This window comes from Hibiscus syriacus, unplaced genomic scaffold (assembly GCF_006381635.1).
Source record: "Hibiscus syriacus cultivar Baekdansim isolate YM2019G1 unplaced genomic scaffold, ASM638163v2 tig00112738_pilon, whole genome shotgun sequence".
NCBI classification, from domain to species: domain Eukaryota; kingdom Viridiplantae; phylum Streptophyta; class Magnoliopsida; order Malvales; family Malvaceae; genus Hibiscus; species Hibiscus syriacus.
In genome coordinates, this window is record NW_024063392.1 from 2441957 (window position 1) to 2514045 (window position 72089).

At 34.9% G+C, this 72089-nt stretch overlaps 3 protein-coding genes and 3 pseudogenes across 4 annotated transcripts in view; 2 read left to right on the forward strand and 4 right to left on the reverse strand.

The window, feature by feature from the left end:
- Positions 1-325: 325 nt before the first annotated feature.
- On the forward strand, positions 326-1595 carry LOC120182846 (annotated as a pseudogene).
- A 23651-nt stretch (positions 1596-25246) lies between these two features.
- LOC120182960 lies at positions 25247-25884 on the reverse strand. Its single transcript, XM_039187775.1, has 2 exons — positions 25772-25884; positions 25247-25527 (listed from the first exon to the last, which is right to left on the reverse strand). The coding sequence occupies exons 1-2, from the start codon at positions 25881-25883 to the stop codon at positions 25247-25249; spliced, it is 393 nt and encodes a 130-aa protein (XP_039043706.1). The 5' UTR covers position 25884.
- Positions 25885-36572: 10688 nt separating this feature from the next.
- LOC120182900 lies at positions 36573-37879 on the reverse strand (annotated as a pseudogene).
- Positions 37880-47856: 9977 nt separating this feature from the next.
- On the reverse strand, positions 47857-53123 carry LOC120182901 (annotated as a pseudogene).
- Positions 53124-70913: 17790 nt separating this feature from the next.
- LOC120182967 (heavy metal-associated isoprenylated plant protein 21-like) lies at positions 70914-71717 on the forward strand. 2 transcript variants are annotated; one of them, XM_039187778.1, is made up of 3 exons: positions 70914-71041; positions 71144-71219; positions 71311-71717. In XM_039187778.1, exons 1-3 carry the CDS (start codon positions 70970-70972, stop codon positions 71607-71609), a joined length of 447 nt encoding a protein of 148 aa, XP_039043709.1. In that variant the 5' UTR covers positions 70914-70969; the 3' UTR covers positions 71610-71717. The 2 variants fall into 2 exon arrangements, with proteins under 2 accessions (XP_039043709.1, XP_039043710.1); XM_039187779.1 differs by having other exon boundaries at positions 70915-71041; positions 71134-71219.
- A 360-nt stretch (positions 71718-72077) lies between these two features.
- Positions 72078-72089, reverse strand: part of LOC120183167 (beta-glucosidase 44-like) — a 3334-nt gene continuing 3322 nt past the window's right edge. The window contains exon 11 of the mRNA XM_039187923.1: positions 72078-72089. This exon is cut by the window's right edge and continues 492 nt beyond it. The gene's annotated coding sequence lies outside the window, so the exon portion shown is untranslated.

A 72089-nucleotide genomic window follows, 5' to 3' on the forward strand; every position in this document is an offset into this window, starting at 1 on the left:
TATATGACTGCATCCCTTAATCAGAGTAATGACAAAGTATACTGTATTTTCAAGGAAAGAATTTAGGTTCGAGCCTTTTAAACTTTACAAAATAGTCCATTAATTCAATTAATCTCTATGTATTTTGAAGGTAAATACAGGATTTTTTTTTGGTAAAACAAAGTCCCTCCCACCATTTCTTCTCCATTGGACCCTGTACAGTCTTTCACATCACGACAAGTATTTCCCCCAACCAAACACCATTTCCCCCCTCTGTAACTAAAATCTCCATATAAATATGTCTTTATTTTATCCTTATTATATCTTACCTTTTCTTTCTTCTACACCAACCGCTAGTTTCTTTATTTAACGGTTTCGTAAGCTTCCTTGTCGGTCCCCAAATTTTCAAAGGGTTCATCATGGAGAAACCAACATCTCCGTCTTCTAATCTAAACGCCACTTCCGTCACGGTGGAGAACCGAAACTATGTATTGTCGGCGGCATCTCCACTTCAACATTATCACGATCAAGATCTAACCACCACCGACTTCTCCTCGATATATAACTTCATTTTCTCACCCAGTTCTACTCTCCCTCAGTCCCTTTCCGTCACCCCTTCCTCTTGCTCTTCCTCCGATGACCTCGAGCATGCGTCCAATAATGCAGCCACCGAGCACCGCCTCAACCACGCTCGTCTCATCCTCGAGTATCAACAACTGAGTGACCACTTCGACCTTTGCTTTTCTCGCCTACAGGTACTCATGGGAGAGCTTGAAACGCTGCGCAAAGAGAACAGAGATCTTCGGCTGGCTAACACTGAGTTGATCAAGCTCCTGCGCCTCTCGTCCCAATCAACTGCCGTGAGTAATAGAAATAACCAATGCGAAAAACTACCGGATCTGAACGACAAAATATGGGAGAGGGGGCGGAAGAATTCACTGCCCAAGAGCGTTTCATTCAACTCACCTAAATATCATAAGGTCAACCGACAGCAAAGAGTCGTCACTCCTCGGTGACGGTGAGTATCTCTTATACTTTTTTAGGATTAATTGCATTCGGGTGCTCAAGCTATGACATAAATTTTAAATTGATGTAAATCTTTTAAATTTGGAAATACATCCAGCAGAGAATTTGTGTAGCACCATTGGAAAGAAGAGAAGACAAGAAGGGCATAGAAATGGAGGTATACAATCAAGGAATGGTGAAGACAGAGCTATGCAACAAATGGCAAGAGACAGGGTCATGCCCTTACGGCGACCATTGCCAGTTTGCCCATGGTATCGCCGAGCTACGACAGGTAATTAGGCATCCAAGGTACAAGACCCAGGTTTGCCGGGTGGTTCTTGCGGGCGAGGCCTGTCCATACGGCCACAGGTGCCACTTCCGCCATCCCCTTACGGAACAAGAGCAACTATTACTGTCGCCCTAATTCTTACTACTCATATATAATATTAATGTAAATACCGAATTTCATAGCATGGAAATAAGTCTCCGATGTCGTAATTATAATCCAGTAATATCTGGTGATCAATGGGGTTATATACCCAATTTATGTGTGAGAGGAACTATTTTAGGTTGTACGTTATGCACGGGAATTGTTTATAAGAGGAACGACGTGTAATCATTACATGTAATTTGAATTTAAAAATCATCTAAATAATTAAGTTTGAATTAATAGTTAAATAGTATTTGTGCATAAATATAGATAAATTGGAAAATACTGAATCATGAATGCCACCAGTATCCCTGATCAGGGTTTTAAATCACGGTCGTAGTCGTGTTTTCGGTCATTTGGGTTTATCATGATTGTGGCATTCGCGGGCGCTATTGGGCCCTATTGTGGGTGTAGCGGGTAACTCGGACGGCGACGAAACCGTTATTTCGAGGATGGAATCACGTTTTCGGACTGTGATTTGAAACCCTGGCCGGTTGGCTCCGAAGAAACCGCTCCCAGACCGCCGGATCCCGGAATAATTCATGACGTGGATATGGAGGCTGCCCTTCCGGAGTAGAGCACCCCTCCTATGCATCGATTCTTGCTGGCAAAGCATCAGGATCCAGAGCTCTTGTCGAAACCAGGAAGAAATGGAAGAAGATCTCGATCTTATAGATGATGACTTTACGACCGAAATAAGGATGGTATTCCAACCATCCGATTCTCCGAAAGTGCCTATAAACTTATGGAGGGCTAGCATGTCAAGGAATGTGGTGTTAAAATTGCTAGGCAAGAATATCGGAGTTAATGCGCTTACCAACAAAGCCTTCGCTACCTAGAAAGCTCTTCAACCATTCACGCTGATGGATATGGAGAACGGTTATTTACTTGCTAAATTCAAGAATGACGACGATTATGAGAAAGTGCTGGCTGAGGGTCCTTGGATAATCTACGGCAGCGATCTTACAGCCCAACCTTGGTCTAGGAGCTTCAGTACGGCAGAAACTCATCTGTCCACCGTCATGGCGTGGATCCGTTTCCCAGGTTTACCTGAATACATGTTTAAAAATAATATTTTAACGAATATTGGCAATCTTGTTGGCAGGGTAACTTAGGTGGATTTGCGGAAAGACATTAGTAGCCGACAACGTTTTGCGAGAGTGGCTGTTTTCATTGACTTGAAACAAACCCTTATCTCACGAATCATAGTGGGGGATAAAATTCAGAGTGTGGTGTATGAAAACCTTCCCATTATTTGTTTTGCTTGCGGAAGATTCGTTCATTTGAGAGAGGCGTGCCAGTTTGTGAAGTCTCCCACGAAGGTAGGAAGATGTGATGACGGAGTCAACCCGATAGACATTACGGATGGCCAAGCAAATATCCCGGGGTCAACTACGGGCCATAAAAACGCTATAGCAGGAGACCAGTCTGTTAACAGCCCATATGGACCTTGGATGACAGTTGAATGCCGGCGTCGGAGAAATCCCATCAGAAAAAGTAATGGCAAGAAATCAAACATGAAGGAAGGCAAATCACAAGGGTCTAGATTTGTTACCTTAACTGGGGAGGAGAATGGAACATGGAAAATAGAAATAATCCCAAAGATTTTAGTGCGAATGATGGAAATAAATCCATCGAAAACGATGGCTCTAATCCCGGGTTAGAGGAGATTACTCCGGAAGAAGTAATAAGCAAATTGTCTATCAACGTAATTCAAGTTTGGAAGATAGGGAACCAATCTCTCTCAAGTTGGGACCCAGAATATGCAAGGCATCTCCCCCATGCACGAGCACTCTACCGTGAATCCTCCAGTCACGCATTCTTTAACGAATCCCCCCAAAAATGCTATGGAGCCCACTCCCAAGGAACATCGACCATCACGTCAATACTATGCAGCAGAAATCATCCCAGGTTAACCTCAATGGTGAATTGTTTAGTTTAAAGACTAATCCCATCTTTGAAAATTCACTAGGTATGGATGGCATTCCGTGGGCATTGGCAATCACGCTTAATCCTGATAACCATGCGGCAGTAAGTTTCAGCAGTCCTACGGTAATAGAGAAAGTAAACCTACCAGTCAAGGATCTATTCGACAAAAAACCACGCTATGAAAGAGAGGAAAGCTCCGTATGTGGTTCGTACCAAATATCAGAAAGCCAAGGCAAGTTCAGGTCAGTTTGTTAATACTCAGGAGGCGATAATGGACGTTTTGAACAAGATTCAAAATCAAGTCCATCCCGGACGAAGGAGGCGGGCCAAAACGGTAAGAAGGCCGAGTAATTAAGTTATTAGCCTCCTAATTCTTTTATTTATGTATTTAATGGATATCTCTATATTAACTTGGAATTGCCAAGAATGTGGGGGAATCAAATTTCCCAAGATCTTTAATGAGTATTCAGCTATCACAAACCGAGTTTGATAGCACTGGTGAAACCTCGTATAAGTGGTGAACCTACAGATAAGGTCATCTGCAAGCTAGGGTTCGAGCATCCTTTAGAGTCGAAGCTACCGGTTTCTCAGGGGGCATATGGATTCTTTGGAACTCTACGCTGGTAGTGGATATTATCGCTGTGCACCCGCAGTACATTCATGCGTCAATTGCAGGGAGTTCAACTTCAATGCCTTTATTATTTACTATTATTTATAGGAACCCGAACGACAGCAAGAGAAAGGCTCTCTGGAGAGGCCTGAGTCACCTCATGGTCGAAAGAAAGCCATGGCTCTTAGCCGGTGATTTTAATGTTATTCTTCACTGTGCAAATAAGCAAGGAAGATCTAAAATTGGAGTCGGGTGCAAGCATTTTTCAAACTTCATGGATAAGCATAATCTGGTCGATCTCGACTTTAAAGGACCCCGGTTCACTTAGACCTGGGGGAATGTGTTCGAACGCCTTGATCGAATGGCGATTGGCTTACTCTTGCTCCTAACTTGACTGTCTACCACCTTACTGGGATCAAGTCTGATCACCGTCCTATCTTCCTCCAAACTTATGTACCTCAAAATGGTAACCAAAAGATGCCCTTTCGCTTCATGGACGGGTAGACTAGACATCCTAGCTTCACCAATTTCGTTTAGGAAAACTAGTCCGTCGATGGAAATATTCGTCAGTCGGTTAGTGCTCTTACTCTCTTAAAATTTGGAATGATAATGTCTTTGGTCATATTGTCTAGAATAAGCGCCGACTCAAGAAGTAGCTTGCCTCCATCCAAAACTCCCTTGACTGGAACAACAATCTCAATCTTCGGGATGAAGGGCTGCGAATCCGCACTGAGCTCGAGGAGGTCCATGACCAAGAACAACTTATGTGGAGATATATCTTGTGATAATTGGATTTCGGAAGGGGATCGGAACACCAAGTATTTTCACAATCGGGCCCTGATTCGTAGGAAAGCCAATTAGATCCAAGCTCTCTGCTTGAATAATGGGAACTGGTGTTATGAAGATAATATCCTTCGGGACGAAGCTACCAGATTTTTCTCTGAGCTCTATCGGGATGATGGGCACCGGTCTGGGTCCTTTCCGATCTGGAAGGCTTTCCCTTGTCTTTCTGATTCTGATACCCAATTTTTGGATGCTCCTGTGACTAATCATGAAATTCGCACTGCCTTGTTCGAAATGGGGCCTCTGAAGTCTCTTGGGGTGAATGATATGAACGCTCTATTTTATCAAAGCCAGTGGCACACGGTCGGACTGTCGGTTTGTAAGTGGGTTAAGGACATCTTTAATGGGAAGCCTTTTGAGCCGGACATTAATAAAGCCATAATTGGCCTCATTCCCAAGAAGAAGAATCCAGAATCCTTCACTGATTTCTTTCTGATCAACCTTTGCACTGTCCTGTATAAGCTTATCATGAAAGTTATTGCCAATAGATTCAAAAACATATTTTCGAAGATCATTGTGCAGAACCAAGAGAGCTTTATTGCAGGTCAAAGCATAAACGACAATATTTTGGTGGCTCAAGAAGTCATTCATTCGATGAAGCAAAAAAAGGGAAAACGCATTGGATGGCAATCAAAGTGGACTTAGAGAAAGCGTATGATCGAGTAGATTGGGATTTTATTTCCGACTCCCTTGAGGATATGGGTCGTCCTCCTTAGCTATATCATCTTATTATGCATGCTATTACTATTTCCAGTTTCCATATCCTTTAGAATGGTTCGCTTTTTGCCGAGTTTAAGCCCACGAGATGCATTAGACATGAGTGTCCGCTCCTCCCCCCCCCCATCTTTTCGTTCTTTGTATGGAACGTATAGGCCAAAGTATTCATTATGCTCTAAACTGGGATCTTTGGGAACCCATGACTCTTTCCAAAGGTGGTTGCAAGTTATCTCACTTGTTTTTTGCCGATGACTTTATCTGTTCTGCCAGACCACTAGTAGTCAAGCGATTACCACATGCAGGGCCGGCCCAATACATGTGCCTGATGGGTGACGGCCCAGGGCAGCATGTAGGGCCGGGGCATCAGTTTCTTATATTGTGACCAGCCCACCTTGTGTAGGAATAAATCTGACATGCTTCTAATATTGCAATCAATTCCGCCTCCGTTGGATTTGACACTCCATTCGATCTTGAGAAGCGAATAAGAGTCGCACCGTTGAGATCACGAAGAATACCCCCAATGCCGGCCTTGCCTACACATCCTTGAACGGCTGCATCGACATTAATTTTGAATTTATTTCATTCCAAGCCTGGACACAAAGAATCGGTCTTCTACTTCAACAGCAACAGTGACGGCGGTGGCAAGGACGTTGTAAATTCTTCCTCGAACGACACCAGAAGTGCAGGCCTAACCATCGATGAAAAGGTCGATTATGATGAAGGCGTTAGTCATAACGGTCAACCGATTATTGAGTAGAAAGTTGTTAATGATGGGCTGGAGAGAGGACGTGAATTCGATTCGGACAATAAGAGCTTTGTGGACGGTGCCGAAGTGGTGACAACGGCAGCAGAGGCGCCAGTACATGTGAAGAGATGGAGGCCAAGAGAAAGAAGGTTCCCGCTACTCATTTTCTAGAGCATTTGGGTAAATTGCGTGTATTTCTTTTAATGTTTTATCATTTATTGCTACTGCTAAATTATATGTTCCTTTTTTGTTACTTTTCTAACTAGTTATTTGTTTAACATCAAAAGCTTTGCTGCATTAGGAGTTGGTCTTGCTTGGGGAACAGTTCAGGAATCTGCCAAGAGGCTTGTTTATGGTTCTCCAAACTCAAATGAAAAGCAGTATGTTGTTTCACCATTCTTGTCCCAAAAAATGCAGAAAGATTGGCTCTTGCATTATGTAGGATGTGGGGCCGCTCTTAAAGTCTGACAAATGTTAAGCATAGAGGATAAATCCATTGTTCCAGCTCCGGCATGCTGACTTATGTTATTTTTCCCCCTGCCGTTACCCGTATGTGTTACAGTGATGTTTAATTAATGTAATTTGGTAGTGGGGGAAGTTCATTATGGGAATGGTATATTTATGGTTCTTTGTTGAGAATCAATTTAAGAATATGAGTTGTTGGAGCTTATGGTTTCTATTTTATGGTTTTCTGATTAAGGTTACTTGCCTAAAAGACTCCGTAGAGCGCTCAATCATACTTTTACCTACTCCCATTTGTTGTAGATATTACCTGCTCTGGATATTGTGCGTCAAGGCGCAGATGTGATGCCAAGGAGCCAACTCAATCAAGTTTTAGATACTGAACTTGGTCCTGGTTGGTCCACAAAGCTGACTAGCTTTGATTATGAAGCCTTGGCTGCTGCAAGTATAGGCCAGGTAAGAAAAACGGCTGCATGTTTATTGTGTTGTCATGCTGACTAGGATGTTCCCCATATGCTTTGTCTTTAACCTTTTAAGGCAAATGTTTTTTTTCTATACGTTGCTCCATGCTACAAAGAGTCTTTATGTACAAAATCTTGTATCTACAAGTGGACATGTTAATATCAATTACTCATTTTATTTATGGCATTGATGTTATTTGGTTGGAATGGATCATTGTTTAATGCTCTGGCATTTCTGTTCTTTTCAACCTTCATTTGTGTTCACTGGTGTTTTATGTGATAACTGCCTTGTTTAATTTAATTTGTCCCTGGCAGTTTGATGATTGTTACTACTTACACATGGTTTCCTTCTTTTATATATATAAATTCATTTTTTGAGTTTTGCTTATGCTTTTCAGCATTTAAAAAATTATCATCCTTGTTTTTAACTCTAGACGTGAGTTCAAGTTGAATTCACAGTAAAATGATTGGCTTTTGTGGAGAAATAACATAACTTGTCATATCATATAATTCCTTCCTATGTTTTGTCTATTATACAGTAGGGGCATAAAATTATTATCTCTCTCAGGACATTAAAATTTATTGGACCGGCCCTGACCACATGTTCTATTCTACACCAATTCAGTAGGTTTTCGGGGCACAAAGTTAATTCTAGTTAGACTAAAGTGTTCTTTTCCAACAACACCTCGGATTCTACTACCAATAATATTTGCGCTCTGTTCGGCTTCCAACGCTCTTTTAATTTAGGGACTTATCTGGGCATGCCTCTCTTCCACAGACGCATTACTAAAAATACGTTTAATTTTATTTTGAATAAAATTCGTGCTAAGCTGAACAATTGGATGGCCTTGAAGCTGTCTATAGCGGGTCATATTACCTTGGCCTAGGCTACCCTGATGGCTATCCCTAACTATTTTATGCAAACGATGGCTATTCCCAAAGGTACCCGTGATGAAATTGAGAAGAGATCTCATTGTTTCATCTGGGGCGGTTCTGAGGAACATCCGAAGATGTCGCTTGTTAACTGGAGGACATGCTGCCAACCTATGTCTCATGGAGGTCTGGGGTTGTGCCCCCTTGAAACCCAAAATGAAGCTTTTCTGATAAAGCTCGGGTATAATTTCCTGACCCATCCCGAAACTCTTTGGGTTAAGGTTTGCCGGTCCAAATACAAAATCAATTCTCAACTTCCGATTCATCTTAACGCAAGAAATTGCTCTTATGTGTGGCGTTCTCTTTCCAAAGTGAGGTGTTTTGTCCGCAATAACGTTTGTTGGTCCTTAGGGAATGGCCAGAGTACGAACTATTGGACCGATACTTGGATTCCTGGTAATCAGCCAATTGGAGACAGAATCGGCAGGCATCCTAGCTACGATCCTTACTCTAAAGTTAGTGAGTATGTCAATATGGAAGACAACTGGAATTTGGGTCAGTTGACTCCTACCCTCGATAAGGATATCATTCGGGAGATCACTGTTATATTTTCCCCCAATAATGGTGCTGGAAGATATCAACCCGTCTGGCTCTGGGAGACTTCCGGGATTTGTTCGGTTAAGAAGACTTATCACATGTTGCATGAAGAACAATGGGATAAGCATGATAACGTGTGGCAGGTGGCGTGGAAGTTCGACGGACCTCGGAGGATCAGGACTTTTATCTGGCTCATTCTGAAGAATAAACTCTCAACTAATTTGGAGAGAACCAGGAAGGGTATCTCCTCGGATCTTAGCTGTTTGGCTTGTGGGAATAGTGAAGAGTCTATCCTTCATATTCTTAGGGACTGTAACTCATCTAATTCAATTTGGATGAACCTACTGTCGAATCAAAGTTCAGAAAGCTTCTTCACCCTTTCTCTTTGTGATTGGTTGGTTTATAATTTAAATAATGATGCAAGTTTTGAAGGTGGGTCTTACAATTGGAAGCACATGTTCGACTGCATTATCTGGAAATTATGGAAGCAAGGTTGCAACCTCATTTTCAATGGTGTGAGTGGTTCTAATGCAGCAGTGATTCAGGGAGCCTAAGCCTGGGCACAGTCCACTGCCAGATCGGGAATCGGCCTTCAACTTCCAAGTTAAAATATTAAATACCAGGCGTGGAAAGCACCAGCTGCAGGAACACTCAAACTAAACACTGATGGCTCGGTGAAATTCAATTCCATGGAGGCGGCAAGCGGCGGTCTCACCCGAGACCACAATGTAGAGTGGATTGTGGGCTACAGCCGGTGTATTGGACGTTGCTCGGTGCCGAATGCCAAACTTTGGGGTCTGTTGGATGACCTTCATCTAGCTTGGAATTATGGCGCTCGACGTGTGGTGGCGGAGATGGATAACGCCGAAGCAATCACCCTGGTTACAATGCCTAGTAGAGAAAAAACCGACAATCATAAGGAGGATCCTAAAGCTGCTGGAAGCCTGGAACAAGACTGGTTGGTTGAGTTTGCTCTCATCCCCCGAGGTGCTAATGGCGCAGCCGATGGCTCACTATGGTCACGCAATAAGAACGGGTCTCTCAGAGTGGCATACCCATCAGATCCTATTTGTCAACCTCTTCTAGTGGACAAGCAAGCTTGTAGAAGGAGAACCGACAATTGCTAAGCTTTCCTTTTTTTTTTTGACAAAAAAAAAATAGTATTGGTGCAATTCATCAGACGATGATTATGTCATAGAGACATAATTACGTATAATACTAAAATAAAAAACGTAAACAAAAAATATACAAGAGTTGTTTTCATATTTCAGATTAAAAATATACTTCAATAAAAGACATACAAATCTCTAATCTGACTACATATGTTAGTTGTAAGTGTTTCCGGTGATTGCTTAACCAGTGGACACTCCTTACCACTAGAAAGAAAAACTTGCAAGAAAGAGATATTATATGGACTAATTTTACACCAACTAATTTTTTCGTTTATACACCGAAAACCTGTACGTACACAATAGATGGGCCTAGTAAATACCTTCTTTTCTGGGAAAAAATAGAAAATATATTGTGGTCGGAAAAAAATTAGAAAAGTACAACGGCTGGAATATTATTTAAGGATCTACTAAATTTGTTAAGTGATTTAAAATTCGTCACGTAGTGATAACGAGTATTCTAAAAATGAGTATTCTAAAGATTTTATAAAGAAAATATGATTTAATTGTATCATATTTTTTTAAAGTATGACCCTTATTTTAAATTAGTCCATAAATTTTTAAATATTTTAACTTCATTCTTAAATTACATATATCATTTTAAATTAGTTCTCAAACTTTTAAATATTTCAATTTCATCCTCAAACTATGACAATAATTTTAAATTGGTCCCCTAAAATTTTTTAATGTTCCAAATTTACCCCAAACTATACATATATACCAATCACGTCCCTTGTTAATAAAATTATTAAGCGAAATTATATTATTATATGTGTTGAAATATTTTTTTAAATGAGTTCCTTTTTTAAAAAGAAAACTTAAATTTACATTTATGACTTATTTTGGAAAATTTTGAATTTGATTTTGAAAATAATTTTTAGAGTCGTCATCGACGTTTGGGTTAAGTAGGTTGAATACCTAAAAATGTCTTTTAAACTTTTTTAAGGAAAGCAACTTTAAAGACAAAAATTGGTATGCGTAATACCAAAATTCATTTTTAAGGATTCGGGAGTCGATTACGCGTGTAGAACGGTAAACACCCTCAAAACCTAAAATTAATACCTTTTGAATATATGTTGTCTAAGTAAGGAAATCTTGCATACTCAGATCCAAAATTTAAATTACGATCCTTTTATTTCATTTAATGAATTTGAAAGAGAATGAACCTTTTTTTATAAAACATTTGACAAGTTTGGTTCACTCGATTTCATTTAAAAAAAAGTATCCCTTCACTTCAAGAATTAACGGAAATCGTTTTCCAGTTGGCCATGATTCTATTAAACCTTGATATAAAGCAACATTGCCTCGCATTTTAAAAATAAGAAAATGGATGGATGATGAGTGCAACACTAATAGATAATATGTGTAGTGAATGAAAAGTCAAAGAATGTACGAATAAATAAAAGAATTAATTAATTAAAACTTGCACACAAATTATTTATACTAATTAAGTAAAATAAATAAATAAAATAATAATAAAAATGAAAATACTCATTCACTCGTACGTCTTAAGGAATAAAACTCTAGATATTTTGGAGGTTTTCCTATCGATCACTCTTAGTTAGAGACATTCCCATAAAAAAGATTTAATTTATTTTTATACGAAAATAATTTATCAATAAAAAGCATGGAAAGTGAAAGGATACATCTCGTTCGAATAACTCTAGGAAGGGCACTCCAGGTATTTGAAGGTATTTCTTAGGTTAATCAAAAAGAAAAATGCCTCGTATTAATTAAAACATTAAAGTAATTTTTTTTGTTAAAGGTAAGATACATATATAACAAAACAAAATAAAAAATAAAAAAGAGGTTACCCTTAATAAAATATATGTACATACATTACTACATCATAATTTCCTACTTAAAATATATAAAATAAAAACATATAATAATAATAATACAGATAATAAAATAAAACAATAAAAAGTATAGGGACTAGAGGTATAAAATTACAAACATAAATGGCTAATTAATAAAAAATAGTGAATGAAATAAGGACCAAATTAAAGTATAAAAAAATAACAAGGGCTGACAAAATATTAATCCATATTATTTCAAAGTATAATTAAACTGATACAATGATTAAAATAATTATGAAGCTAAATTTAAGGGACTTAAAGCATAAATATGGTAATTTTGAGCATGTAACAAAAAAAGATGACTAAAAAGATATGTAAGAAACTATTATGCTTAAAATAAATAAATAAAACTTCATTTGATGAATGAAATAAGAACGTCACAAGAGACGAGGGTCTTTTCACATAATTAACCCTGCAGGCTTAAGGATGCCAAAATGGCATTGTTTCAATGGGCATATACAAGCCTAAGACTAATCTAACAAATGTCCCAACCTTCATTTTATATCTTTGCCTTAAAAAACAAATTGAGAGAAATTCTCTTCCCAAACTCACCAGATTTCTTGTCTCCCAGAATCGGTGAGCCTCCACCGCAAGGGTCGCTGTTGATCGGCGTCACTCGCCGCTCACATGGTTCATTTGTTAAAGAAAGTGTGACAAAATAAATCTCTTCAAATCCTATGTTATAACCAAAAAGTAATTAAATAATCATTTTTTGGGCCACTTTACACATTTATAAACTTCCTGGGGTCAAATTTGGATTTAAGAATACTTAAGACCTTCAATGAAGTGATTTTTTTTTTCATTTTTCATCGAATAACCAGCAAAGGGATCGATTCTTTGTAACACAGTAAGTTAGAGATCAATCCTTTAGGGTAAGGGATTGATCATTTGCATGAAGTATCGATCCTTTCTCCAAGAGATCAATCATTTTTTTTTGGGAAAACAACAGATTTTTATATGAACATGCAAGAACGATTTTACAAACTTATATATAATCATTCCTAAGGTCTAGATACATGCATGTACATACTCAAACCTCTTCATACATATCATAATACACCAATAGCATGGCTTATAACATCGATCAACACTTCATAATAGAATTTTATATCAAAAGTCAAATTTTGCATAAACAACCTTTTTATCCTAAGTCATTTAACCAAATGGCACATATTCTTTCATTTCATGTATCTTAAGGCTCTAACATATTATGTACACTCGGATTAACTCATTAGAGTTCATAGCAACATTTTGAGTATTCTACCTAAAATGTAAACCGCAACTAACAAGTAACATAACATCATCATAAACATAACATGCTATCAAGTAATTCAAAAGAACAAACCATCACCATAATATTTACATGTACTTGGAATAAAAAAACTCAACAAAAATATCTCAACATAACTTCCCCACATTGCCTCAAATTCAACAGATGGTTCACACTCTTATAAAAATCAAGTCTTTTTAATCATCATTGGATAATGCTTCCACACCATCGAATTAGCCTCTAATTCTCTGCAAAAATTTGTACAACAGAGTGTGAGCTTAAAGCCCAGAGAATGCCTATACCTTGTATTATAAAGTACATGGTAAAATCAACGAATGTATCCTAAACGTTGTATAATCTTTATCAATACATATCTAAAATACTTATCCCAATACAACGAGCATTCTTACATTTAAAACAACATTTAACTTATTTTCCAAATTATAACATGCTTGATAATCTCATGATCAATAATGGAAACACACATTTATACAGGCACCATTACCTCTTTCGAAAGTCCACACACATCACAGACGATAATTTCGTTTAAGACCATTGGTATTTGTTCGAAACACAACTTATCAATGGATAAATAGACTCCATAACACTAATTTTATTTGGACTCATATGGGTCCCAACTTCTATATTTCGGAGCAAAGCTCAAAGTACCAACCTTACCTCGTATACTTCTCGGAGCAAAGCTCAATGTACAAACCTTACCTCTTATCCCTTACAATCACACTTTTAAAACATTGAATACTCATTTCTGGACAAGTCTTTCATATCCAAGGTCCCATTAAGAAAAATTACCAATTAAGTGAAGTTTACCAAGAATAGTTGCCAAGTGATGAATAGCATATACATATACTTATTCTTCTAAAAACATAGTTTTCAAACTATGGTGGTTGTTATGATAAACCTGTTGAAAATACTTTGATATTTTGATATACCAAAAATTGTTAAATAGTTTTTACAAATTTTAAGATTATATTCGATTCAATCATTTAAATATATAAATTATTCTTTAAAGTAAAAAAATCAATTTTACTCCTCGCTCTACTGAAACATTGAGTCTTATACTGGAAATATTTTTGAAATAATTTTTACTAAGGGTTTCGAACTTCAATCAAGTCAAAAATGATTTTAAAGTATAGTAGAATCGATACTACTAGAACAATACCGATACTGTTCAAGAAGTATCAATACAGATATCGATACTGAATCCCAAAATTATGAAGTAGTACCGATACTGCTAAGGCAATACACTGTATGCAAGTTTAACAAAACATAATACTAAAATGGTACCGATACTATATACAATATCGATACTACTTAGCATAGTAGTATCAATACTCTTAGTGGTGGTACCGATACTACCTTTTTGGTTTTGAATCTGTCAAAATTCCAGTATACTAAAATGTTATCGATACTATATACAATATTGATACTATTGAATATAGTAGTACCGATACCCTTGTAACAGTATCGATACTAAAGTTTCCCAAAGGTCATATTTTTTTATTTAATCCGGGAAACTACCTCCCAACAGCTTTATTCACTCCCACAACAACTCAAATGGTTAGAATTAATTGAGGGAGTATAAAAACAAGATCCCAAGCCATTTGTAAAGATGAGAGATAAAAGAGAAAGCAAAAAACAACAAATTTGAGCTAAATCAAGTCAACATTCTTCAATATTCCTTTTGCTTTCAAAGAACACTTTTTGTACTCATTTGAATTCATTTCTCAAGTGTTCTTATTTGTTCTTGAATTGTGCAAACATATTCCTAGTGAAAATTTTATAAGTTTTCAATTTTTAACTTTCTATTTGAGAAAATGTCTCAAGAATTTGGGGTATAATTCTTGAGGGAGTTGTAAGGTTACACCTTATCCTCAAAGGTATATACAAATTAGTGAATTTGTGGAAATCCTTAGTGTGTATAGCTAAGGTAATTGATGTAGACTTTGGTTGATAAAGTCGAACCACTCTAAATTCTTGTGTTCAATGTTATATTTTTCTCTCAAGCTTGCACAAAATTTTATTACCAATTACCCCCTCTTGGTTATTTCATCCATTCGATTGACTTAACAATTAGTATCAGAAATAGAATCATTGGAAGGTTTAACCACCTCTTGAGAAGATCCTAAAGGAGTTCAATCATTATCTAAGTCATCCATGGCCTCTACATCAAATTTCGACATTGTCAGTAACTCTCAACCCATCAACAAGCCTCCATACTTCAATTGAGCCAACTATGTCTATTGGAAGAATATGATGAAACTCTTTATTCAAGCAAATGATTTGAGAGCATGGAGCATCATGATGAAATGTCACTCTACTCCAACTAGATAAATGAAGATGTGGAGTGAAGAAGAAAAGAAATTGTCCCAACTCAACACAAAGGCAATGCACATTCTATTTTGTGCACTTGGCACCAATGAATAGAGAGTATCATCTTGTTTCAATGACAAAGAGATATGGGATAAACTTGAAGTTACTCGTGAAAAAACAAATGAGGTAAGTGAAACTAAAATTAGTCTTCTCAATCATAGCTATGAAAACTTCAAGATGAGACCGGATGAAGACATTAAATCTATAACCGGTCGATTTTCGGTTATTGTCAATGGTCTCAAAGGCTTTGGAGAAGATATTTCTAATAAGAAGCTCGTTAGAAAGGTGATCTATAGTCTTCTAAAGTCATGGCAATCCAAGTAGACCGATATAGTTGAAGCAAAGAATCTAAAGAATCTCAAATTAAATAAGCTCATTGGATCTTACTTACTCATGAAACGATGGTGAAGGAAGAATAAGGTCAAGAAAAGAAAGATGAAGAAAAGAAGGAAATGGAAAAGAAGAAAAAGATTGGTGTTGCTCTCAAATCCACCAAAGAAGAGAGTGACTCAAATGATGAAGATGGGGATGAAGAAATGACAATGTTTGCCAAAAGATTCAAGAGATTTATGAAGTCCAACAAAGGAAAAAGATTACAAAGAAAAGAACACTTCAAGAATGAATCCAATGAGAATGACCTATAATTTGCTATGAGTGCAAAAAGTCGGGGCATGTTAAATTTGAATGACCATGATTAAAGAAGAAGGGATCCTCCAAGAAGAAACACAAGGCACATGTAACTACATGGAGTGATGATGAGTCATCCAATGAAGATGATGAAGAGGTAGAAAACTTGTGTCTCATGGCCATTGAGGGAGAATCTAAGGTAACCTCTAACTCATCTACATTAAATGAATATTCTTTTGATGAGTTGCAAGAGGCTTATAATGAGTTTTCCTCGAAATTTGAGATCATGCTTTCAAGACATAAGAAGAATATTTCAAAATTGAAAAATAAAAGTGATCTTTTATCCAAGACCATCAATGAACTTGAAAGTAAGTCAAGAATATGAAAGTCAAACTAGAGGAGTTTGAAAGGAAAAATCATGACTTACACAACCTGCTTTCAAAGGTTCATGATGATCATCAAAAGAAACTTGATGATCTTAAAGCTTATTTTAACAAAGTTGGAACAAATCGTTTTGAAAAAGGACAAAATTTTAAATTCAAATATGTTATAAATAGCTTTAGACCATACAATCATAGAGGTCCCCAAAAAACCTCAAATGGAAAAGTTTTAGAAGCATATGGGTTCCTAAAGGACTCATTACTACTAAAGACAATGATATCCTAGAAAAATGGATACCTAAGGGGACTAGATTATTGGGAACTAATGTCTATGTACCCAAAAGAATTTGGGTACCAAAAATCAAAACTTGATCTATGTTTACAGGTGGAGAAGCATTGATACAAGGAATAAAACAAAAGTTCAAACTCATAGTACCTTGATAATGGATGCTCAAGACACATGACCGGTGATAAAAGCCAGTTCTTGGAGCTTAATTCTAAAAGTGGAGGAGTAGTAACCTTTGGTGACAACTCAAAATGTCACATTGAAGGAATTAGTTCTATTAGTAACAACTTTTCCATTCTTATTAAAAATGTTTTATACGTAAATGGGTTAAAGCATAATCTTCTTAGTATTATCCAATTATGTGATAAGGGATACAATGTTTTATTTGAGTCTAATGGTTGCAAAATTGTTGACATTGCATCTAATATGATTATGCTTGTTGGTCATAAAATATGAAATATTTACATGGTGCATCTAGATAACATTGACATGCCTAATGCATGTTCAGTTGCCAAAGATGAGCATGATTATTGGTTGTGGCATATGAAACTTGGACATGATAACACAAGTGGTTTACAAAAACTTGTTCAAAGCAATCTTGTAAGAGGCTTGCCTAAGATAAAATTTGATCTTGATAAAATTTGTGATGCATGTGCTAAAGGCAAACGCAAAAGAACTTCCTTAAAAACCTATTAATGATGTATCATCTAGTAGAGTTTTACAATTGATCCATATAGATATTTTTGGGCCTATTAAAACTATTAGTTTGGGTGGAAAACAATATGCATTTGTATTGGTTGATGACTACTCTAGGTTTACTTGGGTTCTTTTCTTAAGTACAAAAGATGAAGCTTTAGAAAATTTCATCAATTTCTCTAAAATAATCCAAAATGAAAAGGATTACTCTATTTATAGTGTTAGGAGTGACCATGGAACCAAACTTGAAAATCTTGGGTTTGATGATTTTTGAAATTCAAATGGAATTAGCCATAATTTTTCAACCCCTAGAACCACTCAACAAAATGTAGTTGTTGAGAGGAAAAATAGAACTTTAGATGAAATGGTTAGGACCATACTTTGTGAAAATAATTTGCCAAAGTACTTTTGTGCATAAGCCACAAATACCGCTTGTTATGTGATTAATAGAGTAATTATTAGGCCTATTTTAAATAAAACTCCATATAAATTTTTAAAAAATAAAAATCCTAACATTAGTTATTTTTATCCTCTTGGATGCAAGTGTTTTGTTTTAAATAATGGAAAATACAATCTTGGCAAATTTGATGCAAAACGTGATGAAGATATTTTTCTTGGTTACTCTTTAAACTCTAAAGCTTATTCAGATGCAGATTATGGAGGTTACAAATTAGATAGTAAAAGAACCTCTGGTACATGTCAATTCCTAGGAAATATGTTAATTTCTTGGTTTTCAAATAAACAAAATAGTGTCGAACTATCTACCAATTAATCGGAATATATTTCAGTCGGTAGTTGTTGTGCACAAGTTTTATGGATAAAACAACAACTTTTACACTATGGAATTGATGTAGGTACCATTCCTATCAAGTGTAACAATACTAGTGTTATTTGTCTCACTAAAAATCCCATTCAACATTCTAGAGCTAAGCACATAGAAATTAGACATCATTTCATTAGAGATCATGTCTCAAAAGAATATATAATTCTAGAGTATGTAGATACTTTGCATCAAGTAGATGACATTTTTACAAAACCTTTAGACGAAGAAAGATTTTGGGCACTTAGGAGAGAATTAGGTCTAACCAACCTACCTTGACTTTGTGTTTAAATAATTTATGTACTTATATGATTTTTTGAAAAATGCATGCAATATGACATCTTTAATGTCTTATATGCTACTAGTTAGGGGGAGTTTATGACTTTCATGAAAATTGACAATATGTTCACACTATGTTTAAATATAAATTTACTTGGTTGAACATATTTGCTTTGCCTATTTAGAGTTGCCTACTCCACTATTAATGCTTTAAAATATGCATCCTAATTTTTTCTTATTTGCTGCATTTTTTGACCATTCTGTGCATTTAGTAGTGGTGCTTTTCATCCAGTAATGATATTGTTCTTTGTCAGTATCGATATTGTTCTTCAAGTACCGATACCGTTCTTGCAGCCTCGATAGGGTATTGATACTCATTATCGATACCATCAGATTTTTTGCTTTATAGTATCGATACTCCTGGTCGGGTTTAGCATTTAATGCCCTAAAAATCACACTTTTCTTCCCTTACTTTCTAAAGTATAGCAAAAAAAACTCCCTAATCCCCTCGAAAATTTGCTTAATTCCTTCGTTTTAGAGTCATTTTTGTGTTGATTTTCATTATTCCAACCTCCTAGCATCATCAAATTCGTGCATACATCTTCAAATTCCATCTTAATCCAACTTTTCAAGGTAATTTTTTTAAAAAAACCTAACTTTTTCTTTTCGAATTTAGGCTTAGTTTTAGTTAGTTATTGATTAAATTAGTGAATGTGTTTTACTTATTTTGTATTTCTACACTAGAATCTATATTGTTTTTATCTACATTCACTCAAATTCGAAATTTAAAAAAATATCTACATACACACACACACATACATTTATTTATTTATATTTTTAACACTATTTTCTTTTTGGCCCATTATTTTTTTAAATTTAATTTCGTTATATCATGCCTTGAATTGTGGACTCATTGAGTTTTGGGATTGATTGGTTGCATACATATATATTGTTTTTCTTTGCATGTTTTACTTTATCCCGACCCTTACTATGTCTCATAAACGTCCTCGGTCATCCTTCTCTCGTGCTGATCTACCTTCTAACCCTCCGCCAAATCATAATTCCAATAAAAATGAAATGACCATCGTGAACTCTTGTTTTAATGAACCAAATCGTCAAAACCTTTATTCACGATATCTTAATCATTTTGAATATTATGCCCTTCAGGGTGAGCGTCTCCCTTCCGTTCCGGCTATGAACGCCATTAATTTTAAATACCTTCGCCATTTCAATGCTTGGAAATTTGATAACACGTTCAAAGTCAAACCTGTTGTTTATCACCAACTCGTCTGCATTTTCTATTCCAATGCGGTTTGTATTCAAAACGAAGCCCACACTCATACAAAAATTATTCGCTCATATCTCTTGGGGAATACATTACTCTCGACTTCGAATCTATTGCATGTGCTTTTGGCCTTGAAAGAAACTCTTGATGCCATTGGCTTGCATCCTGATGGGCCTATCAAAAGGTAATAATGACATCATCTTTACTGCAATTCTGCCCTTTGCCCTCTCTGTTTCCCTTGGAAGCCAATATATATTAACAAATAGCTATTAGCCGAGTATCAGGACGTTCTAGTTGATGCCGGTTGAATCTGATCGTATAAATTGTGTAATTTGCACTTATGTATAAGATACTGCAGTCTATTTATCTGCTTTTTAATTTTTGAGTAGCTCTAACTTGTGCATTTGTTTTGATTTTCTATATGATCACCTTCTAAAAATTCCTTAAACCTTTTTCTTTTCAGGTTTATGTATTGGGATTCGGTTTCAAAGTTGGTGCCCCCTGATGAAATATTAGTAAGCATCATTAATTGTTTTATTTTATTTTAATAAATTTGCATGCTTATCCGAAACAAGAGCAGTTGAAATCAAAGCTTGAGTTCGAGTATGAGCTTTCTGAATATATACTTACATATAAAATATAGAAGTACTAAAAATTCTATGGAAAAGGGACTTGAAAGTGCAGTTTCACCTGCTATAGTTGCTCGAGTCTACTCAAGCTTGAGCTTTAAGTTTAAATATTCTTCGAGTCCTGAGATTAGCTTTGAGAAGGTTTAAGGAATATGGTAAAAATTTCCACTCAATCTTTTTCTTCATAAAACGCTGCTTTCAGGTAATTACATCTTGCAACCATACAAAAGATGAACTGATGCATGAGGTGGAAAGTTTCAATCAAAGAAATGCTGGAATGCCACAAGAAACCCATATTGATCGTCCCCATTCCAATATCTGAACCATGTTCCAACTTATCCCACGTTCATGTTCGGTGGAACTGAGCACATCCGCAACTTGTTATGTAGTAGGCACATAATTCACAATCAGCTCTCCTGCAAGAACTTTCTCCCTAACAAAATGAAAATCTATCTCCACATGCTTTATCCTAGTATGATGAGTAGGATTGGCTGCCATGGAGACCGTAGATGTGTTGTCATACCACACATTTGGCTTACTTGCCAAAGGTAGGCCAAACAATAACTGCTCTAACCACACTCTATTTCTTCGAACACTATGTTATATGATTAGACCTAAGTTCTATACAATACCCTGTTGTTGACCTTTTGTCTTCAACAAATGAGGCATCAGTGTAACCAACCAGATTAAACACACTAGTGGACCGAAAAAAGTACATGATTCAATGTTCCTCACAAGTATCTGAGAATTATCTTCACTGATTTCCAATGAACATCATACGGATCATTCATATATTGACTCACCTTGTTCACAACATATGCAATGTCTCGCCTGGTTAAACACACATACTGTAACCCACCAATTATACTTATATACAAATGTATATCAGTGAACCTCTGTCCAAGCCCAACTTGTAACTTTGGGGCAACTACCATGGGAGTAGGAGTTGGCCTGACATTAAACAAGTTTGCTTTGACTAGTAACTCAGTAATATACTTTCTTTGGTTTAGAAGTCACCTTTCAGGACTGTTGAACCTCCATGCCAAGAAACTACTCTAGTTCACCCATATCCTTAAGAGAAAAGACAGAGTGAATCTGCTACACCACATCATTTACTTCAAAAGTTTGACTGTCAATAATGATAATATCATCTACATAGACCATGAGTGACAACTTAGATGAGGCTAAATTCTTGATAAATAGAGAATAACATGCCCTGGAAGCAACAAACCCCAGCATGATTACTTGAAATGTCTTCAAAGTGCCAAACCATGCCCAAGGAGCTTGCTTGAGGCCATACAAAGCCTTCTCAAGCTTGTAGACAAGCCTCTCACTAGCAGACCGAACCTACTTAAAGCTACGAGACTGCTACATGTAGATTTCTTTAGTAAGCTCTTCATTCAAGAAAGCATTGTTGATATCAATTTGTCTAATGACCCACCATTTGATGACAGTTGCAATAAACACAGTTCTAATCGTAGCAACACGAACAACTGGACTAAGGTTTCCTTAAAATCAGTACCCACATTAACCGAGCCTTCAATATGTTAACATCTCCATCAGGTTTTCATTTTATTTAGAATAACCACTTGTAGCCTATATGTTTTCGATCAGGAGGAAGAGGCTGCATAGACCATATCTTATTACAAAACAAGGCATTATACTCATCGTGAATAGCAGTCTGTCAAGAAGAATGCTGCAAAGCCTTAGAGACATCATCAGGTTCTCTGTCTTTGAACTCGGTGCTAAACACATTGGGGTTGAAAATTCCAAATTTCCCACGTGTGACCATGAGATGAGCATTGGTAATAGGAACATATGAAGATGAAATGGAGGTTGTTATTGGTAGAGATGAGGGTAGATGTGGTGATGATGATGAAATATGATCTTGTAGTAGTGATGAAGATGGAGTGGAGATGGTTGCTGGTAGAGATACGGTGAATGTAGTAGTGATGAAGATAAGAAAGGAAAATAAGATACCTCCTTCTCGATGAGCTAGCAGATTTAGAGGAATATAGGTCAGGCAACTGAACATTAAGGAATTGCTAACACCTTTTCCAAGCAGACTTTGGACTAAACCTACAAGGAAAAACATACTCATCAAATTTCACACCTAGAGATGTATACCTTACCAGTGGAGTCTAAACACCTATATTCTTTATGTTTAGGAGAAAACCCTAAAAACAAACAATCTGATGATCAAAATTGAAACTTATACTATTGAAGGGCCTTAAGAATGGATAACACACACATCCAAAGACTTTAATCATACTATAATCAAGAACAACATTAAATAGTTTAGCATAGGGAGATACACCACCCAAAACAGGTGTAGACAATCTATTAATAACAAAAATAGCATATATAAAAGCATCATTCCAGAATGAAAGGGGCCTTGAAGCTTGGGCTAGAATGAACAACCCAACTTCAACAATCTGCCAATGTCTCCTTTCCACAAGATCATTTTGTTCAAAAGAGTGAGGGTAGGAGACTCTATGAACAATACCTTGATTCTTAAGATAAGCTTCCAAAGAAGAAAATTCTCCATCATTATCAGTTTGAAGGACAAGAAGTCTACCCCAACTATCTATCAACCTGGCTTTGTAACTAAACAAAAACATTTTTAACTTTAGATATTTGTTTCAAAAAATATATCCAAGTATATCGAGTACACGCATCAGTAAAAGCAACATAATAGCTAAAACCATTAGAGCATAGAGGTGTTGGCCCCCGTATATCATCAGCAACGAGCTCTAAGGGTTTAGTATAAATAGTTGTAGAAGCAGAAAAAGGGTGATTTGTTTGACTTAGCTAACTGCAAGAAGAATAGATATGATTCTCTTTATTCTCATCAAAAGAAATATTACACAATTATAAAGCTTGAATCAACACATTCTTACTAGGGTGGCCCAATCTCTTATGCCACAAATCCAAGTAAGCATTTCTAGTAACAGAATTCAAACTAACAATAACATTATTGCTAACAGGACAATGATTATTAACAAGACTGACTTCACAAACAGACTTGACATTAACAAACTCAACATGAGGCGGCTCAATTTTGTACAAGTCTTCTACTTTAGTTCCCTTCATCACCATTTTCTTGGATCTGAGATCTCTCACTTGGCGACAATATGAGAAGAACTCAAGTGACACATTATTGTCCTTAGTAAATTTGGACACAGACATAAAGTTTTTAGTGATTTCAAGAATTTATAGCAAGTTTTTAAGCTTAAACAAACTAGAATTAACAAATAGTTTGGTCTAACCAGAACATTTAGTAGGAAGTAAATTATCATTACCAACTTGAACATTTCTAGAGGCAGGAGACATCATCGGACTGTAAACTGTTGTAGTTATAAGTGATGTGGTGAGTGGCTCCAGAATCATGAGGCATAATCATCCAAAACTTTAGGTGTAGCAATAAGAGCTGAGGAGAAACATGAGAATTCCAAGCATTTATAGGGTTGCAGTGAGAAACAGATTGAGGAGACACAGTTTGAGCACTAGCTCTACTGACACCAGGAATAAAAGAATAAGAGTAGGAGAAGAAAATGAGTGAAAAAGATTCTGAGCAGAAGGAACTAGTTGGGAGAATCCTTGAGTGGGAGTGGTATTGAGATAAACAGAATGGGAATAAGCATTGGGAAATAACACACATTGGCCTGAGAAGACTCTTGGTTTCTGTTACTGTTACCTTGAGAATTCCTAGAGGATTCATTCTTGCAAGTCATGGCAAACCTATAATAACACTTCTCAACCGAATGTCTCATTCTACCAAAATGTTGGCATTGAGGTCTAGAATCAATATACCTACAATGACCTTTGCTCCTATTATTACTACTATCTCAAGTAGCATAGTGATTATTAGTCCCAAATCCATTAGTACTTTTCTCATATTGTTGCTGAGGGGTCACACTAGTCCTATCAGACAGTTGATGAGCAGAGTAATTAGCAAAAGCATTAAGACTATTGTAACAAGACTGCCTAACATCAACATCTAATAAAATGGTACTGACAGATCGAAGGTAGAGGAAGAAGTACGAGCAATAATAACAGTGATCACATCATCATACTCAGTTGGCAAGCCATTTAAGATGGTTGGTATGAATTCATGTTCAGAGATCAGCTCACCACAATTAGCCAAGTTATCACAGATAGTTTTAACAGTCATTAGATAGTCTCTCATAGACATTTCTCCTTTCTTCTGTGAGTGAAGCCGCCTCCTTTAAGATATTAACCTAGATGTTGTCTTCCCACTATAGAGTTTATGCGAAGTATTTCAGATTTCAGAGGAAGTATTTAACCCTATTACATAAGGCAACACAGATTCACTCACAACGGATAACAACTAGGTGGCAAGAACACCATCTTGCTCTTTAAAAAACTCAAAGTCGGGATTTATACTCTTTGAATTATGTTGTTTTGAGAAGGCAGTGTCGGTTCATGCTTACGATGCACACGTTTTAGTTTATACTGCATGCTGGGCCGGTGCCATTTGTGTGTTGTTCTCTCCTCGTTATTGTAATAAAATAAGTTTCTTTTTTCAAAAAGTACGGACTAAAGGAACCAATCTCAATCCACCAATAAAGGTATATATAGGCCTTCCTCACCACCTCAGTTGTCATGACTCTTAATCTAATGATGAAAAATAAAAAGAAGTTTGACATTCAACCTGTACCGCCAAGTTGAACTTTTATATTAAATTAAAGGTAAACAAATTTACTTATCATATATATGGAGTAGCCAGCTAACAAGCACTCCCCATACCAAAAAAATAAAAAATAAAAAGTGGTTACAAGGATCAATCAAAATGCTTGTAACTATTTTACATGATCAGAATACCAATAAAAGAACTTGAATTCTATTTTCTGCAAATATTTCTGTATATATATGGGCATGAATTAATAAAATGAATGATGGAGATGAACAAATATTGAAACAAGAAAAAGGAAAAGAGTTTCAGTAAGGCATGTGAAGCCAACGGTTGTCCCGACCAAACTCACAAGCTCAAACAACTCTTGCTTATCCTTATCTCTTTTCACCTTGTTGTAACTATATCCATCTCCATGATTCCACCCATATTCCCATCTGCAACATCTTTCCAGCTTCTCCTTCATCTTCACCTGCTCTATTCTCTCCCTCAATACCCTTAAATTTGCATCCACCCCGTTACTTGATCTCCCTGATCACATAGAATTTTATATTAGAGGATGAAATTCTTATAAAATTTTAGGGACAAAAACAAAATGTTAACAAAAATACTAAGAAAAAAAATTAAAATATAATATAATTTGAAATTTTCAAAGTTACTGCACTCCCCCGCTCTCCGCTCGGTCTATCATAATTGTGCCTTTTGAGTTTCAACACAAATTTAAGACTAAAAAGGAAAGAAAAGAAAGAGAAGTCCAGTAAGTTATTGTTACCTCCATCTCTGCAGCTTTGGGCTCTAATAACTTGAAATGGTCGACGATTGTAATGCTTCAAAGATGGAGAAAATATGGCGAAAGATGAAGGTGACAACGAAGAAGAAGAAACCATGCTATTTTTGATGAGGTTATATTGTTTAAGTTTCTTCAAATGCAATAACATCCGGAGGTGGGAAGAAGAAAAGAATCTACTTGGTTTATATAGAAAAAAAAATGTTTATTTTTTGGACCAAATTTAAGGAATAATGTGATTGGAACCCATAGTGTCCCAAAAAACAAGATTAAAGGCGGCTAAAATTTGTATTAGAAAAACGCTTATTTTATATGAAAAGAACTAAGGGTTCATTTCTGCATAAATTTTTTATCAAATACAATTTCAAAGTTATTTAATCAGAAGAGACATGAAGAAATAGTAAAATTTGGAGGCGGCCAGCAACTTATTTTTTGTCTGGTGATAGGCAGAAAGAGATTTGGAGTGTAATGTTTAAAAATAATAAAAATTTGGAATTACGCATTTGGATGAATCGAAGTAAGGTCAACTATACGGTTTCGGTTCTTTCTATGAAAAATTGAACCGGTCAAACTCAAATCCCTAAGCAACCTCTGTTATGGTGTGAGGCCTGCAAAAAGAGTGGAAGTCAGAGGATACCTAACCGTATTTTAATTAGATATTTGATGATTGGTAAGGTGAAGAGGAGAAAACCAAAGTTAATAGCTTGTAAAGGAAATCATTGTTCCACTTAATCGCGTAAGCATGTTCTTCATTTTATATCATTGTCGGAAATAAATAAAAATTATTATGGTTTAAAATTAATAGTTATATTATAATTTTAGGGGGGGAAAAGACAACAGTTTGATCCGGAATTGACTTTCAAGCTTTCCATGTTCAAGTGTGGTTGTGTCATCGTGGCAAAATCCTACATTTCATAAAATTAAAACATTAACTGTTTGTAGAACTTTTCCCTCAAAAAAAGCGTATAATGTTTTTTACACTTTTGAGTCCTTATGACCGAACGACCGTTAAAAAATTATTATATGATGTAGGGATGGCAACGGGACGGTTTCGGGTCGGGATTGGTCCCCGTCCCCGTTTAAAAAACCTATACACGTCCTCGTTTAAAAAATCGTGGAAATTTAAACGGGGATCTCCATCGGGTAATTGGGGAAAACCGCGGGGAAACGAGTATCCTTGTTTAGCATAAACGATTATTTAAACGAGTAATTTTCACTGCGGGGATAACCGCGGTGAAAATTACCCGTTTAGATAACCGTTTACCTTAGATGGTTATTTTTTCACCGCGGAAATCCCCGTTACCGTTTAAATTTCACATGATGACACGAGGGAAGATCGGAACTCGGAAGGGGAAGATCGGCTGTAGAAGTCACTAGGGAAGGGGAAGATCGGCCGTCGAAGTGTCGAGGGAAAAGAAGATCGGCCTGTGAAGTGAAGTCACCATCAGCGGAGTACGGAAGGTGAAGATCGGTAGGGGTGTATTCGGTTCGGTTCGGTTTTTTACCAAAAATTGAATCGAACCGAAATAAACGGGTTTTCAATATTTAAACCGAAACGAAACCGAATAGTTAAAAAAAAAAAACTCGAAACCGGTTTTTTCGGTTCAGTTCGGTTTTTTTAACGGTTTGAGTTTTTCAGTTCGGTTCGGTTCGGTTTATCGGTTTTTCAATAAAAATATCACTTGAAACTATAATTTTTTTTACAAAAATTGCCTATTCGGTTCAATATGGAACAAATGGGTTCCATATGGAAAACCCGAACCGAACCGAATCAAAAAAATGAAGCCTTTAAACCGAACCGAAAACCGAACCGTTTAAAGCCGAACCGAACCATTTTACTCGATTCGTGTCGGTTTTTCGATTTTCTCGGTTTCGTTGCTCAGCCCTAAAGATCGATGAAGCAAGACTTGAGAGCTGCCGCATGGAAAGTGACGAGTAGGTCAAGATGTGTTCTCCTAAATTCTAATATTCTTTATATATATTTTTAATTTAAATTAAAATTATTAATATTATATATTTATATAAAATAATTATTTTAATATTATCGGGTCGGGTATCGGGCGGGTATTCGGGTAATCGGGGTGGGGATTACCAAACCCGTCCCCGTCCCCGTTTAAAAAATTCAATTTTCCCCGTCCCTGTCCTTGGTTATCATCCCCGAACCCGACCCGTTTAATTCGATTTTCGATTTTCCCCGACGGGTTCGATTTTTTTTTTGTCATCCCTAATCTGACGTGTTTTGTTTATATTTTCTAAAAATTTTATTTTTATAAAAACTTAAGTTAAAAAAAACAAAAATCCTAAATTCCTTAAATCTCGAACTCCAAACTCCTTAAAAAATATAAGACTTTTATTATAGTATTTAGTAGGATGGCAAACGGGTACAATTTCGTTGATTTCGTATCATATACACTCCAATTGGGGCGTGGATGGGTATAACTTTAGTAGGTAGTAAGTGGGTATGGATTTAGAAAGTGATACACATCTCGGGTAGTGGGCAGGTGATGGGTTTAAGACCTTACACGCCCCGCATCCGTCCGCCCCATATCTGTCCGCCTACTAAATACTCATTAAATTTTGGACCATTATAAATTTATATATAATTTTAGGGTTTGTCATTTATGCGTGCCAAAGAACAATAATATTATGTGTTTGTCATTTATGTTTCTAGGCATTAATTACCTTTTATTATGATATTTTACGTACTTTAAGATTTATGTTAACACTTAACTCAGATAATCCTTGGTTTATTTTATTATGTTTCTTAATCGACGTGTTTGTTTTATGTTTGTTGCTTATGTATAACTTAAGGTTGTTGTCAGGCGGATCTAGCCGGGTACATTTCCAGTTGGGTAGTACGTGTGAGGATGAATTTGAGAATGTACCCACGTGGGCGGGTGTGGATTTGAAAAAAATTTACCCATCATGGGTGGTGGGTGGGTAATGGATTTGAAAATATTAGGTGGATATATAGACGGAAGAATGAATATCCGCACCCGACCCACCCGTTTACCATCCCTAATACTTAGTGAAATTTGTCAAGAATACACGACAACACGACGATGTAAAAAACATGATATTAGGCGGAAGTCTTGTATAATCCTAAAGACTTTAAAATTTTATCGTGTAATCGAAAACTAATATACTATAACAAAGATTTTAATTTCAAAAAAGTTTTTAATATACATTATATGAGCTATTTTTTTTTCTTAATAAAGGATCAAGTATTTCACATTGGATTAAAATCTATAATTATGAACATGTATTTAATTAAATAAATTAAGTGATCAATTATGTTATAAAGTCATAAGGTAATAGAAATGTCATAGAAATAAAATAATGTAAATAATATTAAAGTTGTATTTATAATTTGATGATGAGAGAGTTATAAGTCATACAATAATTGATTCTTAAATAAGCTATATAAAGTGGTTATGGTCCTCAAGAAATAAATAATCTATTTATTTTTATCTCTGTCAGAGAGTTTATACTTAAATAATAAACTTAAAGGAACTCTATCTTCTTGGAAGATCACAACCATAGAAATACTTAAAGATTTCAACTTATCAATTATTCAAGTACGCTTCTGCATTTTGTATTTTATTCTTGATGATTTGTATAATTAAACCTTGATTAATTTTCATTACATTTTAAAAGATTTAACTAGAACAACATTAAACTCTCTGATCGCAATAAAAGCTAGATTAACATATTTTATTAGTTTTTCATGGTTATTCTCATGGCAGCAGCACGTTCCCATCACCTATTTACGCTGCAAGTAAAATTAATTGACCAGTTTTCAAAACCAAAGATTATTGTTTGCTTTCACAATGAAGTTTAAATCATTACCTCATGTGCCCCGAACAGTTAACTTTGTCAAAAATAGTAAGGGTAAATTATATATTTAGTCACTCAATTATTTTTATGGTTCTGTTTTGGTCAGCCAACTATTTTCTTTTCAAAATCATCAAAATATTGAATCCGGTTATATACTTGATAGAAAACAAGCACAATTTTGTTAACTAATCGTAATAAACTAATTACTTTCCAAGTTATCTTGATGATAATTAAGCCAATTATCAATGCATATAGTCAACAGATAACCTTCACGCGCAAATGAAGACATGTAATCTTAGACTAAATCATGAATTTTTAAATTAAGACTTTCATGCCAGACTGAAATCGATCCATCCTCACTCCCACAGTGCTGCTGCTACGTGAACGTGATTGCACGATAGAAGAATAGCTCCATACCTGCTTAGTTGGCTAATCCATGGTAATTTCTGAAATTGTCAAAAAGGTAGCTTTCATTACAAAATAACATTTCCAGTAGGCACGTTGAAAAACAAAACATGTAACTTCATAGTTTGAAGCTTCAATAGATACGAGTTTCAAATCGTTATACCGAACAAGGGGATGAAGGAAGGCCATTCATCATTTAGAATACTTCATACTAATATTCTCATATCAGACAACCATATCTGCACATTACCTCTAGCATAGACATGATTTCGGCCCTTGAGTAATGGACATCTACTCCAACGTTGACTACATCCTTTACTTCTGCAACAGCTATATTATCCTTGTGGTTCCCATGCATATGCTGACCAAATATAGCTGAGGTTGCTGGCAATGGAATTGAACTAGAATAAGGCATGGCATACTGAAAAGAAGAAGCGAGCCTTGAATCTAGGAAGGATTGTTGAAGAGACTGTTGATGCTGCTGAAATATTTATATTTTTATTTATTAAAATATTATGATATTTTAATTTAATATTTAATATATCTTTTATTAAAATTTCAAATGAATAATTTAAATGTTATTTTTATTTCGTTATTTATATGTCAAGTAAAAATAGGTGACATAAATCTTATATATAACATATTTAAAAAATAATTTCAATCGGATTGGGTAACCAAAATAGAACAAAAAACTTAAGTTTAATGATTATTTTCAAAAAGAAAATATAAAAAAAAGAACCGTGAAAATAGTTGAGTGACTTAATATATAATTTTCCCTTATTGTTTTTGATAAAGTTAATGATTTAATGCAAACGAAATAACGATTTAAACTTTAGAGGAAAAAGTGTCGAAAAATACTTTAGAAGGCAACTTGGTACAAATGATATACTTTAGAGAACAATGGCTATCTTTAAACTTAAATTTATAGATTTGATATTTTTTCATCATTATTGATTCGTAAGATGTATGTTCGTCTCTCCTTAGCGCATTAATATTGATATAGAAATGTGAGGTGATGATTTATGACATTTTAAATTGTGATAATAGGAGAAAATTTTATCAACGATGCTTATTCACCATTCACTACAAGAAAATGTATTTTAAGGTGTAAGTCAATAGTTGTGGCTAAATAAAGGGAGGGCACCGCACCAGCTTTGTTTTTTAACAAAGGGGCATCGAATTCGGTGTCCTAATTTTAATTAAAATTGTAATAGGGTCAATTACATTTTTAGTCATGCATATTTTAGGGTATTCATAAGATTAGTCCTGGTTATAGGGAAATTACTCGTTTTCGGTTTATTTCACAACAACTGGTAATCAGAGCTTTTGGTTGTGAATTTTTTCAATTTTTTGTGAGTTACTATTTATTACTATTCACGTGAATAGTAAATTTCTTGAATAGTAAAAAAATTTCGGCGATACGAATTTGTCGACATAGGTGTTCTAATTCACGGTGGTTCGTAAGAATTGTCAGAAATAATCAAACAAAGTCAGATTCGAGTGGGAGCGATGGCTGCAGACGAAGGAAGTGAAAATTGAAAAGTTCGATGTTGCAGACTTTGGCTTTTGGATTCACGGTGGTTCGTAAGAATTGTCAGAAATAATCCAAACAAAGTCGATTCGAGTGGGAGCGATGCTGCAGACGAAAGGAAGTGAAAATGAAAAGTTTGATGTTGCAGACTTTGGCTTTTGGAAGATGTAGATGAAGATTTTTGTACCAGAAAAATCTATATCAACATCTCTCAGGAAAGCAACCAGAGGGCATGAAGAATGAAGACTGGGCTCTTCTCGACAGACAAGCCCTCGGAGTTATCCGACTGACGTTATCCCGCAATGTTGCTTTCAACATAGCAAAGGAAAAGACCACGGCGGTTTATGGCGGCTCTCTCCAGTATGATGAGAAGTCATCGCCTCAAACAAAGTTCGCTTGATGAGGAGATTACTCAATTTGCGATGGCAAAAGGGCATCAGTGGCTCAAACCTAAATGAACTCAACACAACACAACCCAGTTGAGTTCAGTGGAAATTGAATTCGATGATGAAGTTCGAGCTTTATTCTTTTATCATCCCTACTAGACAGTTGGAATGCTACTGTTACAGCAGTCAGCAGCTCGTCGGAAACAACAAATTAAAATTCGACGATGTTCGGGATCTGATATTGAGTGAAGAAATCGACGAGAGAATCGGGTGAAGCATCAACCTCCTCAGCCTTGCACACGGAGTATAGAGGGAGAACTTCAGAAAGAATTAAATCGTGGCAGATCGAAATCCAAACGGGAAAATCAAGAACGGGAAAGAAATGTTATACCTGTTATAATTGTGGCAAGAATAGTCACTTAAAATATTACGAGCACTGAAGAAAGATACCACGCACATAATATGCCAACATGACAGAGGAGACAGGTGATGCCATGATTTTAAGCATCAACAGTCGATTAATCATGGATCTTGGATTTAGGGGCATCTTTCCACTCCACCCATGCCAAGAAATCATGGAGAACTATGTCAGTTGTGATTTTGGGAAGGTTCATCTAGCTGATGATGAAACCTAAGATCGTCGAAAAGGAGACATCCGACTAAAGCTGCCAAACCAGACCACTTGGAAGCTGACAGGAGTGAGACATATTCCTGTCTCAAAAGAAATTGATTGTTTAGGACAACTTGATGGAGAAAGATATAGTACAACCTTTTCAGGATGTGAATGGAAGATACTAAAGGAGCACTCGTCATTGCTCGTGGTAAGAAGACTGATACTCTCTATGTAACCTCAAATTTAGAGAATATCATTGCAGCCGCAGATACTGATAGAAATCAAATATGGCACCAAAGGCTTGGCCATATGAGCGAGAAAGGGATGAAGACGATTTTGTCAAAAGGGAAGCTGCGGATCTAAAGAATGTAGATGTCGGACTATGTGATGATTGAATCTTGGAAAACAAAAGAAAGTCAGTTTGCAAAGATTGACAAGACACCCAAGGCAGAAAAGTTAGAGTTGGTTCATACTGATGGTAGGGACCATCTAGTTCTATCTCTTGCAGGCTCACTATATTATGTCACTTCATCGATGATCTACGAGGAAGGTGTAGCTTATTTTCTGAAGACGAAATAAGAAGTATTTGATACCTTCAGAAAATGGAAGGCCATGTGGAAAATGAGACTGGTTTGAAAGTCAAGCGGTTGAGGTCTGACAATGGAGGAGAGTACATAAACAGTAGATTCAGAGATTTTACGCAAACAATGGGATCAAGATGGAGACAACAGTTCCCATGACACCAGCAGAATGGCGTAGCAGAGCGCATGAACATAACTCTGAACGAACGTGCCAAAAGCATGAGGATACATGCCGGATTGCCCAAATTGCTATGGGCTGAAGTCATCAACACTGCAGCTTACCTAATCAACCGTGGGCCCTCAGTTCCCTTGGATGGTGGAATACCAGAGGAGCTTGGAGCAAGAAAGAAATAAATCTTTCACACTTAAGAGTGTTTGGTTGTATCTTATGTACATAAATTTGCTGAAAGAAGTAAACTTGATGCCAAGTCCAACAAATGTCTTTGTGGTTATGGTGGTGATGAGTTCGGTTATCGTTTTGAGACTGAAAATCGAAAGATCATCAGCAGAGATGTCATTTTAGTGAAAATGTGATGTACAAAGATAGGTCAACCATAGAATCAAGTAGCTCCAATATCGAAGCTGAAAAAAATTTGCTGAGTTCGAGGAGATTTCTGGAAATGATGTCCAAATCAGTCCTGAAGCAGTTTAAAAAGAACCAGGCACACCGGAACTAAGACACTCCTCCAAATTCCTAAACCAACCTAGCGTATTCACCTTCTTTGCACTACTTAATGCTGACTAACAATGGTGAAACAGAGTGCTATGATAAAGCAATGCAGGTGGAGGATTCAGTCAAGTGGGAGTCTTCCATGAAAGATGAGATGGCTCGCTTATGTCAAATCAGACTGAGAATTAGCTGAATTACCACCAGAAAGAAAACTCTCCATAACAAGTGGATTACAGGATCAAGAAGAGCACGATGGGAGCAAATGCTACAAAGCAAGATTGGTTGTCAAAGGCTTTCAGCAAAAAGAAGGTATTGACTACAATGAAATTTTCTCTCCAGTCGTGAAGCTGTCTACAATTAGACTGGTGTTGAAAATTGTAGCTGCAGAGAATCTATTTTGAGCAATTAGATGTGAAGACATTTCCTTCATGGTGTTTGGAGGAAGAAATCTATATGAGGCAGCCAGAAGGCTCATAGAGGCAGGCAAGAAAAACCTGGTATGCAAGTTGAAGAAGAGCTTGTATGGTTTAAAACAAGCTCCTAGACAGTGGTACAAGAAGTTCGATAGTTTCATGAGCAGCAGTGGTTTTACCAGATGCCAAGCAGATCATTGTTGCTACATCAAGAGGTTCGATAACAACTTCATTATTTTATTATTGTACGTTTATACATGCTCGTTACAGGCTCAGACATGCGAGAGATTTACACTTGAAGCAAAAATCGAAGTAGTTTGCTAGAAGGATCTAGCATGCAAAGCAGATTCTGGGATAAGGATCAAGAGAGACAAAGTCGGGGACTTTGATGTTATCACGGCTGAGTACATCAACAAAGTACTCCAGGTTCAACATGCAAGACGCTAAACCAGTAAGTCACCTTTAGGTGTTCATTTTAGACTCTCCAAAGCAGTCACCAAAGACGGAGGAAGAATGTGCACACATGGTGAATGTGTCGTATGCCTCAGCAATTGGAAGTCTGATGTATGCCATGGTTTGTACTAGACCAGATATTGCTCATAGTGGGATCTGTTAGCAGGTACATGAATAATCCAGGCAAGGTACACTGGGAAGCAGTCAAATGGATCCTATATATCTGAGGGGTACCACAAACAAAGCACTTTGTTTCAAAGGTGGAGATACGATACTGACAGGCTATGTAGATGCTGACTTAGTCGGAAATGTCGACATAAGAAGAAGCACTACAGGGTATATCTATACTCTAGAGGAACTGCAGTGAGTTGGGTTTCTCAACTACAGAAGATAGTTGCTCTCTCCACAACTGAAGCAGAATATGTCGCTCTTACGGAAGCCAGCAAGGATGGTCTGGCTCTAAAGTTTCTTGGAAGAGTTAGGCAAGAAAGAAAACAATGTCTTGTATTGCGATAGTCAAAGTGTATCACCTAGCAAAGAATCCGTCTTTTCATTCCAGACGAAGCACATACAATTACGATATCATTTTATCGGTCTCTTCTGGAAGATGGGATTTTGAAACTTGAAAAGATTAGTGGAGCTCAAATATGGCAGACATTAACAAACGTGACCACGAAAAACTGAAGTTGTGTTCAGCTTCAGTTGCATGCTAGAATACAACTAGAAATGTTGATGCATTGATCGAGTGTGAAGAAAGATTAAAATCAGTCTTCAAGTGGGAGATTGTAAGTCATAATTGTGGCTAAATAAAGGGGCACCACACCAGCTTTGTTTTTCAACAAAGGGCACGAATTCGTGCCCCAATTTTTAATTAAATAATAGGTCAATTACATTTTTCCCTGCATTTTAGAGTATTTATAAGATTAGTCCTTAAGCTTCAACTATAAATACCCTAGCCCATTTAGCTTCAAATCATCCCAAATCATTTTCTTCTCCCAATACTAGAGAGCTTTCTTGTGAGTAGTGAGTGTTTTGTAAACACCTGTAAATTTTCTCTCTTTAGTAAAGATCTCAGCAGTCCGAGACGTAGGCATAATTGGCTGAACTACTTATCAATTTCGGGTATATTTTTCCGCTTTTATTTCGCTTCTCACTAATCTGGTTAGGGAAATTACTCGTTTTCATTTATTTCACAACATAAGGGACACTAAGAATAATTATAAAAGTATAAATTTAGTCACTGAATATTAGTCACAAAATTTTGGGTAGTTGCTATAGCTCCATTACTATTATATTAGTGCGACGTAAATGATTTTTTTGTGACTATGCTTTTTGACACATAAAGCTTAATAATAGTGATGAAATTTAGTCATTAGTAGTATCCTTATTAATGAGATATTTTATCACAATCACAAATTAAATTGATTAATTAAAAAATCATTATAGTATATATTACATTTTAATTATTCATCTTATTTAGACGAAAACCATAGATAAACTGAAATTGAAGAAAGGATGAAAATTGAATCCATAGTGAAAGAAAGAAAGATATCTCTTTATCCTACAAGAATTATATTATATACTTTCAGTATATAATAATCGCGTGATAATTCGTGCCTAGAAGCAAGGTCTGTTACATGAGTTTACGAACTATATAGGTTATCAGTTACTGAGTCGTGGAAGAATGAGCCTATACATGTCACAGATTGTTTCAAAGTGAAATCTCCCCATAGTGGCGGAGGGTATAACAGTTGTAATAATTAAATTTGCATAAATATAGTTTTTATTATTTATTTCAGTTCCAATTAAACTGATTTGGTACAAATAAGAAAATTCCCTACCAGGACGCAACCCGAGATAGTTATTTGGTTCAAATAAAAATAAATTGCTGATTATAAAATTAACAGAAATTCGGTCCATGAAACAACCTCAGAACAGTAACCAGCAGCTTGAAATAGATGAATATATACACAAATAGAGCAAAGCAAAAACATGCTGCCAAATAGCAGAGCCGAAGCTTCCCTTACTGCATATCCCCGCAAGCTTGCAATGCCTCCTAACAATATGGAACTTGTGTTGTGTATTGCAGCAAAGCACAAATCTGTACATTGAACTATCAGAGATTAAACAATTCCATTCGTTAGCCACATAAATGATCCCAATCCCCCCCAAAGGAAGTATCAAAGCCTAGAACAACGATCCCATCGTCGTTCGAACCCCGAGCCTCGACTCATCCGGTCCTTCCGTAACATTCCTCCGAACACTAGCATAACAGCGGGTACCATTGCCTCGGAAATAATGGCCATACTGTCTGCAATGAAGTCTAGAGGAGCGTCGGAACCGAATACAGTAGCTTTTACCTGTGGAATGATGCCAATAAGAACGGCTAGTACGGTAGCAATCAATGGACGGTCTAGAATTTGATTGAAAGGCGTATGTTGTACAACAATTCATCTTTCTAACTACGTTAGGCTCAGCCATGCACCTATATGACTGGCTAATCAATTTCGTCTCGAATCGATTCGACATCTGAAATATCGGATCGAGATGCATTGAACAGGGTTGCAACTAAGGGTGTTCTGCAGTGTTCGGTTCTGTGTTCATAGATCCCGGTCCATTCGGCTTGTATAAGAAGTGGGTATGAGGTCGTCCCTGCAGGCGAATTAGGCAATTCTTCAATCTCAGTCCCTGGTCAACAACCTCATAGTACTCCAATGGCGGCTCCATCATGTGGTAAACGATAGTGTAAAGAACACTGAAACCCAATGTGAGAAAGCTGCAAACGCACTCCATCATAGCATGTATCACCAAAAGGGTTATCTTCATTGTGGCACACTGATGAAACCACCGCAATGGAAATGTTTCCGGTGTTTCCGAACGCTGTCTGATCACGGTGAGACGAAAAACTCGGTGGCGGTCGACATATTAATGCTACTATGAACCCCAGTACGAACCGATGGCTGTACTTATGATAACGTTCGCTGGAATGAACCACCAGTGGATGAATTTGGTGAGAGTAATGACTGGACCGAGGTGGGTGAATATCAAACATGGGCAAATAGAAAGAAAACAAGCTTGCTTAGAAGCTTAAGTGTAGCTTTGGGATCATTTGGATTTTGGGGTGGGAAAGAATAGTCCTATTAGAGCTATGGAAAGCAGTTTGAGTACAGGCAAAACTGCTTCAACTACAATCTCTGTTGATTTCATGTCTATTGTAAATGAAAAGAACACTAAACACCCGGTTTTCATGAATGAAAATAGAGAACTTTGAGAAGGAAAAAGACTTCTTTTATGAACCATCAGCTCAAGAAACTATGAAAGATAGATAAAACAAAATGATGAGTAGACCAGGAAAACGAAGTGCAACTTTCATGTACTGTGTGTTAAAAGGGTAATTTTTTAACACTTCACGTTAGCTTTAAAACTTAAAATATACATACGTATGTGGGTAATCATTGGATGGATTTGTTAATTATTTATTTATTGTTATTTTGAGTTAAAAATTGATTTGAATTATTTTAAGTTTATAAAGACAGTAATATTCTTTTTCTGGTATCTCTCCAAATTTCAGATTTATTTTAATTAATCTAAATCAATCCTCGTCATATGATTTTATGATACAAATTGTTTACCATTTAAACTAATTATTAGTTAGAAAGAGTATTCTAGTTATGTACTCTACCCCATCTATTATTGTTAACTTAAATATAAGTAGGTCCATGCATGAATTGAATGATTCTAAAAATGGTTATAAATAGGCAATTTGATGGGTACGTCAAATTTAATTTGTTTTTTTATTCATTATTTCGAGAAAAGAATTTAATTTTATTTAAATTTTTATTTAGTATTTATTTTGTATAACCACAAGTAGATCAGATAATATAGAGACAATGGCAATTTTTCTAATCTAGTTTATTCTATTCGTAATCGTTAAGATTTGAATGCTTAATCCTTAACCTTATTTAAGATATTTAATGTCCACTAGACACCTAATGTTGGTTAAGATCTTAATATTTATAAAACAACTCTTTTAAGTCGTGCTCGTTCACAAATATTATTGAAGGAATTTAAAAAAAAAATCATATAGTTAATTGGATGGCTATGTAAAGTTAGAATATGAGTACTCCAAATTTATGATCAAATTAAATTATTATTGTAGATTGAATTCCAACGTAACACAGTTTATGTCCGGGTCTACAAAAAATATTATTAATATATTAATATTATATTACTATTGTTATATTTTAATTTACATTTTACATCCATTACATTTTGTAGGCCCAGTTTATTACAAACCCAAAACAAAACCAGGCCTTCACCCAGAAGCCCAGTTACATTCAGCAACCCACCAAGTGAACCCAATTACAAAGGATCCAGCAAACCTTGATCCAGACCAGAGGCCTAGGATCTGATCTGACCCAACTCTAAGTAGATTAGGGTTTCACCCTAATCCCCTAACAATATCCAGCCACCGCCGTTCACAGGACCTGGACCGTCCACTGCCGTGTGAGATGCACGCATTCCTCCAACCGGCACATTGGGCTTCACCGAGCACTCCTAAGCCGACCATCGTCATCAAAACTTGCAAATAGTGCACCAAGTTATCATACAGTAAAAAATCACCCTAAATCCAAACTCCAAATTAATAAATCATACCCTACGCCCTAGATTTCATGATATCATCAACAACAACCATAAATCAAAGAGGCAACAACCATTTTGGGAGGATGGGGGAGAGGAAAAAGAAAGAGGGGAGATAAAAAGGAAAAATCATTTTTACGGGAAGGGACTAGAGAACGATTTGGGGGTTAAAAGGAGGATTTTGAGAGAAAAAACAAAAAAAAATACATTCGGATGAGGAGAAAACTGAGGGGATTCATGAACAAACAAAAAAGAAAACACAAAAAAAATAGAGATAGAGGGTGAAGAAAGTTTACCTTCGTTGGCATCACTGAGAAAAAGGGTCATCAGAGGTTTAGTTCCCAAACTCCAATCGTAGATTTACTCCAAACCGCTCCCTTTCAGGAAAATGGTCTTGGATTCTACTGAGGGCTTTGTGAGGAGTGATTTGGTATCACTGTCCATTCCGTTGTCGGTAAGCGACGGCCGACACTAATCAGCGGCGACTGGAACAGTGGTGGCTCGTCGAAATCTGGGCATGAAAGAGCTTTGGTTGAAGCTCTTCCTCTGGCTCTCTCTCTCTCTCTCGTTTGAGCCAAACAGAAAAGAAGAAAAATGGGGATGTGAGGTCTATTTTGGCCGTGGTTCATATATATATATATAACACACACGAAACGACATCTTTTTTAGGGGGACGAGTTCTGTAATTTTGCGCATGGGGTAAATAACTGTTTAAGTCCATGTTCTTTTGTAACGTGTTATTTGAGTTATTAATGAAGTTTTAATTTCTTTTATTTTGTTCCTCCTATTATGATTCCTATATTTTAGTCATTACTCCATAGTATCAAATTCTTACTAACTTTCGATTATTTACCCTTAACTTATTTAATTCATTTGGTCATTATCTTTATTGTATGAAAATATCAAATTTTGTTTGCTTGTTTTCACTATATTCATTATAGTCCTTAGTCTAGTGGTATGAAAATGGTAATTTTGTTCAGGCCTTAAGGCTACCTTGTTCCATTTGGTCATTAATTTTAGGGTAAATCACTACATAGTTCCTCTAAGTTAGGCATTTTCACACTTATGTCACTGTATCTTGGGTTATTTACTCACAGGACCCCAACCTTTGTTGTGTTATTATGTTTAGTCACTAGGTGTTTCATTTCAACATTTTATTTGTTCAAGTATCTTGTTTTAATTTATTCTGATTTAGTCAGCATTTGAGATGTTTCTTATTGAATTAGTCATTAATCTTTGTATTACTTCTTTTTAGCCACTAATGATTTTAATTCTTTGTTTTTAACCCGTTATTGGTGATTTATTTGTTTTAATCCTTGTTTGTTTAACTAATCAATTTTCCTTTATTGGTATATATGTATGCGTGTATTATTTTAATATTGTTTCCATATTTGTACATTAATATTTCAATTGTGTAAATGGGTACGTATTTTTTGTATTATATAATTTGATTCCTATAAAATATCTATGCTTGTTAAGATTATTCATTCATACATTTCAAGAACAACAAATTTGTAGAATGGGCGTAGAAAACATTGCTTGATTGAAGTAGTGGGATCCGATACGACATTCGAACAAAATGTAAACTTGAAATAAATTTATTTTTTTGCTAATTAATTCATTTTTATTTTATAATTGTACAATACAATGTATGTTTATCTAAATAATAATTTATTTTAATTTATGTAAATTGTTGATATTCATTTTATATTCAATTCACTTTTTTTAAATCAACGAGGATGAAATATTCTTTTACAAATAAGAAATAATTGAAATAACTTTCCCGACGAAGTATTACAAAATTTAAAATTTCTTATCGAGTAAAAGAATTTTCTTTTAAATAATTAATTCGTAGTAAGTTAATCAAATTTCAATAAATAGATCATATTTTAATTGTATATTCAATTCCTAATTTCCACCATCACGACGTGTAAGCGATTCAGTTCTAATTTTTTGGCATTGTCGGATGCTAATTCTTCCCCACACGTAATCGACTATCGGACCCGTTACATTAAATCTTTGTAATCGCTGACCAATTTTTTTTTGTCTAATAAATGATTTTTCTTAAAATTGCTTTTAAAAGACGATTTTAGGTATTCGACCTACCTAGCCCAAAGGGCGATGACGACTCTATTCAATTTAATTTAAATTAATTCAAAATCCACCCATTTTTCAAATAAAAGTCATAATCCTTTTTTTAAAAAAATATTTTAATTGTTTTAAAAATGGTTATGACAGTTTGGCGACTCAACTGTGGACTTTTTTAGAGCGTCAAGTGTAAGCGCTTACCCATTGTCGTTGTGGTGGAAATTATGAGTTCGAGTCTTTAGTTAACTTGATCCGTTATTGAAGTTTTTAATTGCTCATTTTAATTGTCAACTTTTAATTTTTCTTTAGCTCTGTCCAGTTTTTGTCGAGTTTTTTCTTTTCCGTTTTTTAGTCAAAGATAGGTACGTTGCCTCACCACATCACATGCATTCGCATAGCAAAAGCTCTAGACCCGAGCTTCGATCCAAATAAGTGGGGTGAATGCTTTACTCTCGTAATAATTTGTTCTTCGTATGAGTTTTAGACCCCTGGGATACATACCTTATACCTTCGAAGGGATTTATTCCTCGTATGGGTATAAGGCAATTAATCCCCTCGAATTGAACTTGTTTCGTTTGGAACCTCTAATGGATGAGGATCGAGGGTTCGACAGCCCAAGGGGCACCAACATCAAGGACAATTTGAGTACCCTTTTCCTCATAGAGCCAAACCATGCATATAGTGAACCATACATATAGTGAACCATAGAACGATTACCTTAGGTATAGACATACCAAACCTATGTCCGTTAGTAGGTACCCAAAATATGTGTACACAAAGGAGCAGTATTTCTGAACCTTTCCATTTTGCTATAAATTATGTTGAATAACAGCATGCGAACTAGATACCATGCAGTTAGGATTAATTTCTTGAAAATAATTACCATGGGTAGAAAGCATGTCTGGGTAGGATTACTATCTAACAAAAGCATGCCCGGGTAGATATCATAATTGGGTAGATGTTGTATTTATGTTATATAGTATCTTTTAATTGATTATCTGCCCATATTAACTAATCTCTTTTCTTTTTTTTTTATGTCATTTATCATCCTTTTTGTATTGCATTGCATCATTATGACATAATGCGAAAATATTGATTCACAAGGGGATATTCTAGAGAAAATTTTCACAAGAAGAGGTAAAAGTTTTCAATCAAGCAGCCATATATACAAACATGTACTGAGAGCTAAAACAAGTTTAGAGACTACAAGAAAGAAACTTGCTCGAAGATCATGCAACATTCGAGAATAGAATGATGATCCAGTGATCCAAGGAGTAATCTAGTAGAGTTTCATCTACGATCATTTCATCGCTAGTAATCAATGAACAATGCGCGAACTTCAGTATTATCGAGGTCTTAACGGAGTTAGGTGATAGAGCATTTGAGGGGCATCATTTTCAAGGACGAAGATCCGAGACTAAGCAATGATCTACTTCAGACTCAACAGCAAAGCGAAGGCATGTCTGCAAAGTGGATTGTCTTGTACTGTGAAGGCTTTTATCTCTGGTGAAAATTGTTCTACGATATTCATCGTTGGGATCAATATTTTTGCATCTGCATTTGTATCTTTGCATTTTGTATTTGCATTTCAATTTTAAGCATTTTCACATGCATCATTCATAAAAACATAGAATTAATTCATGGAGAATTCGATGAAATTGATCCTGATCATGGGACAACTTTGAGAATAGAAACATAATTCAAACAAATTAAAGGAAAAAGCTAAAATCGGTATAGTGAAAGCATATTCAACTAGTCGTAGGGTTGAGCCTTCCAGGATGATCCGCCAAAAGAGTCCCTATTTCTTGAGGTCCATGTTGATATCGTATGCATCTATCACATAGGAAGCTCAGGACATTCTGCTGAGAAATAGGCACTGAAGCGCAAGATCCATAACTTGATGGATCAGGGGCATGGACAATCGAAGAAAGATGGGGGTATTGCATCTACCATTTGCATTGAGAGCATTGTTTTGTTTGAACTCGTTTTTGTTCTGTCTTTCATATTTGCTTAATCTTTTAATGATTGAACTTATGTCCTTCTAAGGTTGAATAATTGAACAAATTTTAATCTTGTAGTTCTTCGAATATCGAATGAATTAATGATTCTTTTAATCCTTCAAAAATTATAGATTTTTGACATATGACAAGATTAGACATTTCTTATACCATCTAAAACCAAAAATAAAATTTTTGATTCTTTACCTGAAATAATTAATGGTCATTACCAAAAGACCAAATTTCGACATTATCTTTCCTTTATACTTTGAAACATTGCTTTTTATCTTTTTGAGACACAAAAGTCATACATTTACCTTTCTTTGTGGTAATAAAGTCACACCATATAATATCCCAAAATCGGGGCTAGTGACTAAAATAAAAATTTTGAAACTTTAAAGTCTGATTCTGAAAGATTTAAAAGTAAAGGGATTTAAATTAGAATATTTAGTGGATGTTAGTTAGTAATTATTAAAGGAAATAAAGGGTAAAATGGTCATTTGACCATAAAGATTTTTATCTTTCTCTTGAGGCTATAAAACACGTGGAAAGGGGAGAAAGAAAATAAAAGTCTGGAGCTTGGTTATCTCCTTCCTCTCTTCCCGTAAGCTCCATGACAAAGGTAAGTTTAATTTCAGTTGGTTAATTCTTGAGTTTTACGCTTAGTTTTGATTCTTGGGTTGCTAAGAAAGATTATTTAGAGATTAAAGTATGTTGAAACTTCAAAATGGATGAGTTAGGGAGGATTAAATATAAAGAGTTTTTAAGTCAATTATTGAAATAAAAGGAGTTAATAGATTTTGAAGTTGAATTTGACTTGTCAATGGTTAAATTAAGGAATATAAAGTGTTAGAAGTGGATTTAGAACATGTTGAAAATTGAGTACGATTCTTGAATTTCATAAAGAGGAGAAGATATTGAGGTTAAAGATGAGATAAATGAAAATTAATGAGGCTAAGTATGCGTACTGGAGTTAAGAATATAAAAGGGGATGAAACATGAAAGATTTAAGCTAAAATTGATGAGTTTTCGGGTTCAAGAAGTGAATTCTGGGCAGAGTGAATCGGTACACATTCAATGTGTACCGATGCATCAAAGGTAAATTTCCAGAAATTGTTCAGTGTGAATCGATGCACAGGAAGTGCATCGATGCACCCCTTAAAAATGGAACATCGAATGCAAATTGTGTATCGATGCATAGTTAATGCATCGATGCACATATTACTGAGTGTATCGATGCACATACTACAGAGTGTACCGATGCACTTCAAAGGAAAAAATAGAAGTATATATTTCTTATAGCTTAAGAAATCAAGGATCGAATCTTAGTATTTAGAACGCTAATATGTATTCATGATTGTGTAGATATCGATCGAGAGCAAGTTCCGTAATGATTGAAAGGTTAGAATTAATCAAGAAGAGAAAGTAAGCCATAGGAGTAATTGATAGCAGGTGAGGCCAGGTGAGTGCATACTCATAGAATATATGTATTTCTACATGGAAACTAGACTTGTGATAAGTTTGTTTCAATATTTTGAATATATGATAGTATGATTCAAAGCATGATTAGGATTGTTTATTATGTGAATATGTCTTGCTTGTATTACATGTTATGTGATCTGCATTTGTATAATATGTAATTTATGATAATGATCTAGGAAACATTACAAGAATGTTACTGAGTTAATTGATAATAATAAGTCATGAAATTACATGCATATGTAATATAAATTATAAGATGAGAAAATAAGTGTTGATGTGTATATGAGAATAAGAAATAAGTTATGCGATATATATGATATACGGGAAACATACGTAAACAAGAGATGGAAATGATATATATGTTATATGAACACATGAGAAGTGTATAAGATAAGTGACATATGAATATGAAATCATATGGACAGTATGTACATGTGAAATGATAAATAATAATGCCTATGTTATATGTCATGAGGGCTAGAGGTATAGTTGGCATGTCAAGAGTCGAGGGTTCTACGTGGTCATTTGGGGCATTTCATAGTGGTCCTTTGGGACAAATTCATATGCCCCTAGTGGGACCCCATATGAGTTGTGGTGATATCATAGTGCACAACCTTAATAGACTCACATATCTACAGTTCTCACATGTTTGCATGGGCCAAAATAAAAGATATAATATGGAAAAAAATGCGATGTGATGCTACATATTTGTTGGGTAATATGATGTGTACGTATGTGAAAGTATGATAAAAAGATGATAAAGTTATGAACGTGAATGATGATATGTGCACATAGGGATAATTATTTTATAAAAGAATCTATGAGTGGGTATGAAATGGATATATATGTATTTATGTTTGATGAATATATGAAACGTGCATATTAGGAATTTGTATATACATTGTTATGCTTGTATATAATATGTTAGAAATTGTTCATGCATGTTTACGAGTTAGAGTTTTATTATATGATTTATGCCTCACTACGTCAACGACTTAGTGTGTGATTGTTTCGCACGTAGGTTCGAGGAGATTATAGCATGATAAGGAGCAAGATAGGTCAGTTTCTCCTTGTTAAATATCAGATTAGAAAAGAAATGGATACGATTATGTATTCAATATATTGAACGTAGTTGGCATGTACCAAGTGATTTGTATTGAATATGCTCTGAAAGGCTTTGTAAATCCAAATGTTTTTAATTAATGCAAGTTAATCAGCTTTATTTAAATGAGAAATTGAAATATTTTAATTATTTTGTGAAAAATAAATAGTTTGAAAAGTCAATGTGACACTTCGGACTCATATTTGGGTCGGATACGGGTTAGGGTGTTACACACCATCAAAGCAAATCAACATTTTCCTACCAATAAAACTTGAAGGAATGAAATACAAGATGTTTACTTGAACATTAACCTTACTACAAGAAGAAACAATGTGGGGCATCTCGAAGCAATTTTCTGAGGACGAGTCTGAGCAATTGAGACATGTTGGGAGCAACAAGATAAAACAAATTTATTCTAAATAAATTCTTTCATGCATTAATTATATTGTTTTCATGTGAATAAAAATTAATCTTGAATATATATTCTCTGGGGATGCCTATTCTGTAAGAAATTTCGTATATGAAATGAACGACATTCTTTCTTTATCTCCTCACAAAAGGAGAAAATATTTCCCTTGTGTCCCCTATGAGCCTAAATTATGTTTTCTTATGATTCAACCCTAACCAAGGATCACCCTCCACACTGGGGGCAGGGTGGAGGAAATCTGATCGCATGAGTGAAGATCATCAATCCAGATGAGACACCGAAAGATGAAAAATGCCAAGTGCAAAGATCCAAAGAAAAAGCAAAGAGAAAAAATCAAAAGAAAAAGCAAAGAAAACGGGAAAAGAAGCACACACAAAGATTCGCTCGAGTCAAATGACACATCAAGCTTCAAACTATGAGATTGATCAAGCACAATCATTCTAGAATCAGCTCACCAGATCATGGAATATCAGGAAAATAAGGACACATACGAGAAGATCCAAATTGAGCAAGATGAGATTGAAGGCATCAGAATGAATTAATCATTAGTTCAGTAACCCTTAAACACTTTTTTGGGACTACTTGTCCATTTTCTTTCATAACCGTAAACCATGACCTACTTTACGTGCCTAAAAAGTCCATTCTAATCATACATGGATTTCTAAATAGAAGAGACTATCTTTAGATCTCATCCCGTCCATCAGGATTAATCTTTTATTTACAAAAAGGTTTTCTAAAATCTTTAATGCATGATAGAGAGAAATAACAAATAGGGTTCAAGACGTAAATTTTGAATAACATCTTGAAGCCAAAGGAGGATTTGAGTTAAAAACCTGAAAAGGCGGCTTGAATATAAATATTGTGTAGTTGTTGTCCCTTGATAAGGCATTGCACAACCCGAATAAGATCATGAGAGCTGGAAGTTGGAGAACACTTCCAATAGATGAGTACAGAAGATACTCCATCAGATCAGTGAACATCAAAGAAATAAGAATGTCAAACCTTTGATCAAAAATAACAACTTGAGATATTTTATCATTTCCTTACTTAACCATTTCTCAAAGATAGCAATAATCTTGACACTTGTCAAATAGATATAATTTATTGAAGGTTTAAAATTATAATTAATTCTTTGATATCCAATGAACTCTTGTTAACACAAGAATGTGCAAAGAGGGGCAGTTGTACACCCATTTTTGTCCGGGTTTACAAAAATATTATTATTATTATTATTATTATTATTATTAATTTAATTTATATTTTACATCCATTACATTTTGCAGGCCCAGTTTATTACAAGCCCAAAACAAAATCAGGCCTTCACCCCAGAAGCCCAGTTACATTCAGCAACCCACCAAGTGAACCCAATTACAAAGGACCCAGCAAACCCGGACCCAGATCCGAGGCCCAGGATCTGATTTGACCTTACCTAAGCATATTAGGCTTTTCACTTTAATCCCCTAACAACATCCAACCGTTGCCGTTCACAGGATCTGGACAGTCCATCGGCGCGTGAGATGCACATGTTCCTCCAACCGGCGCGTTGGGCTTCACTCAGCACTCTTGAGCATGCCATCATCACCAAAACTTGCAAACAGTGCACCAAGTTATCATATATAGTAAACAAATCACCCTAAATTAAAATACCAATAATCACATAAAATCGAGATTTTTACCTAAAATCATAAATAAATCATACCCTACCCCCTAGATTTCATGATATCATCAACAAACAACCATAAATCAAAGAGGCAACAACCATTTTTAGAGTATGAGGGAGAAGAAAAAAAAAGAGGGGATATAAAAAGGATAAACCATTTTCAGGGGAGAGGATCAGAGAATGATTCAGGGGTTGAATGGAGGATTTTGAGAGGAAAAAAACACATTCGAAAGAGGAGAAAACCGAGGAGATTCGGGAACTAAACAGAAAAGAAAACACAAAAAAATAGAGAGATAGAGAGGGTGAAGAAAGTTTATATTCGTTAGCCTCCACTGAGAAAAATGGGTCATCGGAGGTGGAGTTTTCCCAAACTCCAATCGTATATCTACTCCAAACCGCTCCCTTTCAGGGAAAACGGGTCTTGGATTCATACTGGGGGCTTTCAGAGGAGTGATTTGGTATCACTGTCTCCATTCTCCGTTGCCGGGAAGCGGCGGCCAGCACGGTAGTGTCTCCTAGGAATCTGGGCATAAAAGAGCTTCGGTTGAAGCTCTTCCTCTGGCACTCTCTATCTCTCTCTATCTCTCTCGTTTGAGCCTAACAAAAAAGAAGAAAAATAGGGAAGGGAGATCTATTTTGGCCGTTGGTTTCATATATATATATATATATATATATATATAATACACGAAATGGAGTCGTTTTGAGGGGACGAGTTTTGTAGTTTCGCGCATAGGGTAAATATCTGTTTAAGTCCCTGTTTTTTTTATAACGTGTTATTTGAGTTATTATTGAAGTTTTAATTTCTTTTGTTTTGTTCCTGCTATTTATGTTTTCTTATGTTTTAGTCATTACTCCATTGTATCAAATTCCTACTAACTTTTGATTATTTACCCTTAACTTATTTAATATTCATTTTGGTCATTTATCTTTGTTGTATGAAAAATATCAAATTATGCCTGCTTGTTTTCATTGTATTCCATTCTAGTCCTTTGTTTGGTGGTATGAAAATGGTAATTTATGTTTCTGGTCCTTAAGGTTAACCTTGTTTACATTTTAGTTATTAATTTTAGGGCAAATCACTACATAGTCCCTCTAAGTTAGGCATTTTCACACTTATGTCACTATATCTTGGGTTATTTACTCACAGGACCCCAACCTTTGTTGTGTTATTATGTTTTAGTCACTAGGTGTTTCATTTCATTCTTTGTTTCAAGTATCTTGTTTTAATTTGTTGTAATTTAGTCAACATTTGAGACGTTCCTTATTTGAATTCAGTCATTAATCTTTGTATTACTTCTTTTTAGCCACTAATGATTTTCAATTCTTTGTTTTGAACCTGTTATTGGTGATTTATTTTGTTTTAATCCTAACTAATCAATTTATGCTTTATTGGTATTGCATATGTATGCGTGTATTATTTTACATATTGTTTCCATATTTCTACATTAATTTTTCAATTGTGTATATGGGTACTTATTTTATGTATTATATAATTTGATTCCTATAAAATATCTTTTCTTGTTAAGATTATTCATTCGTACTTTTTTCAAGAACAACAAATTTGTAGAATGGGCGTGGAAAGCATTGTTTAATTGAAGTAGTGCGATCCGATACGACATTCGAACTAAATGTGAACTTAAAATAAATTGATTTTGTTTGCTAATTAATTCATTTTTATTTTATAATTGAACAATACAATGTATGTTTATCTAAATAGTAATTTATTTTATTTTATGTAAATTGTCGATATTCATTTTATATTCTATTCACTTTTTGTTTAAATCAATGAGGATGAAATATTCTTTTATAAATAAGAAATAATTGAAATAGCTTTCGGATGGAGGATTGTGAATTTTAAGATTTCTTATCGAGTAAAAAGATTTTCTTTTAAATAATTAATTCGTAGTAAGTTAATCAAATTTCAATAAATATATCATATTTTAATTTTATATTCGATTCCTAATTTCTACCATAACAACGTGTAAGCGATTCAGTACCAATTTTTGAGTGTTGTGGCCCGTTACATCGAATCTTTGTAATCGCAGACCAGTTTTTTTTATCTAAAAAGGATTTTTCTTAAAACTGTTTTTAAAAGACTTTTTTAGGTATTCGACCTACCTAACCCAAATGTCGATGACGACTCTATTCAATTTAATTTAAATTAATTCAAAAATCCGCCCATTTTTTAAATAAAAGTCATAATCATTTTTTAAAATAATATTTTAATTGTTTTAAAAAAAATGGTTATGACACCAACATAAATATTTACAAGTATTATCGGTTTAGAGAAGTACACGAGTTGAATTTTTTTTTATCCAATTAGATATTTGAATTTAATTTATTGATTCTAATATGAAAGATATTGTTGTAGGTTAGATTAAGTATAATTAAATTTTATTAATTAACCAACTAGGTTACAAGATTAAAGAAAGGTATCATAGAGGATAAGAAACAAAGATGGGAAAAAGACAAACCCTGCTCTTTGTCATTAGCTTCACCTCCTGTATATCCACCATTCTGCAGCATTTTGTGTTCTGTAGGCAAATTCTTCTCGGCTTTCCTGCTCCCTTCCACTTTCCACAAATCCCACACTCGGGTTTTCGGCGGCGGTGTTGCGTCTGCAATTGGAGCTACTAACCCTGCCTTCCCGTAATCTATTACTCCATCAACTAAACCATACACCTTCGCTTCCCAAGGATTCATGAAATTATCTCGGTCTGTATCTATTTCAATCTGCAACATAATGGATAGTAAATACGATATGATTTAAAAGTGAAAACAAATGCAAATGATAAAGGAATGTTGGAAGGCAATCCAACGTGTTCTTCAGGCTTTCCTGTAACTCTTGATAAAATCTTGTTCAGCTTAACCTTATGGTACACCATTTCCCTTATTCGTATGCTCATCTCTGTTGCCTGCAATCGTATATGAAACGGTCTTGATGCAAATAACCGAAACCACCAGAAATTAACTTCAACAGACAACTTTATCGATCTAAAGCAACATCCGGTTAAAACCAGAGAGACAAATTACTAGTAGAGTTCAAATCAGGCTTTTTCTATTAAGTATAAAGTTTTCAGCCAAGCTTCATCTTTCAATTAAAACTCCATTTTCCCTATAGTTAACATCAATTCATCTTGCAAGAAAATTGTACTTGGCCAGTAAAAAATTAGCCATGGACACATCACAAAAGCAATATACATCATATATAATGATGAATTACACTTCAAATCATGTAAGCAGTTTATGTAGTTTGCTTCTGACTTGTAGCATTCTACGATTCTAACGTCTGTCCCTTCGTCGCCTTCGAGAACTAATATTTTCTCAGGAAACAAAGGGGATAAGAATTCAGATTGAATATAAACACATGATGATTGCAATTTCAGCCTTGATTTTAGAAGACCAACCAAGAAATTTTGCAGGTTCAAATTGGAAAGCAAGCATGTCAAGTTTAGTACTGAAAACAGCCAACAATTAAATACAACTGTAACGTATTAAGTGGAACATGATCATGACATTTAATAATGAAAACAAACAACGAAGTTGATAGTGCCCAAGAGTCCTTGAAACGAAGATATAAATCTAATCTCAGAGGAACAATGTTCATAAAATAATGCAGAGAATCACACACTTACTTTGACTCCAGCAGTTTCAAGTGGTTGATGAATCATCACTCTCGAATTGGGCATGCAAAACCTCTTCCCTTTAGTACCGGAAGCCGGGAGAAATGCCCCCATCGATGCAGCAAGTCAAAGGCAAATAGTTGAAACATCTGCTTTACACATCTTCATGGCATCATGTATTCCCATTCCTACTTGCATCAATCAATGAGGGAAGATTAACATACACCTAAAACCTTTGCATCACCTACGTGAATACAAAATACCTTCTTGCAGCTGATTAAACAACACTGATCAAGACCATTAGCGAGCCATATGAATTCTTCGAAGCTAACCAAGCTAGGAACTTTAGGAGTTCGCCTTACAATAGACTAGGAACAATTCTCTAAAGCGTAAACTTTTAGAACACTTCATTCCAAATGCCATTCTAATGATTATGCATGAAGGCAAGAAAAGGTGGATAGAAGCAAGGAGTGAAGCATATGGAAGAAAATCTAAAGACATACCAGCAGTGATAGAGCCACCAGGTGAATTGATGAACAATTTTATGTCTTTCTCGGAGTCTTCAGCATCGAGAAGTAACAGCTGACTTATAATCAAATCTGCTGTCATGTCATCCACGTATTCACCATCAGTGAAAACAAAATAAACTGGATTCAAACCACCAAATAATCACCGAGACCTTCAAATTCAAAATCATAGAACATAAAATTTTAGAAATTCAATCTTTAAACACCAACAATGCAGAAGAAAGAGAATCACATTTCACTGTATTCCATAATAAAAATAATACAAATAGATATCAATAAGAAAACCAATTTCCAAATTGAATTATGAAATTAAAAACAAGTAAAATTCAAGAGAGGAAGAGAGAGATTGAGATTACAGAAAGAAAACGACAATAAAAATTTGGCAACCCCAAACCCTATAAACCGAACTCAGAATCCAATTGGCATATATGCTAAAAACAAAGTCTAAAACTTTAGAAAAACCCACATTCCAAATTGAACTATAAAGCAAGAAAAAAAGAAACACAAAAGGAAATACAACCTGAGAACCCAAAAAGATAATCCTTTGACGAAGAAGCATGTTAGTCGTGTCAAGCTCTTCAAATCTAGGAAGCCAAGATGGAGCTGACGTAAGAGGGGATGCACCAGAGACATCCCAGTTGGTGGATACGGTTGCTTTTGGAAATGAACTCTTTAAACCCTTAACACAAATGGCTTTCCCTCTTCTTTTATTTGGAAACATAAATTTTTTGTTAACAAGACATGGTGATGGTTTGGTTATGTGGATTAAACTCGCCCCCATGTATTCTTTCATGAAAAAACTCTTTTTTTGTTTTCCTCTTTGTCTGCCGTTTAGTTTTACAGGTAGTCGAGAAGGAGAAGCAAGAACAGATTGGGATATATTCGGCATTTGGGATGTTCAAAAGCGGTGCCGTTTTAATCGAATCACTGATTTTGCCTTTGTCCGGATGACAAAACACGGCCCAAAGGAAAGGAGAACCAAACACACAAATACACAATTGAGCCATTGAAGTAGAAGGGGGAAAAGAAACAATTACAAAGAAGAAAAGACATAGACATGTACTCACCCTCAGTGCTACGTCGTTTCTTCTGCTTCAGTATAGCAGCATCGTCTTCAGTAGCACCTTCTGCTGCTATTACTTCTAAGAAAAAGTCACTTGTCTTCTTGGGTTCCCCTCAGGTACTTCAAACTACTAAGGGAACAAAAAGAGTTCATTTTCCTAATACTATAGGTCTACACTTTTATGTTTGGGTTAATTATACGAATGATCATTTTTATCCTTGTCTTGTCAATTAGTGGTCATTGATTTCAAAATAGATATAAACATATTCGTTTTAATTTAAATAAGATTTGGTCATCACGTTATACCACTAACTATTTGTTGATCTGGCTTAGAAGGGTAAACTACGTATTTGATCATTTTTATTTTAGTTTTATAAACGTATAGTCACTTAATTTAAAAAAAATATAAAATTTTGGTAATTTATGTTATCGTTTTATTAAGATTTTATCACTGAGTGTTAGCCGTCGAGAAATAAGATTTGGTCATAACATTAAACCACTTTATTGAGCTGGCTTGGAAGGGTAAACTACTTATTTGGTCATTTTTGCTTCAGTTTTATAAATGTATAGTCACTCGATTAAAAAACCATAAGTTTTGGTCATTTATATTATCGTTTTATTAAGATTTGATCACTGAACGTTAATTGTCATGAGTTTGATGATGTGACACATTAAAAAAATTTAATTTTTATTCTAATACTTGAACTTTAGATGAAATATTAAATATGTTTCTTTTTTGTAAACCCAAAATAATTTAGGGATAGATTTTTAATTTACCCTTTTTATCATCTTACAAGTACTCTATCCCACACTTGTGCCTGCATTATGTGCCTCCACGCTTATGGCCGCGCTTGTCACAGAAAAGTCCTGTAACATGTAATTATATATCTACAACCAATACTTCAGAGAAAAAGGGGGAATTGAATGCTAGAAACAGGACAACGAATCTATTTTTGTTACAATCATTCTAAACTATATGGATCAAACCTAGAACGCCTTTGTTCTGCTCATTCTGCATTCCCAAGGGCAAACGAATCTTTGTAAAAATAATGAAGGTTGTCTCAATTTCAGTAATGTGAATGGCTTCACAACCCGGTACATTAAGTGTTTTCTTGCAATTTTTAAACATCAAATCTATATATTCCTCAATAATATACAATGAAATTAAATAATTTTTGCTAAAAATTTACCTCCGCCGCGTGTAGTTTCATCTCTTTATCCTCCTTTTATGATTTGGGTTTGTGAGTAATTTGATTAATGTTGGTATAATCAATATTCCAGCAACCCAAACAAAAAAAAAACAAAACCTAGATGAAACGGGGGAAGCGGCGGAGAAGAGGGCAGGGGAAGAAAATATATGGAAAAAGCGGTAAATTGATATTTATCTATAAACTATTTTAGATTTATAAAATCTCATGATTAGTAATTTATCTAAATTTAAATGATTAAAATAAAAGTTAACTCTTTTTATTAATGTGTCACATCATCAAACTCACGACAGTTAATCTCAGTGATCAAATCTTAATAAAACGATAATGTAAGTGAACAAAACTTATGTTTTTTTAAATCGTGTGATCATACGTTTATAAAACTGGAATAAAAGTGATCAAATCTATAGTTTACCCTTCCATGCCAGCTCAGTGAATTATTAGTGGTCTAACATCAATAAACTTTTGGTGATTAATTCTTATTTAAATAAAAACGAAGATAATCATATCTTATATATTTTGAAATCAACGATAAAAAATAGATAAAATACTAACATAAATGATTATCCGTGTATTTTTAAAAGTTATATTGAATTGTTGAGTGGAATGTAATGTGTGTGGTAATTCAAATCTGTATAGAAGTGTAGGCTCCATAATTATCTGTTATATATTCTATTTTTGTTAACATATATGTAATTATCTGGTTCTTTTTTACTTTTTTAACTTACGGTTGGGGATGTGATAAAAGTGGGGTTTTGATTAGTTATTCATTGGTTTGGTATGCTTCGATTTGTATTAACACTTAGAAATTCTACACGTTAAACTATTTGATGTTGAACACTCACGCTCTTATATTTATGATGTTAGAATCTGGAACTTTAAGAAATAATAACAATTCCTTTATCACTTAGTTGTTTGGTTCGTACTCTAATGTAACATTGGCTCAATAGGCAAGGGTTCCATTTTCTTTTATTTCTTTTCCAAGTATCCTTCATATAAATTATTTGAATACCATGATCAACATTGACTACAGTTTCTTATGTTTATTACATTATTTGTGTACATCCTAACGAATTTTGATATCATGTGTCATGTCTGGTAGATGAGCAGGATATTTTTTTATACCAAATAATGCCCAGTCTGCACACTAAGGCCTATGGTTTTCTATGTCAAAGTTTAATTGGTTTATGAATAAACAATGTGAAATAATATATGTTCAAATATTCTGTAATACTTTAATCAAGTTCAACCCGAAGATTAATGGATTACGATATCGCACAGAAACACTGAAGAGGCTAACCCAATTCTTTTAAAATGACTGTAAAACATCACATAAAATCCAACTCAAGTAAAATAAAATAAAAACGTAATAATTCAAAATTTAAAAGTATGGGGAGCTCCCAATTCATCCAGAATAAATACACTGAGTTTAAAATCAAAATAGAATTACATATGAATACAAAAGAGTTTACAATAGTACATGCCCTTTAATACAAATCAAGATGTACTCTAATGTCTCGGCTATGCCGGAATATCTGGTGACGATAACGTTCCTTGGACGGCCTCTAAAAAATGCAACACCCTTGACTAGTACGACATACAGTCGACCGATTTAAGGAGCTACACAGAACCACCAAAGGGGCTGACCAACTTTTTCTTACTTTCTATAAATATAAAACAACTATAAAATAAACTGGAGAATAAATAAAATATTACACTGTGGAGCACCAAATTAAAATATTTACTCTTTTAAAAAATAATACAGACCATTCTACTGAAACTACAACTCAACTGAATAATAAAGTTTACAAATATACATGCCCTTTCAAAATGCTGAGACATATTCTGAATATGCACTGGTCTGAACTGGGTTTTAGTCTATCAATTGCTCCTCACCTGCTGGATCTACTGACCTTGCCCACAGAAACAATTTGAAGGTTGAGCTAACTAGCTTAACGACACACTAATAGCTAAAACATACTAACTGCATATCACTAAAAGGCTAGCTATCAAGTCTACTGATCTAATATGCTTAATGAATATCCTTGCGATATTCATTCTTTACACTACTGTAGACATCATGGTACGGCTGAGAGATTACTGCATCTTGGAGCTCATGCACCCCTCTATTCTACTAAGATATGGCCCCCTGAATTCTGAATCAGACATCATATCCCTGACTAACCCACCCCTTGCGAGTGTCAGGCCTCGGCCTTAGTTAGTCAATTTTAAAGGCCTTGCTCCCTACCAAAGGATATATTCGGACTGCATCTATACTTTCGACTCCACTAGCTTTTCTAAAGGAAATCGGGTGTCCGAATCATTGCCCGAGCATCAAACAAGGCTAGTCTTATTTGTCCCTAATTATTTGGTTTCTATGTTTGAATTAAACATCAATTATGTTCTCACTTGTAGTTTTATTTGGTGATATATTAAAGTGTTGGGGTACCTCTAGTCTAATTCCCTTAAAAACTAACTTTTTTGTGCAAAATACAGTGAAAGTATCGATACTAGCCCAATAGTATCTGTAACATCCTCAATACCGGGTTAGTGATCAAATTGTAAAGTTTCAGAATTTGGTAACTAAAGAAGAACAATGGATTAGTTCAATGATTTATTTGGAAATAAATCCTAAAAGTTATTAGTAATTATTAGATGAATTAGAGGGCAAAGTGGTCATTTGAATTGGAAAGGATAAGATAATGATTTATATGGGATAAACTTGAGAGATTTCTTCAGAAACTCTTTTTTTCTTCTTTTTATTTTTCCTTTCCTCCCGTGTCTCCATAGAAAAGGTAAGTTTTCTGATTAGTTGATTATTTGTTGATTTTAAGTATGGGTTTTGATCATTAGAGGATAACTAAGTTTAAGGAAAGCTTAAGTTATCTTAAAATCAAAAGATAAAGGAGATAGAGAATATTAAAGATTTGGAGTTCTTGAGTGAAATCTTGAAATAGAGTTTATAATAAGAATTGAAAGTTAAATTTGACTTATCATAAATCTAGTTAAGACATACGAAGTATTAGAAGTGGAATTAACACATGTTGTGAAATTAAGGTAATTCTTTAATTTCATATGAATGATAGGATTTTGAGGTTTAAGATGAAATAAACGAGTACAGATTGATTTAAGTATGTGTACTGGAGTTAAGAATGAAAAAGGGGATGAAATATGAAGGATTTAAGCAAAAATGGATGAATTTTCAGGTTCAAAAAGAGGATTCTGGGCAGAGTGCATCGATACACATTCAATGTGTATCGATGCACCAAGGTTAAATTCCAGAAATTGTTGAAGGTGTACCGATGCACAAGTAGTGCATCGATGCACTTCTTAATAATAGAAACATCGAATGCAATTAGTGTATTGATGCATAAGGCGTGCATCAATGCATCCCCTTAATATTGAAATATCAAATTTATTTTATGCACCGATGCACAAGTGGTGCATCAATGCACCGTTAAAGAATGCATCGATACACTGTAGAGTGCATCGATGCATACCTTCATTGAAAGACGAAATTTGCTTTTATTTTAGTCTAAGGAGTGAATCATTATAGTATATTAGTTATAATACTGATATAAATCCATGTGTGATTATGTAGATACTAAACGTTAGCTTGTTCCGGAACGATCAAAGAATTAGAATCGAATCAAAGCAAGGCTAAGGTGAGTGCAATTTAAATTGTACTTATGTATCAAATAAATATTGGCTTGTGATGAGACAGTGATAGAGTTACTATAGTAAGAAGGGACTTCTAAAATGTTATTTGAATTGTGATTCTTATGTTTGCATGGGTACATGCAAATGGGTACATATGTTATATGTATTGCATCTGTTACATGAATTGAGTGAATAAATGTTAGTGTGATGAGTTATGTAAACTGTTTTAAGTAGTGGATGTAATTATATACGTTATGTAATATAAATATGTGATTTAAGACATAAGTTAAAGAACTATATGATATGAGATAAGATAGACACATGCTATTATAAGTAACTATAGGATCACGAACTATGTAAAATAGTAATGTTTTATATGATAACAAGAGAAATATAAATTACATGAGTTATATATATATATATATATATAGGAATTTGTATAACCAAGTTATGAGATTAGATGAAAAGTGAGATAAGTTAAATAACATTGATTTATAGGACAATATAAGAATAATATATAAATGAGGAGACATTGACAGAAGTGATTATATGAACATGTAAAATAAGTTATACGAAGAGGATTTATGAGCTGAAATGAACATATAATATATGAGTCATATGGTAAAGATTTATGAAGCTATAGGAAAATGTTATGGGAACTATATGATGATAAGTTATGAGAAAATATTTATATAGGTAACAAGCTATGTGAAATTGAATTAAGTAATATATGAAACTAGAATATAATTAATGTGAAATAAGTGATTAGGTAAAACTGTGAGAAGTTATAGGGCATTGTTATTTGAAGTATATGAAAGTATGTATATGGATACTTGTATAAGTTTATATGTTATATTATGTGCTATGTGATGTATATATGAACAAGATATGACATGCGAGTTTACATGAACAAATGAGGAATGATATAAGTCATATGAAATGATCTATGTGAATATATGCACTTGTGATACATGTGATATGATATGAAATATATGGTTACACATACATATGGTATGTGACAGAAGAAAAGAACAAGTGATATGAAAAGTATAAATGATAATGCCCATGTTATATGATATGAGAGCTAGTGGTATAGTTGGCATGCCAGAGTCGAGGGTTCTACGTGGTCTTTCAGGACATATATGTAATTATGTGGAACTTATATGTGCTACTTCGGTACACTTATTGGAGCCATGGTATTATGTATGTGGTTCTTAAGGAGTAGTCCTTCGGGACGTAGTGGTCATACGGGACATATACAGTGGTCATTCGGGACATAGCAGTCCTTTGGGATGAATACTGAACAAATGTTCGGTGCCCCATGAGGGAATTTATACGAGCTGTGGTGACAGCATTAGTGCACAACCTCAATGTACTCACATACCTTAAGTTTTCACAGGTGTATATGGGCTAATAAAAAGACAATAACAAATTCAATACATATGATGCATATGTTTTTGGTGATATGGAATATGTAACATGAATTATATGATATTATGTATGTTTATTTGTGAAATGATAAATGTGTTATATGATATACAGAAATGATAAATACAAGGTCAAATGATAAATAGAGATTTAGATAATGATGGTATATGTACATGTATGTATTTTGATATATGAAATGTACTATGATTCCTATTATATGTTTTATATGTCTCACTAAGTCAACAACTTAGCTTGTGATTGTTTCACACGTAGGTACCAAGAAGAGGAAGAATGATAAAAGTTAAGCAAGACAGGTCAGTTCCTCCTTTCCAAAGATCATATCAGAAAAGCATTATATAATATGTATTTTATAATACGGATGGTAGTTGGCATGTAAATAAACATTTGAATTTGATATGCTCTAATTAGTTTTTCTAAAATCATATAAATATCTTTTATGTAATTTAGTCAGTTGTTTTAATAAAAGTTTTAAAATTATTCACTAGTTTGTACAAGTACCGGTTTTGAAAAGTCAATGTGACACCTTATATTCGTATCTGGGTCGGGTACGGGTTGGGGGTGTTACGGTATCGATACTTCTGTAAAGATTTCGATATTTTATATCAGTACCGATACTTTTAAACATTTTGTTCTACCTAGTTATGATACTTTCTTGGAGTTTCGAAACTATGACCCAAAGTTTCGATTCTTTTGAAAGAGTTTCGATACTTTTGTCCAAAAAACACGATTTTACCCAGAAACGAAGAATAAGTATCGATACTAACCTTATAGTATCGATGCTCTACCTGCAGAAGTCATAAAACAAGCACGAGAAACTCTATTTTCAATCCCAAAGACCCTAGTAAGGTCCAAAAACATTCTTAAAGTCTTATGTGATATTAAAGGAGCATAACTTAAGCTTAGAAACATGTTGAAAACATTAAAAAAATATATACCATGGAAGGCTAATAAACATGTTCATACTCAACTTTCAAGCTAAACTTCTTTATAATGATCGTACAACTGGTATAGAAAAGCTAATAGTGTGTTACCTGGCCTCATTGGTTGCTAAAACATCTCCCAATTCTACTAGGAATCACCTTTCTTTTGTTTCTAGCTTTGATAATATATTCCCTTCTTTAGCTAATCATAGACAATCTAAGAGTTACTAACTTGTTTTTGACTTGGAAACTATAATAAAACCATTCTATGCAACTCAAATCCTCTCAACTATCTTAGATTCTTGAATTCTATAAACCTCCCCATAAACCTAATTTCTAAAAACTTAACCAAAACCTAAGATTAAGAGCTTGAAATGAAGCTTGAGAGAAGGAGAATAAGACTCTTACCATGGTGGATTCAAACTAAGCTTGAAATTCCTTAAACTTGATCTTAGCTAAGAATAAGAAATGAATAAGAAGAGTTTGGAGAATAAGAAATGGGAAGATATTTTTGGGGAATGGCTCACGTGAAAAATAAGGGAGACAAGGGGTTTTTAACCTTTAAAACAAGTTACGAGTAAACTACATTTTTAGTTATTCCCACTTTAATTTACTTTTAAAAACACCACTATCATTTAACTATTGGGTCAACCTAATCCCAATACCCTTTTTGAACTGGTCCAACTATCTTAAGAGGTCTAACTAGAATGACTTACGGGTTTTGGGTTGACTCAAACTACTGACCGGGGTTTCGAGGCATTACAACTCTCCCCTCATAATAGGAAATTTTGTCCTTGAAATTTCGACAGATATCTACAACTAATATCAACTTTTAGGACATCTAACTCTAAGGGTCGGTCACTAAGTCAACTATGGTTGTTACTAGAATAAGAAATATGGTAAAGTTACCTGAGATCTCATCAGTTGCTTTCTCTTCCTCTTCCTCATAATCTCTAATCGAAAACTGACAGGTTGTTACTCTCAGCTTTCCACCAGCTCAGAATTGAACTGTGTCTCTACCAGTCTGACTAGATAAACTACTTTCTCTCTGCAATCCTCTGCCCCTCTGAATGGTCAGAGATGACTATTGGGTCGAGGTTGGAACTACACTCTGACCTTCTGGGCAATCTCAGAGAAAATGATCTAAAGACCCTTAACGATAACAACCATGAGCCCCAAACCTACAAACTCATGGGTGCTTCCTACCACATCGTGAACATGTAGGATATGAAGGCACTCTTGACGATACTTCAACACTAGTTACTGGTGCAGTAAACAAAGATCTCCTGCGTTGATTGATCCTACTTCCTCTTCCGCTAGTACTCTACGCTAGTCTGTTAGACGGACATATAATGACTCTCTCAAGCTTCTAAGATTCTCTCGACCTCTTGGATGGCTAGATTGATTCTACTGACTCTATCATTTGTCTACCCTGACTTAAAATAGAGTCTTCATAAGCCATTTTCCCTGCCACAACTCTCTTTATTGTTTTCTCATGTCGAACTAGCTCGACAAAGACTCTCGCTAGATTGGCAACTAAATGAGTCAATATATAATTGAAAACCTTATTTGAACTTTCGAAATGATGATACTCTAACGAAACCAACTCTGGACGTATCTAATCAGCCTGAGAAACTCCAACTCGTACTCAAATATTGATCTATACCCTTGATTCAACTGAGTGAACCTATCTCTCATTGCATACATGTGGGCTTATTTTATATACTTATGGCAAAACTTCTCTAAATATCGGTCAAAGATGGGTCGCTCGGGCTCTAACGACATCTCCATTGTCTCTCACCAATCTATCACATCACCTTTCAATATGAAGATAACGCAATCCAATATTCCCTTGGGAGTAAGATGCAATTGAAGAAGGGTTCTAAAGGTTTCCCTTAACCACTGGTCAGCTACGATTTGATCATCATCCCCTGACCCAGAGAATTCAGTGGTCTGGTATCTCAGGAGCCTCTCTACTAGGGTTTCTTAATATGCTACAACTGGAGGAGCATACTGGACTAGCTGGATAGATGAAATACCAGGTGCTTGAGGAATAACTCTAACAATCCACTCTAAGATAGAGGTTAGATTCCTAAAGAAATCATCCTCATAAACTCGTGAGTCTCCAGGCCCTCTATTCTCAGAGTCTGCGATAAACTCATCTCTTGAATCACTAGCTAAATAAGCTCTACTCTCATCTCTACCCTCTCTACTATGATTTGGGCTTCTGTCAATCTTTAAAATTTTGAAATTAAGAGGAAACAAAGAATTATTATCACTATTGCAGATACAGAAGTACGACTTAACTCTTTAGGGGCATGTATACTTATAAACTCTTTACTGACACTGACAAACTCTGACCAAAACTTACCACCATTGACTCTCGGGCCCTAGGAACATCAATCCTGATGCTCTGATACCACTAAATGTAACACCCTAGACCAGTACAATACATAATCGATCGATTGAAGGTTCTACACGGAACCACCGAAGTGGCTGACCAACTTTTTCTTACTTTCTTTAAATATAAAACAATTGTAAAATAAAATGAAGAATAAATAAAATCTTTACATTGATGAGCTCCAAATTAAAATATTTACTCTTTAAAAAAATAATACAGACCACTGTACTGAAGCTACAACTCAACTAGATAATAAAATTTACAAATATACATGCCCTTTCAAAAATACTGAGACGTGCTCTGAATCTGGACTGGTCTGAACTGGTTTTTAGTTTATCAATTGTTCCTCACCTGTTGGATCTACTGACCTGCCCACGGAAACAATATGAATGCTAAGCTAACTAGCTCTGCGACACACTAATAGTAAAACATACTAACTGCATACACTGAAAGGCTAGCTATTAATTCTATTGATCTGATCTTTTTAGTGAATATACTTATGATATTCACTCTCTACGCTACTGTAGACATTATGGTGCAGCTGAGGGATTACTGCATCTCAGAGCTTATGCACCTCTCTAGTCTGTTGGGAGATGGCCCCTTAATTCTAAATCATACACCATATCCCTAACTAACCCACACCTTGCGAGTGTTAGGCCTCGATCTTAGTTAGTCGATTTTAAGGGCCTTGCGCTCTACCTAAGGATATATCTGGATTGCATATATACTTTCGACTCCACTAGCTTTTCTAAAGGAACTTGGGTATCCGAATCATTTCTCGAGCATCAAACAAGGCTAGTCTTATTTGTCCCTAATTTTCTATAAACTTAACCAAAACCTAAGCTTGAAATGAAGCTTGAGGGAAGAAGAATAAGACTCTTACCTTGGTGGATTCAAACTAAGCTTGAAATTCCTTAAAGTTTGATATTGGCTAAGGATAAGAAATGAAGAAGAAGAGTCTAGAGAAGAAGAAAATGGGAAAATATTTTTGGGGAATGACTCATGTGAAAAATAAGGGAGATAAGGGGTTTTTAACGTTTAAAACAAGCTACAGCTAAACTACACTTTTAGTTATTCCCCCCTCAATTCACTTTTAAAAACACCACTATCATTTAACTATTGGGTCAACCTAAGCCCAATACCCTTTTTGAATTGGTCCAATTATCTTAAGAGGTCTAACTAGCTTTACTTACGGGTTTCAAATTGACTCGAACTACTAAGTCGAGTTTCGAGGCATTTTAAAAAACCTGCAGACATAAACACATTCCAAACGTTGAGCTTACGAGCTCAATGTCTCATTAATAACAATATTATACTATACACATTCACTAAATGTGCATGCTAGTGGAACAAGTATAAAGACATTGGAATATTGATCTAATATGTTGATGTAGGCATCATAGTGTGGCCGAGGGTTATACATCTCGAAGCTCACACACCCCTCTAGCCTTCCTAAATATCCTCGGGTATCTGGGGTGAGATCCAGAACTGAATCAAAAGTATACAACTGATTCACTTACTCTGTCGAGTCTTGGGGCATCTGCGCCCAACTGACAGCTAATTATTTTGGCACTGGCTGGGATATCCGAACAGTGTGATCGTTATCTGCTAAGTAACTCGAGTGTCCTGATTGTGTCCCGAGTATCAAACAAGACTAGTTTTATATCATCCTAGTTGTTATTGTTTCTAACTGTTCTGAGTTTATTAATGTTATCACTTGTAGTTTTATTTCATGTCATTCTGGTGTATTTGGGTCCCTCAAAACTATCCCTTAAAACCCTTGGGGTCTTTTACCCAAAGTTATTCATGGGTACACGATACTAAGTCCCTCAATATCGGTACTAACCCTCGGGTATCGATACTAACCTCCGAGTATCAATATTACTGACTTATTGAAGACTAATAACAAGGGGATGGTATCAATACTCTAGTTTGAGTATCGATACTTATAGTATGAGGTATCGATACTTTCTTAAGTATAGGTTCCCCTATTGGAGAGTATCGATACTTAAATACCCCAAATATCATGTCAGTGACTTTATTGAAAAGATTTAAAATTTTGAGGATTTATTTGAATAAATGATAAAAGCTGAGAAAATGATTCGCAATAATATTTTAGACTAATTTGTAACAATAGATGAATAAGAGAGCATTTTGGTCTTTTAAAGGGAAATAATTTTAAAATTCAATTTTTAGTAAGGTATTAAAGTAAGGGAAAAGGGTAAGGTAAGCCAACAAAAGCCATCTCTCTTTTTTTCTTCTTTCCCGTGGAAGAGCTCTCTTCAATAACCAAAGGTAAGGTTTCGTTTGGCTAGTTTTTCCTTTCGTTTTTGGTGGATTTTTTTAATGATATGCTAAGATATGAGTTTTTATTGATGTTTACTAGTATATTTGACTTTTCAAAGAAGTAAATAAGATATTAGAAGCATTGGATATGTTTAAAAACAAGTTAGAAAAAGTGGTATGATTCTTGGATTGAAGTGTTCTTTAGAGATTGTAGATGTTATAAGAAGTTAAATGAGGGAAAGTTAGTCGGGATAAGTAAAGAAGAGTTTAATAATGTTGTTAGAGGTAAAAATAAGGGAAATTGGCCAAATTTGGCTAAAAATCGGGTTGAAAATGGAAAATATGTGTAAGAGTATCGGTACTGGAAGAACAATATCGATACTATAGCCTTAAATTTGAAGAAATCAACTGAACAATATCGATACTGATGCAATTAGTATCGATACTGAGGTGGGTATCAATACTATGAGGAATGTATCGATACCATTGATTACAAAATGCAGAAATGGTATCGATATCGTAATAGAGTATTGATACCATAATATAGAAGTATCGATACCATGGTAGGGGTATCGATACTATTGAGCCAGAAAATTTAAGATAGGCTGAGATTGTTATAGAAAATTTAATAATAGTACTTTTGAGTATTGTGTAAGTATAAATGTTAGGGAATATACTAACATTTGATATTGTATGTGTCTTTAATGGATGTTTGAGTAGATCGAAATCAAGCTCTAGAGCCAAGCAAAACGAAAGGAAAAAGCAAAATAGCTGAGTAATCAGATTTGCGTTTTGGGATATAATTACGAGGCAAGCCAGGTGAGTGCATTTATTATGTTCTTATATGTTGTGATAGTAATAGATGCATGTTGCTTAATGTATGTATAGTGATTACCAAATGGCACTATATGTGTGCAAAACTAAGAAATCATAATAAGTTTATGAATTTCCGTATGGGCACTGTATGTGCAAAACTAAGAAATTCATAATAAGTTTATGAATTTCCGTATGGGCACCGTGTGTGCAAAACTAAGAAATTCATAATAAGTTTATGAATATCCGTATAGGCACTGTGTGTGCAAAACAAAGAAATTCATAATAAGTTTATGAATTTCAGTATGGGAATTGTATGTGCAAAACTAAGAAATTCATAATAAGTTAATGAATTTTTGTATGGGCACTGTATGTGCAAAACTAAGAAATTCATAATAAGTTTATGAATTTCCGTATGGGCACTGTGTGTGCAAAACTAAGAAATTCATAATAAGTTTATGAATTTCCGTATGGGCACTGTGTGTGCAAAACTAAGAAATTAATAATAAGTTTATGAATTTTTGTATGGGCACTGTGTGTGCAAAACTAAGAAATTCATAATGAGTTTATGAATTTCCGTATTGGCACTGTGTGTGCAAAACTAAGAAAATCATAATAAGTTAATGAATTTCCGTGTGGGCACTGTGTGTGCAAAACTAAGAAATTCATAATAAGTTTATGAATTTCTGTATGGGCACTGTGTGTGCAAAACTAAGAAATTCATAGTAAGTTTATGAATTTTCGTATGGGCACTGTGTGTGCAAAACTAAGAAATTCATAATAAGTTTATGAATTTTCGTATGGGCACTGTGTGTGCAAAACTAAGAAATTCATAATGAGTTTATGAATTTTCGTATTGGCATTAGGTATGCATCCCCACGTAATTCTTAATTATGTAGTGAATTATTGTATTGGCAATACGGGTGCAAACTAAAGAATTTATAATAAAATTAAATAGTTAATTGATATTATGAATAATTATTAGAGTAGGAATGTTCTAAATAAAAGAATAAATGGCTAACTGTGCATTTGGAAGAAATGTGTCAATAATGAAAGTTAGATTAAAGGTTAAATGCCTTTGGATGAAAGAATAAATGTCCAATTGTGCTTTTTGGCAGAAATGTGCCACTAATACAAGTTAAATGAATAACGATGCATTATCGGCATGAAAGGATACTATAAATGAAAAGAATGAATAATTACTAAAGAATAATGGGGGAAATGTATAGAAAGATGGGTATGTAGAACATAATAAGAATCATTACGATGATTGTATGAAAGAAATTTGGTTTAAATGATAGGGATTTATAGATTATATGATTTAGTTAGAAACCAAATAACCATGATATACTTATGTATATACTAACGTTTCTTTACAATATTATGTCTCACTAAGTAAATACTTAACGTGTGTTGATTTCATGCGTAGGTAAAAGCAGAGACTAGTCGAGTAAGGAGTGCAATTGTAGCAGTTGCTATCATCAATCTAAGTTTTACAAATGGGTAAATGTTTTTAAAAGTCATGTGACACCTATGACTTGTGTACGGAAACGTATACTGGAAATGGGTGTTACAGATACTCCTTTGAATATCAATACCAAAAATGACTATTGTAATATGCTAAGTAAACTTGGTATTCATACTACCCTACGAGTATCGATACCTTACATACAATATCAATACCCATTGTATGGGTATCGATACTTCTAACCCAAAATCTCATTGTTTTTAACACCTGAAGAACAATATTGATACTATTCTTTTAGTATCGATACTCATGCCCAGAAATACCCTGTTTTGTGTACGAAAATATCTCTCCAACACTCCCAAATGTCCCACTAAGGTCCCCAAGTGTCATAAGAGTGTTATGTCTTATTATAGGGGGTCAAAATAAGGCTGTAAACATGATGAAGACACCCAAACACTGAAATCCACTATGAACATGCTTCATGACTCATGCAAGCTAACAAAATCACCTAGTGATCTACAATGTGATAGAGATGAGTTAGAAGTGAGTTACCTTGAGTCCTAAGCTATTGGGAGTTCCTTCAACTCAACCAAGGGTGAGCTTTTCCTTTCCTTTGCACTTGGAGCTTTCTCCAACTTCTTTCACTAAGCAAGAAATCAATACAATAGTTACTAATGTGGTTGGGAAGCTTAAAGAAGAGTTTAGAACACCACTTGAGCACAAATCATTCCAAAAACGGGTTGAACAAGCTTAGATTCTAAACCCCCCAGTAAACTTATATTTGCTAACCATGGCCAAAACTTACCATTAAGAGCTTGAATGAAAGGTCAGGAGATGTAGGTTTTATTCCTTACCTTGAAATCTAAAAAATGAAACGATTGCCCAACAATGTTGGCACCTTTGTTGCTTGTTTGAGTGGGAGAATGAAGGATAAAGGAATGACAAGAAGAGACAAAGAAGAGTTAAGAAAAAGAGAGAGAGAGAAAGACTTGAGATCACCCAAATTAATGGGTTTTCAGCCTTTGTAAGAATTTTTGGTATAATAGCTCTCTTAGTCCTCCAAGTTTTAGTCACAAATTAAAAACACCCATTTTTAGCTTACGTTGGGCTCAAACCAAACCCAAAACCATCCCATTTGGGTCATGGCTTTCTTACAAACTAATGGGCTTGTTCTAAAGCCTTATTGGGTTAGCCCAAACTCCTAACCCGGTATTTGAGGCGTTGAACATTTGGTGGATCTATCAGTGACCATTGATGTGTACAAAATGTTGATTTTTTTTCTAACATAAGCAGATAAGTCACGATGAATCGTGGTTATCCTTTGATGAAGAAGCTTCCGTTCTAGTGGCATAATGTCATCATTTTTAATTTTTCCTAGTTATTGAACATTGAACAAATGTATTCGTGAACACTAAATGAAACGAACATGAACACATTTAAATGAATATGACATTAAAAATGTAACCAAACATGAATTATATATATATATAAACATCTTTAAAAATAAATAAACCAATACAAATACAATTTCTTCATGCAATCTCAATTTGTTTACCCCTAATTTTTGGTTTGAACATTTAAGAAAACTGCTCATGTATAATGAAAAATAACACAACCCACAAGAATTGTAGCTTTCTGTAGGAATCTGGAGGAGGAAAGATGAGTGTTGATGGAATGTAAAGCAATAAAGTTTTGAAAATGAAAAGGTTTCTACTTTTCTTTTTCAAATCTCGTCCTTTCAAAATGGAAGGGAACACTCTTTTTATTCAATTTGAGCTTAATTCACAATTTGATACTTCAAGTAACATCATATTTTTCCTAGTCCCTAAAACTTTAACTTGTACTACCTAAACTTTATTTGAAAAAAGTAAAACTTAGGTACCAATTTGACAAGTAACCCTTTAAATTAAATACATTTTTTTTCATTTTATACCTAACTCGAACACAGGAATGTTCTCTTTATTGATATTCTTTTCCTTGCCCTTTTTCCCTTCCTCTTTTCAGTTTTCTCACTATTTTCGTTTCCTTTATGCTACTGCAAATTGAACGTAAAAACTAGATGTGTCAAAACTTTTAATAAAATATTTTCAGATTTAAATAGAGTTTACATAAACTAAATTACATCATAATAATTTAATATTTGATTATAAAACTATTATTGAAATAATTCATTACTTTTATACATCAAAAGGGGTAGACCGGTAGATTTTTCTATACGGTAAAAGAGGTTGACTGGTACATTTTTTGTCAAATTTTATTATTAGTCCCAACCCAACATACAAGTTATAGTTTTATGTCCTTACATATATTTTTTAGAATATTTTTTTATAATCTAGTTATATTTTTCTCATTATAGGATGAGTCAAAATTAAAATTTTTAAATTAAAAAAAAACATAGGTATAATATAGGAGAGGAATGGTGAGCCCAAGGTAACAATGAAGGGGTAAGATAAAAAGAAAAGGGTTCATTGAAGTTGATGGTTAAGCAATGGGAGTTTGAATGGAAGAGGGAGGGGGGATAGGCAGTCCATGATTCTGTATTCTTTCAAAAATGTTGGGGTTGGGGGCATCTTATAAAGTCTAACTTTATTTCCCTTTTTCTCCATCAAATTATTGCTCTACCACTCTCTTTATTCTTCCTTTTTCTCCATCTTGACTTGCATGGTGGACCTTCCCATCCACCATTTCAGATTCTTCACCATTTCCTTCCTCAAATTTTCAAGTTTTTACTTAATGCCATACAAATTTTACTTCTAGCATAAAATTTTGGGTAAATTCACATTTAGCACCCAAACTATCTCTTTTTTTTGTTTTGGTCACCCAATTATTATTGTTTTACTATCATACCTAACATTGCGTTTTGGTTTCATTTTGTTCACCCACCGTTACAAATTAACAAGACTACTGACATGTCATTTTTTATTTATTTTTTCAATGCTAATATGGTTTTATCTTATGGTGACACTTCAACATCAACGTTAATTTTTCAACAGTGAGTGACCAAAATGAAATCAATAATACGTAAGTATGATTTTGAAACAAGAAATAGTTGGATGACCAAAACGAAATAAAAGTGATAGTTGGGTACTAAACGTGTAGTTTACCCTAATATTTACACAATCATGATTTGAACTTGTTATTGTGTCCAAGTGTTTGCTTTGTTACATGTTTATGAATAAAATCAATTTCAGTCATCAATGATTGAGGCCAACGAAAGCTGCAGCCTCCTAGAATATGACCCTGTAGGTAAATATGGAACGATTGGCTTGCTAATTTTCAAGAAAAATACTAATATGGAATTCACCAAAAAATGACACATAAGGAACGGTTTGCGGACATATTTTCTTCTTTTTTTGAAAAGGAATGAACAATTCCTTTTCTGTATAAATACCAAATCTCATAGTGTGTCTACTGACTGCATTTCTTTTTCCTTTTCTCTCTCAACTCTCTGTTTTGTGCATCCTTATTTTCCTGCAACAAAAATGGGGGCTCTCGATTATATTTCAAACTTTTGCACTGTATCCGATGGAAGGAGCAAACGCAAGCCAATGCAGGTACCTTTCACTTCTTTGAATGAACAATTAAAGATATAAAAACCACCTGGAAAACCCTAGTTTCCTAATAAATCTTGTGCTAACTCTTTTAGAATTGCACAGACAGTTGAAATCAAGGTTAAAATGGACTGTGACGGGTGTGAAAGAAGAGTCAGAAAAGCTGTTACCAACATGAAAGGTCCAATTCCAACCCCCCCTTTTCTTTTCATAAGCATCTCTTTTACACGTACTTATTTCTGGCCATTAGTTATATGTTGTCAACATCACAGGTGTAAAAAGTGTCGAAGTGGTCCGGAAACAGAGCCGGGTAACGGTGACCGGAAACTTGGATCCGAACTGGGTGTTGAAGAGGGTGAAGAGCACGGGGAAGAGGGCGGAGTTCTGGCCTTATATACCACAGCATGTGGCCTTGTATCCGTACGCAACGGGGGCGTATGACAAAAGGGCACCGGCGGGATATATAAGGAACGTGGTGCAAGCTTATCCGGCTCCTTCTTCCAACGCCCCCGAAGAGAAGTTCGCTTCCTTCTTTAGCGATGACAACGTTCATGCATGCTCTATCATGTAGAGCTGTTCATGCAGGGTGGGTTTTTTACCACCATCTGCTGTTTATACTTTTAACGGTTTCGGTACAACTGTTCATTGACAAATATATATAGAAAGAGACTTCAATTCACTCATTACCCATCTAAAAGTTTAAATGTTTTATACATACATATACGTATTAGTTAAAGGGTAAACTACTCCAATGGTCACTAATGTTTGGGTAAGTTTTCGTTTTCACCACTAATGTTTCAAAAGTCACAAATCGATCACTAACGTTATCGTTTGTTATAAATTGGCCACTCGCCGTTAACAAACGTGACGGAAAACACACGTGAACTGTTAACAGCCGTTAACAGGATTACATGGATGGTATAATTACACAAATAATCCATGTTAATTATATATTCTTTCAATTTGATTCTAGTTTTAATAATGACTTTTCCTCCTCAAAATATCTCACTTAAAAAACCAAGTAATTAATCACACTTAATTGGGAAAACAC

What these genes read in the sequence shown, in the direction of transcription:
- LOC120182967 (XM_039187778.1), top strand. Translation starts at nt 70,970, where the DNA reads ATGGGGGCTCTCGATTATATTTCAAACTTTTGCACTGTATCCGATGGA. An exon ending in GCAAACGCAAGCCAATGCAG is followed by an intron (nt 71,042 to 71,143) that starts GTACCTTTCACT and finishes AGAATTGCACAG; the next exon opens with ACAGTTGAAATCAAGGTTAA. An exon ending in AGCTGTTACCAACATGAAAG is followed by an intron (nt 71,220 to 71,310) that starts GTCCAATTCCAA and finishes TCAACATCACAG; the next exon opens with GTGTAAAAAGTGTCGAAGTG.
- LOC120182960 (XM_039187775.1), bottom strand. Translation starts at nt 25,883, where the DNA reads ATGGTTTCTTCTTCTTCGTTGTCACCTTCATCTTTCGCCATATTTTCT. An exon ending in AGCCCAAAGCTGCAGAGATG is followed by an intron (nt 25,528 to 25,771) that starts GAGGTAACAATA and finishes CTATGTGATCAG; the next exon opens with GGAGATCAAGTAACGGGGTG.